This window comes from Mesocricetus auratus, unplaced genomic scaffold (assembly GCF_017639785.1).
Source record: "Mesocricetus auratus isolate SY011 unplaced genomic scaffold, BCM_Maur_2.0 Super-Scaffold_100007, whole genome shotgun sequence".
Lineage (NCBI taxonomy): Eukaryota > Metazoa > Chordata > Mammalia > Rodentia > Cricetidae > Mesocricetus > Mesocricetus auratus.
This window is the reverse complement of record NW_024429191.1, coordinates 93,368,403-93,436,697: the sequence shown is the minus strand read 5'-3', so window position 1 is coordinate 93,436,697 and position 68,295 is coordinate 93,368,403. Positions and strand designations below refer to the sequence as shown.

Genomic DNA, 68,295 nt, shown 5'->3' with positions numbered 1-68,295 from the left:
TCCTTCTGGAGGCTGCTGTGTCAGCTAACCAGACAGGGGTCCCTGCCATGGGTGGATGAACAATTAAAACCTTGCTTTTGCAGTTTAGCGGATCTGTCTTCCTGGTGGTCTCTGGGGACTTTGCAACTTGGGCACAACACTTGTAACAGGCATGATTTCCTCCCAGAACACTTCCTTGCAGGATGTAATTCATCAGCCTATTTAATTTAGATTGCCAAAGAACAAAGTTTCTCTGTATGCTTTGTACAAAATCTAATTGGCTATAACTGGTGATTCACAATTTCAGAGCACCCCATCAGCGAAATAGAAAGTGCTAGGCTGCCTGTGGTGTTACCTTTAATTCCAATTCTCAGGAGACAATGATAGGAGGATTTGGAGTTTGAGGCTAGCCTGGGGTACTTAGCTAATTCAGGGCTAGTCTGAGGCACAGAGAAAAGGAGCCAGGTGTGGCATCTTCTGCCTGTAATCCTAGCATTTAAGGAGTCTGAGGCAGGAGGATTACTGTGACTTCAAGGCCAGTCAGGGTTATAGAAACAAGACCATCTCCAGAAAACAAAAACCAGAGCAAGACAGAGACAGAGAGGAAAAACACTCCATTGAGCAGAGAAAATTTGGGATTTGTGGACAGAAAAGCACCAAAGGGAACAGCCCAAGTCTCTCTGTGCAGCCATGGCTGTCCTGGAACTCACTCTGTAGACCAGGCTGGTCTCAAACTCAGAGATCTGCCTGCTTCTGCCCCCCAAGTGCTGGGAACAGGAGTGTGTATCACCATGCTGTTAAAACAAGCCAGTCCAAAGCCATTTGTGTCACACAGGTTTAAAGCAGGGGGGATGAATAGCGCCTCCTCCTAGTCATTGTTGTGTGGGTTTTTTTTGTTTCTTTTATTAAGAGATGGGGTTTCTCCGTGTAGATTTGGAGCCTATCCTGGCACTCGCTCTGTAGACCAGGCTGGCCTTGAACGCACAGAGATCTGCCTGCCTCTGCCTCCTGAGTGGGCATGAGTCCCCACTGCGAGGTCTGCTGTGGTTTTTTTGTTTGTTTGTTTTTTGTTTTGGTTTTTCAAGACAGGGTTTCTCTGTGGCTTTGGAGGCTGTCCTGGAACTCGCTCGGTAGACCAGGCTGGTCTCGAACTCACAGAGATCCGCCTGCCTCTGCCTCCTGAGTGCTGGGATTAAAATTAAAGGCGTGCGCCACCAACACCCGGCTTGCTGTGTTATTTTTAAACATTTATCTATTTATTATGTATACAGCATATGTTTGTATGCCCGCAGGCCAGAAGAGGGCACCAGACTTCATTACAGATGTCTGTGAGCCACCATGTGGTTGCTGGGAATTGAACTCAGGACCTCTGGAAGAGCAGGCAGTGCTCTTATCCTCTGAGCCATCTCTCCAGCCCATGCTGTGTTAATTTTTAATTTGACTTCTTCTTTTTAAGGATTTATTTGCTTATTTGTTTATTATACAGTATTCTGCCTGCACGTCAGAAGAGGGCACCAGATCTCATTATAGATGTGGTGAGCCACCGTGCAGTTGCTGGGAATTGAACTCAGGACCTCTAGAAGAGCAGTCAAGTGCACTTAACCTCTGAGCCTACCAAGGCCCCAGCACACTTTTTCTACAGCCTAGGGGATGGTCTAATACAGTAGCTCAGGCTAGACAATGACTCCTATAAATTTTAGTAAGATTTAATCTGACATTCCCACAAGCCAGGATTTGTGATTAAAAAAGTCCAAAGGCAGTTGGGTGGTGGTGGTGCACACCTTTAATCCCAGCACCAGGGAGGCAGAGACAGGTGAATCTCTTGAATTCAAGGCCAGCCTGGTCTAGAGTTCTAGGACAGCCAGGGCTACACAGAGAAACCCTGTCTCTCACGATCGTCAAGGTTTCTCCCTTTCCTGAGTCTCAGGCATCACCTCTGGTCCTTCATCTTTCTGAGAGGCCCCAGGCACTGGCTATATGACCTACCTGCCGGTCTGTGCATTCTCACAGCCTGGATAGACTCCTCTCCCCAGGGCTGGGGCACTCAGGGACACTCCAGTTTCGGGCTTTGGTGAAGTTAAGCCTTGATTCAATGATAAAAACCTAAGGGACTTTCAGGTCCTCGAGACATGTCCCTGTGTGCCCTCTCTGTCTTAAGGCGACTTACAGGAAAATGAAACTCAGCTTCTTTCTAAATAAGGTCACTTAGCCTTTGTTTACCCAGCATTATATTACACTGTCTTCACTCTCCCACGATCCTTTAAAAAGGAAATTTTAATGGCTGCCAAGTGTCCCGGGGTCTGAAGGAACATTTACTTATCCAGCCACCCTGTTCTCTTGGGCATTTGGTGCTGCATCTAAGTTCTTCCGTGGCTGAATGGAGCAGATGTTCCTCAGGTCTAAAACCCTGTCTTCAAACTGAGATACAAGTGTTCAGTTTCTTCTCTTCCCGGGGAAGACACTGTAACGTGACCGTGTGTGTGTGTGTGTGTGTGTGTGTGTGTGTGTGTGTGTGTGTGTGTGTGTGTGTGTGTGTGGTTTCCCTGGGAAACTGCATAGTACAACTATCACGGCTTTTAGGGCCAATGAGATGGCACAGCTGGTGAAACCACTTTCTGCCACACCGGAAAACCCGAGCAGTCCCTGGGACTCACATGGTGGAAGAAACAAATTGACTCCTGCAAATTGTAATTTTTGGGGGGGCTAGATCTCACTATGTAGTCAGAGGGTAGCATTGAACTCATAGATATTTACCTGCCTCTGCCTCCTGAATGCTGGAATTAAAGATGTGTGCCCCCATGCCTGGCCGTCTTTCATAGTTCCTGAAGCTGCAGATCCCATGGGAAACCAGCACGGTTGGTTCTGGTGTGTGTGTGTGGGGGGTCTCCGTCTTCTCAAAGTGGTCCACACACGATGGCCCCATGCTGGAGAGAGGGGACACTCTGGTGTCTTTTCCTCTTCTCAGTGAAGTCCCCTTGTTAGGGCTCCACCCTTGTCTATCCCCAGTTACTGCCCAAAGTCTAGTCATTGCCAGGGGGTCAGGCTTCTGAGCTTGGGAACGGAGACCTTCAGTCTGTGACAACGACCATCAGTCAGCCCTAGGCACCTGGGGGCTGTTGCAGGGCCTATCTTGATACTGGGCAACTTAAGGACCAGTAGGGGGCATTATGGGGTGACCAACTGCTCTCCCTCCTGGAACTGAGTATCAGACATGATACTTTTTTGCATGACCCCAGGGAGCTTTGCTAAGATGTCAAGGAGAGCACCTGGGCAACTCCCTCCCTTTCTTCCTGTGCAAGGGAGAGGGGATGGTGCTTTCCAACCAGGACCTGGGGAGGATGAGGCGGTATGCTCATCGGATCCCTGGATGACTCTGGAATAGAATCTAGGTCCCTGCTCCTCAGGAGAAGGAAAAAAAAAAAAGAGTCATGCACACGCTCTGAAATCCTCCTGGAGATATGGGCTGGTTACCCTTTGCCTTCTCTAATGAGACTCGGTCTTCCAAATTGTTTCGTTACCATGAGGTAAGAGGGGGTGGGTGGGGAAAGGAGATAGGGATCCTTTTTTTTTTTTTTTTTTTTTTTTTTTGGTTTTTCGAGACAGGGTTTCTCTGTGTTGTTTTGGAGGCTGTCCTGGAACTCGCTCTGTAGACCAGGCTGGTCTCGAACTCACAGAGATCCGCCTGCCTCTGCCTCCTGAGTGCTGGGATTAAAGGCGTGTGCCACCACCGCCCGGCCGGAGACAGGGATCTTAGCTCAGCTGGCGGAGTGTGTGCATGGAGTGCATAGAGCCCTGGACTCCATCCTCAGCACAGCAGAAAACAGGTGTGGTGATCCATCCCCAGCAGCACTTGGGAGGTGGAGGCCAGAGGATCAGAGTTCAAAACCACCCTCAGCTACATAGTGCGTTTAGGTCAGCCTGGGCAACAAGATAACCTGTCTTCCTCCTACACCCTCAAAAAAGGAAAAAAGAACACAAGTGGGTGTCTCTTACGGAACTGCTTACTGGTGAGAAGAAAGCCCCACACCTTGTGAGGTCACAAAAATCTATACAGATTGTGGCAAGGGAGTAAAGGAGAATTTTACTGTGCATTTTTCCCGCCAGCCTGGTCCCAGAGCTGCGTCAGTCCCAAGTGAACACGCAGGACCCTATATTAATTATGAAGCTGTTGGCCGTTTGCTATGGTTTCTTAATGGCTAGCTCTGACTTCATTATTAACCCATAATTACTAATATATATATAATAAGGTCTTATCTTACCGAGAACGCCAGACTTGTGCCCTCTCCTCCCGGGATCACATGGTGACTCCTACTCTTGACTACATTTCCCAGAATCCTCCTCGACTCTAGTTCCACCTATCTTGCTTCCCTATTGGCCAACAGTGCCTTATTTATCAACCAACAGGACAACATATACACAGGACTTCCCCCATGAGAGAATGGTTTGGTTTTCCTGTACAGAAGTTTGTTTTTGTTCTAAAAGCAATGGGAAGCCTCAGGTTTCTTTTTGAGGGGGGCTTCCAGTCAGTACCCCGTGCACAGAGCTCATGCTGGCTGACGTGTGGAGACTGGATTGTGAGGTTCACTCCTACTCAAGGGTCACAGTCAGAAGCAGGTCTGCGGGGTGGGACTCATGGCAGGTCTGAGATGAGGGGAGGTTACTGTGGATGGCTCCCACTAAGGAGTTCCTGGTGGCCCAGTCAGAGTTGTGAGTGGTTGAAGACACTTGTGAGCCCCGCACCTTACTCTTTCAAGACAGGGTTTCTCCATATTGTTTTGGAGGCTGTCCTGAAACTCTTTCTGTAGACCAGTCTGGCCCCGAACTCACAGAGATCCATCTGCTTCTGCTTCCCAAATGCTGAGATTAAAGGCGTGTGCCACCACTGCCTGGCTCACTGTGCTCTTTTGCTATTAAGGTATTCCATTTTGGCTCAGACCCGAAGCAATGCTGGATTGGAACTGGCGAAACCAGGTGCTTAGAGACATAACTCTCCCTCTGCTTTCCATGGGTATGTGTCTCAGCATGAGCTCAAAGGCATTCTGTGACAACTGAAAGGACACCTAGAGGTAGGGTGTCAGTGGTTCACCCCAGTGACCCCAACAGTCTCAACACTGGATAGACTGTGGCACACATTGAGTTTGGGGTCACCCTGGGCTACATGAGGGGACCAGGTTTCAAAGAAAAACAACAACAAAAACAAAAAATAGCTAAAGAATTTGAAGATATGGGTAAAGCTTTAGTGGGGGAAGGGAGCCACAAGGAGAGGGGGAAACAGTCCTGGTAACAGAGGGGGCTTCACAGAGACAAAGGAAGGGGCAAGCTTTCATGTGGTTGCTGGGACCATGGATGTGGAGTGTTTGCCTTTGTGTGTGTGTGCGTTGTTGCTATCTTGTTTTTTTGAGACAGGGTTTCTGTGTTGCTCTGGCTGTCTTGGGACTTGCCCTGTAGTCCAGGCTGGCCTTAAACTCACAGAGATTTCACCTGCCTCTGTCTCCCAGATGCTGGGATTAAAGGTGTGTGCCACTACTACCCAGCCTGGATATGGTGGGGTTTTGTGTGTGTGTGTGTGTGTGTGTGTTGTTTTGTTTTTTTGAGACAAGGTTTCTCTGTGTAGCTTTGGAGCCTGTTCTGGAATTCACTCTGTAGACCAAGCTGGCCTTGAACCCAGAGATCTGCCTGCCTCTGCCTCTGGAGTGCTGGGAATAAAGGTGTGCACCACCATTGCCTGGAGACGGTGCTTTTTTCGAGACAGGGTTTCTCTGTATTGCTTTGGAGGCTGTCCTGGAACATGCTCTGGAGACCAGGGTGGCCTTGAACTCACAGAGATCCGCCTGCCTCTGCCTCCCTCCCGAGTCTGGGATTAAAGGCATGTGCCACCAACGCCCTGCGGAGATGGTGTTTTTTTTTAAGTCCCTGCCTTTCATAAGGTATGTTATCTGTGGGGCTGGAGAGATCTCTCAGAGGTTAAGAGCAGTGGCAGCTCTTCCAGAGGACCCAGGTTCAATTCACAGCACCCAGATGGCAGCTCACAACTGTCATAACTCCAGTTCCAGGAGGGTCTGACACCCTCACAGATACACATGAAGGCAAAACACCAACGCACATAAAAATCTCCACCTGGTGTTACTACGCCTGGTGTCTTGTTCTTGGATAACACCCACATAGGAGGGCAGAGAGGGGTACAGTCGGAAGGGAGGAAAGGACTTGTACCATGCCTTAGTGGCAAACAGGTACTGGGGTAAGGCCAGAGAGATGACAGTCTGGCCACCTTCCTCAATATGTCAGTTAAAACTGCCAAACCCAGGGACTGGAAAGATGGCTGGACAGCTAAGAGCCCTCAAGTTCGGTTCCCAGCAACCAGCAGCTTCCAGGCTGGAGATCTCACGCCTCTGCTGCACAGACACACGTACAGGCGCGACACGCATGCACATTAAAAAACAAAAACAAAAAAAGTCAGAAGGCGGAAATCAGAGACTCAACGTGGCCACATCGGGGAGAGGGACAGCGGGTGTGCCAATCTGGGCTGAGTAGATGTGTGTGTTGTGTCTCCTCGGGTAAAATTTTGTCACACAATACCTACTAAGAACCATAATAATGAGCCCTTCCCTCAAAGTGTCCATTCTGTGTCTATCTTTACAGATTAGATTTGAGCCCCACCAGTCTGTCTTCCGGGAGGGCCCGCCCCGCACTGACCCTTCTTTCGAGTCCTGGGAACCCCCGTTTCTTCGGGGTCCGGTGCTGGAGAGCCTGACAGTCAGATCCAGAGACACAGTGTCTCCGGAGCGGCCTCACTACTGTCGGGACCCCTGACGCAAGGGTAAACTGCACATGGCGGGCTCACCCCTTGCTTGCAGAGGCCGAGGGAACGCACTGCCGTGACTAAGAACCCGGAGCCGAAACCGGCGGGGGTGCAGCCGGCGTTCATGCCTGCGGGCAAGCGCGAAACCGCTCCCTGCGCCACTTTCAAAGCCAATCTCGGCTTGCGCAGGCGCGCGAGGGGGCGGGGCTCGGGGGTGGGGCTCAGAGCGCTTCTTTACCATCGAGGCGCGAGGCTAGATTGTCTCCGGTCCCCCCCCCACCTCCCGCGGCCGACATCTTGGCTCCTGGCGGAAGTTTCAAAAACACCTGGGGCCACTTACTAAATTCGGCTGCACCACCTCAAGCCGCGAACTTAAAAGCACCTGCCCTGGGAGACTCAGAAAAAAAAACAACAAAAATCGGGCGGCCGCGTGCACCGGTGGCGCATCTGCCAGAAGCGGCTCCCGAGCTGACGCCGACCTCCCCGCCCTTTACCAAGATGGCGGCGGTGGGGACGCTCTAGCCGCCGCCTCGGTCCCGCGGAGGGGGCGCGGCCTGGCGCGGGGGCGGGGAGGGGGCTGCGCGGTGCCCGAGGAGCGGCTGGGGTCGGCGGGGGCGCCGGGCGGCCGCGCTTCCCTCTGCGTCGCCGCCGCTGCCGCCGCCGTCCTCACAGCTGCGCCCGCATCCGGCCCCGCGCGCGCCGCCGTCCGTCCGTCTCCGCGCCTCGGGCCGGAGGATGCCCAGGAAGCTGCTGCTGCTGCCCCCGCTGTCCGCGCGCTCGGCTCTCCGCGTCCCGCGGGCTCGCCCCGCCGCCCCGCCGGCCATGAACGCCGCCCGCACCGGCTACCGAGTCTTCTCGGCCAACTCCACGGCCGCCTGCACGGAGCTGGCCAAGCGCATCACCGAGTAAGCGGGGTCGCTGCCCAGTCCCGGCCTGAGGGCTCCCCAGCCGCGCCCACCCCGGGGCCGCCGAGCGTTCCTAGCCCTTGAGCGGCTCCTTGCGGGTCTGCGCGTCACCGTCGCCATTTCCAGGCGACCCGAACGACGGTCTGTGTGGGTGTGGGTGTGGGGGGTGGTCTAGCCTCAGACCGAAGGCGTGGGGAGGGCAGGGAGGAGGGAGCCGCGGGCAGAGCCGTGCTTCCGAGTCTGTTGGGGCTGTTGCGCAGACGAGTCTTTGCTTGGGGTGTGTGCACGTGCGCGTTTGCAGCCTCGGACCTCGGGGGACCTTTTGGGGGCCCTGAGATGTTTCCCCAGGCTTGCCTGTTGCCACCTCGCTGACACTGGCTGAGGGACGCGGCTTTTGTTTTGTTTTGTTTTTTGAATGTCTGTTTAGCGTTACCTGTGAAATTGTGAAATGAGGGCAATTCTATGGGGCGGGGTGGGACCCCGTCCGGTGGCCCGCGGGTAACCCTGCCTACCGAAAGGTCCCTTTTCACTCTTGGAGAGAACTAGAGCCCCGATAGAAAGAGCCTTGATGCCGGCCCCTTTTCAAGTAAACTTTTCAGAAGTATGTAACAAGATGGACCGCTTGTCCTCTCCTTTAAAGTCCAAGTCCACGTCGCTCAGCTACTTCTGTGGCCTTTGTTCTCTGTTTATGAGGCTCGCTAACTCTGTAGCCCCTGCTGCCCCGGGATTTACAAAGCAGGCCCAGCTGGCCTTGAACTCTTAGAGGCCCGCCTGCCTCTGCTACTCAAATACTGGGATTAAAGGCCTCTGCCACCACACCCATCCTTGACTTTTGTTTCTGAGATAAGATCTCTGTGGCCCAGGCTAACCTCTTCTTTGTACCTGAACTGCAGGCTTAAATGGCTTGACTTTGAACATGTAAGGTCATTTTTATATTTCAGAAATTCTTAGCTCCACCTGTTTTATTACCGCCTGGACTTTGAAGTGGGTTAGGAGAGCCTAGGAAAGCAGTTCTGTCTGCATTCTGCTGCTGCTTTCTGTTTCTAAGCCCTGATTATTTGTCTCTCTTGAGGCCAACTACAGTGTTTCAAACATGAAGCCTGAGTTTGCTTACATTGGGTCAGATTTATTTATCACACGTGACTTTGGGAAGCCCAGGAGAGGACACTTTAAAAGTTAGTTGTTTTGCCTTTTTGTTATGCTAATTTTTTCAGAAAGCTATGACTTTCCAATAACAATGCATACCTATAAATGCAGTGTGTACTTCGTATGTTGAGTTTGTGCTGTGTTTATCTGTCTGTGCTTTCTTTTTTTTTAAAGTGAGTTAGGTCTTGCTATGTCATCCTGGCTGGCCCTTATTACAGTACAGCAATCCTCCTGCCTCAGCTTCCAGAATGCTGGGTTAAGTAACTCCCTGCCCCCCTTTTTCTTGTGTAATAGGCGTCTTGGTGCTGAATTGGGAAAATCTGTTGTGTACCAGGAAACCAATGGAGGTAAGTTAGTCTTTTGTTTTGGTTTTTCGAGGCAGGGTTTCTCTGTGGCTTTGGAAGCTTCCTGGAACTCTCTTGTAGACCAGGCTGGCCTCGAATGCAGAGATCCGCCTGCCTCTGCCTCCCAAGGGCTGGATTAAAGGCGTGCGCCACCACCGCCTGGCAGTTCAGGTCTTTTTGTTGCTGCCCTTTGAGGCAGCATCTGCATGGCCTGGCCTGGCTCTGTCTTCCTGCTTTGTCTCCCTGGTGCTGGGGTGACAAGCATGCACCAGGACTCTGGCTTCATTCCCTTTCACATTACAGTCTTTTAGAGGGGCGTTCTCTGTGTGACCCATCCAGGCCGCAGACTCATGGCCACCCTGCTTCTGCATCTCCAGTGATAGCACACGGGTGTGGGCTCCCTCATCCCATCGTGCGGGGTCCAAGGAGTCACACTCAGGATGTCGGCCTTGGTGGCTGGTGCCCTCACCCTCTGTCACCTTTCTGAGGGTGTTGTGATTTGGAATTCCTTGTCCGCCCGCCTTAGCTTCCCATGCTCTGGGATTGTGGGCCATGGACCTGTTGGTCTTCATTTTCACTCTTTCCTCTTTGGGGGCCCAGCTCCCAGATAAATACACAGACGTATGACTTCTTTCTTATGAGTGCCTGGCCTTGGCTTGACTTGTTTCTAGCCGGCTTTTCTTAACTTACCATTGGGCTTTTGCCATTCTCGATTCTCCTTACTCCACTACTGACTGTGGCTGGGTCCCTGGTGTCCTCTTCTTTTGCTCCTCCCTCTTCCTTTATTCTCTGCCTGGCAACCCTGCCTAGTTCTGCCTTGCTATTAGCCTCTCAGCTCTTTATTAAACCAATCAGGTGTTTTAGACAGGCAAGTGACAAAAAGCTTCACAGAGTTAAACAAGCGCAGCATAAAAGAATGCAACACGTTTGCATCGCTAAAACAGACGTTCCAAAGCATAAACAAATGTAATACATCTTCCACTTACAGTCCCCAAAGCGCACCATCGCGCCCAGAAGATGGCTTCTTTTATTTTTAACACACTTTTGCTTTGTCTCCTTGGCCACACAGAATTCACCACCCAGGCCTTGAACCTGGGGTCCCCTGCGTACTTCTACCAGCAGATAGTGCTCTATCTAGTTTCTGATTCATGTGTGGTGGTGTGCCTGTGCGTGGTGCGCATGGATGTGAGGGCAAGCTTTGAGGCTCAGTTCTTCCCTGATTTGCTGAGCAGGGTCTCTCTTACTGTTTGTTTCTGCTGCTTGGCATGTACACGAGGAGTGCTGGGCTCAGGTACCACCGCGTGCCCATGTGCGCGCTCCCACGAGTGCTACATACTAAGCTCGTGTCATCAGGCTCACGTAGCGAGCGCTTTTACCCACTGGTGCCCTGGTACAGGAATTTAACACAGAATGCTCCCCTTCGAGCATGCGAGGTCGGTGTCCTTGGTCCTTACCTCAGTGTCCTTGGTCCTTACCTCAGTGTCCTTGGTCCTTACCTCAGTGTCCTTGGTCCTTACCTCTCCTTACAAGCTGACCGTCGTCCTCCCAGATGTCTCCTTTTCCCACTCCACCCTGTGTTTATAATAAGTAAAGGAGAAATGTGTACAATGTTTTGCTTTCTCTTTGCGTTCTGTTTGGTAAATATGTCTGTTACTTACTAGGACATCAAATTACAGCATGCACAGTCTGGCGATAGGAACCGTGACCGGAAGTCCCCTTTGGTGGGGGTGGAGACAGGGAGATGGAGGTAGTAGCAGTGCTTGCTGTGCAGCTGTTACTTCAGCTGGAGGGTCAGACACAGGTGGTGGCTGGAGCTCACAGGCCAGCCGGCCCAGGAGGATCAGTGAGCTGAGTGTAGTGAAAGCCTGACGGCTGTGAGGACTCAGGCAAAGGACCCCTTTAAACGACAGACCCCACCCACTTCCGCTCCCTTTCCCGCTGTTCCCCTGGGGCAGACAGGACTTCTGTCTCCCTCTTCTCTTCTGCCCTCCCTCTGTCTCTGTGTCTCTTTCCCTCTCCCCCTTTCCCTTTCTAATAAAACTTTTCTCTTGAGCTCTGTCTGTATGTTTGTCCCCGCCTTGGTCACCTTCATCTGCCATGGAATCTGCCAAGGTTCCCCACATGCATTATCGTAACTGGTCACACACATAAATTCTGCCCTGTTTTTTCTTTTTTTTTAATCTAGGGGGCTGCATGCCTCAGGGCACCTTGCTCTTGTGGGAGAGGGGGCTTCTGAGCCAGGGTTTCTCTATGTAGCTTTTGGAGCCTGTCCTGGACTCTAGACCTGGCTGGCCTCACAGAGATCCGCCTGCCTCTGCCTCCCGAGTGCTGGGATTAAAGGCGTGCACCACCACCGCCCGGCTTGTAGATGTTTTTTAAGATTCATCTGTTTGTTTGTGCTGGTGTGTTTGCCTCCGTGTGCACCAAGTGCATGCAATATCTACAGAGGCCAGAAGAGGGCGCTGCAGCCCTAGGATGAGTTACAGATGCTTGTGAACAGCCATGTCGTTGCTGGGAACTAAGCCTGGTCCTCTAGAAGAGCAGCCAGTGTTGTCAGCTGCTAGGCCAGCTCTCCAGCCCTTGCCTATGCTTTTTTTTCTTTAACTTTGTTTGTTTGTTTGTTTGTATGAGTATTTGCAGCTGTGTGACACATAGCGCTCACAAAAATCCTCTGCCTCCCACGTGGTGGGGTTAAAGGTTTGGGCCACCCCTGTCCAGCTTTGTTTTTAGATTGGTTTCTTTTACGAGTGTGAGTGCCTTGCCTGCATGTACGTCTGTGCACACAGGAGTGGCTGATGCCCCCAGCGTGCTTTCCTGTCACATTGTCTTATTGTTCATGTGTATGGGTGTTTTGTCTGCATTCCTGTCAGTGTGATCGTGTTGGACCCCCCAGAACTGTAATTACAGTTGTGAGCTGCCATGTGGGTGCTGGAAATTGAACCTGGGTTCTCAGAAGAGCATTTAACTGCTGAGCTGTCTCTCCAGTCCCACAAAAAGCTTCAGCAGGGATTCTTTTTTGTTTTGTTGTTTTTGTGACAGGGTTTCTCTGTGTAACAGAGTCCTGGCTGTCTTAGAACTCTCTGTAGAGCAGGCTGGCCTGAGCTCACGGAGACCCACCTCCTCCAACTCCTCGTGTTTAAAAAGGAAAGCCCTCTTTGGCTTCTAGGCCTGCGCATCTCTTTTCTCACAATCTCTCTGCTTCCAGAGTGGTCAGAGTGACCACGCCCATGTCTCATCTTCAAGTGCTGGCACCATCCCTTGCTGTGCTGGCTGCTTCCTGTAAGGCTGCCGGGCACGCTGCTGGGTCATGCTGAGACTGTCTTCATCACGTTGGTTCAGGTCCTTTCCAGGACGGAGCACAGCCTGTCTCAGGATGCTTCTGCAACTTGAAAGGCTAACAGACGTTAAGTTTCGGCTTCTTGATTTGCCACAGACAAATCAGTACCTTGTTTGTGTCTTGAATTTAGGGACAGCTGTTAAGACTTAGAATCCATGAACTGTTTAAACTTGAACACTTTTTTTTTTCCCTTTAGAAACAAGAGTTGAAATCAAAGAGTCTGTTCGTGGCCAAGATATTTTCATTATACAGACAATACCCAGGTAAGACTTGTCACCACTCCGTGAGTCCATTTTTCTCTGAGAAACTTCCTTTCCATGTGAACAACAATCCAAGATTGATTTTTGTTACTGTTTTGTTTTAAATTATAAATTCATGCTTGGCTTGAGACTGAGGCAGAAGGACAAGTCCAAGACTTGTTTGGACTGCAGAAACAGCTTAAGGCCAGACTGCAACTTAGTGAAACCTATCTCAAAAAGTTAAGAAATTGCCAAGCATGGTGGCACACACCTTTATTAATCTTAGCATTCAGAAGGCAGAGACAGGCAGATCTCTGTTTCAGCCATTATATAGCAAGTTCCAGACCAGCCAAGGCTACATAGTGAGACCCTGCCTTGAAAAAACAAACATTTTTTTCCTAACGTTTATTTAGTGGAGATGGGGGTTTTGTGTGCCATGTGTGTGAGGAGAGCAGAGAACAGTGGAGGAATTAGTTCTCTCATTCTACCGTGAGTCCTAGGAATGGATGTAACTAGGGTCATCAGTGTTAGCAACAAGTGTCTTTACTCACTGAGCTTCTCACTGGCCCTCAATGGTTTCGACACGCACTTTAGCAGCAGCTAGGGAAGTAGCTCAGTGGTGGAGTGCTTACCTGGAATATGCAAGGTTCTGGGTTCGGTGCCTAGCACTGTCAAATGCAGGAGAAGACACGGGGGGGGGGGGGGGCTTCCCAAGAGAGTCCATGGGGAAATGGATGGTGCATTCCTCTGCTTTTCCTCCTCTACAGCGTTGGACAAGGTAACCTTCAATCTAAGAAGCATGAGAGGCACTTTGCAGTCTTTTTGTTTGTTTTTTGTTGTTTTGGTTTTTTGATACAGTTTCTCTGTGTAGCATTGGAGCCTCTCCTGGCACTCTCTCTGTAGACCAGGCTGGCCTTGATCTCACGAGATCCTCTGCCTCCCGAGTGGTGAGATTAAAGGCGTGCGCCACCAACACCCGGTGCACTCTGCAGTTTTGCTGGGCATTTCTAGTTGTGGCAGGCGCAGGGCCATCTTAGCTGAGCCACAATACCTTGTTTTGTTTATGTCTCCTGACGATTGTCCATAAGGAAGCCTGCTGTGTGCACTACCTATGTGTCCCTGATATCATCTGCTGCTCTGACCCCATGTTTTTACCAGAGCCAGACTTTCCTGAGCCAGCTGACCCTGAACCTTTCTCACATATCCTCAGCCTGGAAATGTCTAACCTCAGAAGTTCATACAGTCTGTTCGCTCAGGCCTCTGTCTCCTCCTGCTTTAAGAGCGTTCACTAAGAACGCACTGATATTCACATGGCTGCCCTGGGCCCTCCTGGGTTCTTTCTTTGGCAATGAGCCGTATCTTCATTGTCATCTCTTTCTCTCTGAATGCTAGAGTTCCTCAGGAGATGGAAACAGCTTTCCTGAAATCCTAGGCCCTTGGTTGTCACCGTAGACTACCTGACTATGGAGCCCTTGTCTGAGGGTGGAGACAGGGTCTTCAGCACTGGCCTGCATGTCCTGCATGTCCTGCCCGTCCTTTCCAGATGCTGTTCTTAGCACAGGAGAGCGCTGCTAATGTCCTTTGAGGTTGAGGTTTGCTCTTACACAATTTGTGTTGTTAGCATCTCATGGAAGCCAAGAGTGCTCAGAACAAATATTTCAGCCAGCAGTGCAGAGTGACCCTGGGTCGGTGATAGAAGGTGACAACACGGTCAAATAAAGAAGCAGCTGGAGCCGTTCACAGGGGCAGCTGACTGGCAGAACAGCCAGGAGAGTTAAACCCAGGGTCTCTGTATGCAGCCCACACTGTCCTTGAGGACACAGCTTCCCTTCATTGAGTTTGTTTGGGGACTTAAAAGTCACCATTCTCTTTCCCATGTTTGTTAGGCAGTGCCGAGGCAAAATTCAGGCTCTCCATGTGTTTCCTGCTTCTGCTCCCGGCTCCCCATGTGTTATTAAATTGCATTTTTAAATGTGTGTGCGAGGTTAGAGAACAACTTTGGGGAGTTTTTCTGTCGTGTAGGTCCCCGAGATTTAACTCAGGTCTGCACTTTACTCACTTGCCCCATTTCCTGTGACTTTAACATGTTAGACAGGAAAGAAGCGAGCAAGCATCCAGGGGCTGGAGAGGGTAGGCATGCTGTCATTGCATGTGCCCTGCACACACGGCCTGGGCGTGCTGTCATTGCATGTGCCCTGCACACACGGCCTGGGCGTGCTGTCATTGCATGTGCCCTGCACACACGGCCTGGACGTGCTGTCATTGCATGTGCCCTGCACACACGGCCTGGGCGTGCTGTCATTGCATGTGCCCTGCACACACGGCCTGGGCGTGCTGTCATTGCATGTGCCCTGCACACACGGCCTGGACATGCTGTCATTGCATGTGCCCTGCACACACGGCCTGGGCATGGTAATCCTAATACCTAGTACAATGAGGGGAGCGGACAGTAAGTCTGCCCTGGCTGCTTATGCTGGAGAGAGGGGGCTTAATGGTAAGAGCACTGGTTACTCGTGCGGAGGACTGGAGTTTGGTTCCCAGAACCCACATGGTGGCTGACAACCATCCATAACTCCGTTCTAAGGGATCTGACCCCCTCTTCTCACCCCCACCAGGCACACAGGTGGTACACATACATATATGCAAGCAAAACACTCATACACATAAAATAAATACATAATATGAAAAATGAGTCTTTAAAAACAACATCACGTGAGCTGGGCTGTAGTGGCACACACCTTTAATTCCAGCACTTAGGAGGTAGAGGCAGGCCAATCCCTGTGAGTTCAGAAAGCGAGTTCTAGGACAGCTAGGGCTGTTATGCAAACCGTGCCTCTGAAAACAAAATATCATGTAGGGGGCAAGATGGGTCAGTGAGTAAAGGTACCTCCCACCAAGCCTGACAGTCTCTGAGCCTGACTAGCGGATCTTTCCATGTGTGTTGTGACGTGTGTGCCACACACGGTAAAGATTTAATAGCTGAAGTGGAGCCCACACAGGACTCCTTGCTATAGATGACGAGATGTTGGAGTGGGTTGTGGTAAATCCTACCCCATGATGTGTCCTAGTGCTCTTCAGGTCCAAGCGTTTAACATGTATATTGTGTCTCATTTTTGTTTATTGAAAATGATAGAGTAGTAAGAACTGAGTCTAATGCAAAATATAATTACCCTAAAGAAAGAAAACTGTTGGTAAAATAGTTAAGCATGTGACTTATAATGACTACAAGAGCCAGCAGAACGAACTTGGAACATTCTTAATAGACAAACAAGGCAGAGGCTGCCTGCCAAGTCCTCTAAACCCTGCTAGCCACAAAACAACTGCCATTGTCTAATCCTTCTGGTATTCCAGCGGTGAATAAAGCCAACATGACAAAGGCCCCATTGTTACCTTCCTGATCAAAATAGGTTGAAGACTGGAGGACGGTAATCTGTTTTTGTTTGTGGAGACAGGGCCTTCATAGCCTTTGATGAGGCTAGGCTCCCCTCAGACTCACAGAAATCCATCTACCTCTGTCTGGGAGCTGGGATTAAAGGCATTGCATCACCATGCTTGACCTTGGGATGTTGAATTGTTATATGTTACTGGGAGGAAGAAAAATGGAAAGTAAAACCATTGTGTAGAAATGGTAAGTCCCGGCCTGTAGAAAAAGGAACGGGAATTTTCTCTTTATTGGGGGATTTTTTTTTAATGTTGCTGGCTGGTGGTGGCCCACACCTTTAGTCCTGCAGTCAGGAGGGAGAGACAGGTGGTTCTCGTTCAAGGTCAGCCTGGTCTACAGAGCAAGTTCCAGGACAGCCAGGGCTACACAGAGAAACCGTGTCTTGAGAGAAAAACAAAATCACCATCTTTGCCTTTTCTCTTTGCCTCTGTCCCTTTCTGCAGAACTGTTCTGTTCCTTTTTATTTCCGGTGTGAACAGGGCTTCAGTGTGTGTTTGTCCTGGAACTCTGAAGCCTCTGTTTGCCTCTCCCTCCCAGTGCTGGGGTTAAAATGCGCACACCATGCCTGGCTCACAACCAGAATTGTATTCACAGACTGCTTTGTCTTCATTTGTCTCCTGAAGTTGTGATTATCTTATTTGGGAGTTTCATGAGTTTAATACTGAAGATCGAAACTCAGTGAGAGTTGGTCCTTGTGGCTGCTCGGTCCTAGATAACCCTGCAGATGGCCTCGTTTGATTCTGCTGGGTGTTGCACATTTCTTCATGGGCAGCGGGGCTGCTCCCTGTCTGCTCTAGAGGTGCACCCAGAAAGCCTGCTGGCCCCAGAGAGACGATGCCTGAGAGTGTGGCATCTGCCAGATGGGGTGAGAACTGAGATCTTCCAGAAAGGTCCATCACCTCTGCTGAGTGACATGGGTTCCCACAGGGACAGCTTTTTTCAGAAATGCTTCAGGGTTGTGTTTCCCTGAGGAGTGCTTCAGGGGACAAGAGACAGGCAAAGACGTGAGAGGGGTCACTGCTGTGGGTTTCAGTGACCACAGCTGAAAACTATATCTGACGCAGCTAAAAAGCAGTTGATGCTGTTTCCCTGCCCGTGAGGGGCCATCACGAATCAGTGTGGTGGTGAAGTGCCTGCCACGCCTCATGTCGCCGCCCCTGCTAAGTGGCTGACGCTGTTTTACTCCAAGACAATTTTTCTGTTTTAGAGATGTGAATACAGCCGTGATGGAGTTACTGATTATGGCCTATGCACTGAAGACCGCCTGTGCCAGGAATATCATCGGTGTCATCCCCTACTTCCCCTACAGCAAACAGAGCAAGATGAGGAAGAGGGGCTCCATCGTGTGCAAACTCCTGGCATCCATGCTGGCCAAAGCGGGTGAGTGAATAGAGGCCCTGGGGTCCCAGCACTAGATGGAGCCTCGCCCTGCTGCTGGTCAGTTCACCTGTTCCCTAATGACATCTGTTTCCTTGTACATTGTTTGGGAGGGGTATGTGAGCTGAGTGGATACATTTTTAGTGTTCCCCTCTGTCTCTAGAGGAGAATGCTTCAGCATTTTCTCTGATTTGTTTTTGTTGTGTTACTTTGCCATCATCTTGTCTGTACTTTAACTGACAGGCTTGTCATTCTTGTGACCTCTCAAGCTTCAGGCTGACTTGGCCTGCGTTCACTGCATTAGTTGATGAGTGTTTCTCTTAGTGAGTGTTTCTCTACTCTCCCCTCTCCCGCTCTCACTGCCTCTCGGGGTAGTGGTTCACACTTCCTTCCCCGTGGAGAGAGAGCAGTGTGTGCTTCCTGTAGGAAAGACATTGGACAGTGACTGAGCTTTCCCTGTCCGGTGTCGTTAAGAGTGACCTGACCACCTGTGGTGTGTTTGTAGATGCCCCTTTCTGAGGATGCTCTCACCATCCTCCCGTCTGTAGGGAATCACGGGACGCTTCAGGGTCTTACACGTGCACTGTGGGTCTCGGGTTAGTCTGCTTCTGCTTCTTTTTGAGGTAGCCATAGTCTTTAGCAATTTGTTTTACAGTCTTTGAGGGCCTGTTTCTTCCATGTATTTTGATTTCTGTCTGACTTTTCTCTTTTGACCACACTGATGGTAACGCAGAAAGCACACCCCTTTCAACAGTAGTTCTGTGTCCCGGGCTCCTTGGCATTAGACTGGACGCTCTGCTGCTTTATTAAGGCTAGCAGTAGAGTTGTGTCCCTGCTCGCAGTGCCCCTGCCTTCAGTGCTCGGGGAGGGGCAGGAGCACCTAGTTTATGTCCACTGTGGCCATTGACTTGTGGGGAGAACTTTGTAATTTTTTGTTTTAAAATTTCAGGTTTAACTCACATAATCACTATGGATCTTCACCAAAAGGAAATACAAGGCTTTTTCAGCTTTCCAGTGGACAACCTTAGAGCCTCACCTTTCCTGCTTCAGTATATCCAGGAGGAAGTGAGCGCCCGCCCGCCCGCCCGCAGACCCCATGTCCTGTCCTCAGATATACGCCAGCTTAGTGTCCCTGGCATCAGTTCAGAGAGCTCTCCCCAGGCTCAGTGCCTGTCGCTGCCAGATAGACTCAGCATCTGGTCGGAGCGTCTCCCTGAGCACTTGTATCTTAGTTTTCTAGAGCGAAGGCTTTCACAGTCCTGTTGTCTTCATGTGGCAGCCAGTGCTTCTGCACGATGAGTTGATGGTGACAATGAAAGCGTCAGCATGAACTCCAGCACGTCGACCGCTAGTGTGCATTATTAGGAGGCTAGACCAGCTCCGGATTTAAGTGGTTTTTTTTTAAAATAATGTTTCAGCGTTTTTGTTTTTGTTTTTTTTTTTCTTCCAAATCTAGATTCCAAATTACAGAAATGCAGTCATTGTAGCTAAGTCTCCTGATGCTGCAAAAAGGTAAATATTCCAGATATTTCTATCCCTTACGGTTGCTTCTGAAGTCAGAGTCAGTATGGGAACCCAGGACTATCATACGTGGCCAGTAAAACTTCATGGGTTCCCATCCATGGCAGCTTCACCCTTCCACTCCACATATCGTGAGTGCCTTGAGCACAGCGTTAGTTAGGTCCCTCTGGGAGGAAATAGACTTCTTCACGTTTTCAGAAAAACTGAGGCTATGAGCACTCTCGGGCAGTGGTCCTATTTGGGTTTTTTTGTTTGTTTAGTTTTGTAGACAGTATTTCCTGCAGGCATCCCAGGCTGCTTTGGGCTTTTTGTAGCTGAGCATGACCTTGAACTCCTGATCTTTCTGCTCTCTATCTGGGAACCAAACCAGAGCCTCAGTCATGCCCAGTGAGCACTCTTGTCAGCTTAGCCACGTCCCCAGCCTGACATTGATTTTGAAGTATCATTTAAACAGAGTTCTAGAAATGGATTTATAGAATACTGGGGAGAAAAGAAACACCAAATTATCTAGAATCCAGCAGTAGCCCTTGAGGTATTTATCTTCTGACCTGGTTTATAGAAATGACTGTTGTGTCCCCTTCAGAGATTGACTATTTTGTCTTGTGGTACTGTGAACTGAGCATTCTTACCATCGGTGTCACCATTGCTAACCGTTGTTTCCCTTCAGGGCTCAATCCTATGCTGAGAGGCTGCGCCTGGGCCTGGCTGTGATCCATGGAGAAGCTCAGTGCACGGAGCTGGACATGGATGATGGTCGACACTCGCCCCCCATGGTCAAGAACGCTACTGTGCACCCAGGCTTGGAGCTGCCATGTAAGATGGGCTCTGTGTTTTTGCTTGTAACATGAAGAAATCTGAATAGCGTGAATGGTGAAGAATTAGCAGTGGGGAGTAGGGTACAGGCTCTTTGTGATGTTTAGCTATTTCTAAATAATGGAGAGGCGCTGGCTTGACTTCCGCATTTATAAGGAAGGTTGGGTTAGGTGTTGTAGCACACATTTGCAGTATGGGCACGTCTAGCTTTAGTAGGCAGCTGTGTGTGATGGTGTATGAGTCCAGAGCCTTCGGTTATATTTTGGCAAGTGACGTATTTGGCATCAGGCACCTTCACCGTTTGGTTTAGTAGGGCAGCTCTGTGACGAACACCTGACTGACTCGCTCCTCTTAATCCAGAAGGGCCAGCAGCCACTTCCACAGACTGACGGCGTGTACTGCAGCAAGCCTTACGATGTTGATTCTTTTTTTCAAAACTCTTCTTTGCTGTGCCTCAGAAACAGATTAACGGGGTTGGTTTCAGGGGCTCAGCTCAATTGTGTGAACTCTCCATCCCAAACATGTTTGAGACAGGGTTTCTCTGTGTAGCCCTGACTGTCGGGAACTCACTCTGTAGACCAGGCTGGCCTCGAACTCAGAGATCCGTCTGCCTCTGCCTCCTGAGTGCTGGGACTCAAGGTGCACCACCACCTAGCTGTTGTTTCATTTTCATTTCTAGTTTTGTATATTTTTTTATATAAAAAGTATGTTATGTGCTTCTAATTTTACTTGGGTTTTTATTTTATTTATTTATTTTATTTTTATTTTTATTTTTATTTTTGGTTTTTTGAGACAGAGTTTCTCTGTGGCTTTGGAACCTATCCTGGAACTTACACTGTAGACCAGGCTGGTCTCGAACTCACAGAGATCCACCTGCCTCTGCCTCCCTAGTGCTGGGATTAAAGGCATGCACCACCACCGCCTGGCAGGTTTTCAAGTTTTTTGCTGGACACTATTTGGCTGTGAGAAAGAGTGCAGATCTGTATCACTCTCTCGTCCAGAGTCTTCAGAGCTGACCCTGTTGTAGTGTGGTTGATTTGAGCCTTTTTTACCCTAAGTCCGTGAGTGTGCAAGTAACACTGAAATTGTCACTCAGAACCACTTTCTGGACTGTTACCTAACCCACGGGCCTTCTCGCTTCACTGTGTCCTGTGGAACAAGAGGAAAACCTTTGTTTCGTTTCGTTTTGTTTGGCCCAGGGTCTGAGTTGTGGCTGCACATTGCATTCAGTTGGTGTTTCTGTGGCCTCGTTTAACCCAGAATGGCTCCTCCTTTCTTTGTCTCTGATGACCCTAACACTGTACAGCAACACAGACCAGTTATTTTGTAGACTATCCCTTAATTGGGACTTGTTTATGTCCTCATGCTTAGATTCAAATTTGGGTGTTTGGCCGGAATGCCACAGGAAACACGTGGTGTCCCACTGCTGGAGAGGCTGATTTTGGCATCTTGGTTAAGATGGCGCCTGGCAGACTTCCTTCTAGGAAAGTGACTCTTTTTATTCATTGTTGGTAGTGTTCCCTGAATACCCACTTCTCATCAGACTTAGCCTCTACTGACACTTCTCCTGCCTCAGTTACTGAATCACGGCTGTTGACTTTTCTGTCGCTGCTGCGTGTTTGGAGACGGTCTTGCTTTGCAGCCGGGGCTGGGCTTTCGATCGTCCTGCTTCAGCGTGCGCCTCCCCGCAAGTGCTAGGATTACTAGTGTGTACTACCATGCCTGGCCTCCTTTTCTCAAAGAGTATATATGCGTGTGTACACGTGAGGGTGCTTATAGAGGCCGAAAGAGGGTTTCTGACCCCTTGGAGCTGAAGTTACAGGCATTTGTGGGCCATCTAATGTACGTGCTGGGATCTGAACTCTGGTCCTCAAGACTGAGCAGCAGACATTCTTAGCCATTGAGCCTCTCCAGCCCCCCCCCATTCCCCAGGCTCTTTTTAAAATGGTGTCTGAAGCCAGGCGCACGCCTTTAATCCCAGCACTTGGGAGGCAGAGGCAGGGAGATCTCTGTGAGTTCGAGGCCAGCCTGGTCTACAGAGTGAGTTCTAGGACAGCCTCCAAACACAATACAGAGAAACCCTGTCTCGGAAAACCAAAAAAAAAAGGTGGTGTCTGAATGTGCTGCCCACCGCCCTCAGACTTTGGCGCTGAAGCAGTACATTTGTCTCAACCTCCCACTTAGCTACAAGTCCATAACTACAAGCACATAGCTGTAAGCCATGTCCCACTTCATACAACCAAACTAGAGCTGAGTGCCCAGGCTGGCCTGGAATTCTCAATCCTCCCCTTCCATCTCTCCTCATGTCACCATGCCAGGCTGCTAACCTTCATACAGAGCACTCGTGACTGCCCTGATTCTGATGGGAAATGAAGAAGTACCAGAAAATGGTCCAGGACTCCAGCTCAGCTGACTTGCTCTCCCTCAGAGTGGACACTGGAGTCTGTAGGTGGGGTCGGCTGAACTGACTGTTAATCTCTGAGCTGTAAACCACCTAGTGTTGTTTCCTTTCTCCTACTGCTGCTCTTGAGAAATACTTCCCAGTCGTAAAGGCTGCAGGAAGAGGAGGGGACTTAGCTTGTTTTTCCAGGGTTCTGTTTGGTGTTTGAGACAGGGTTATTAGTGTAACCCTGGCTGACCTCAAACTGGCTATAATTGAAGAGGACCCTGAACTTCTGATCCTCCTGCCTCGCATTCCAAGTACTGGAGTCAGGATGCTGTTTGTGCTGCTTTGCCAGCTTTATGTGGCGCTGGGGGATCAAACCGGGTGCTAGGCAAGCAAGCATCCTCCAGCCGAGCTACGTCACCAGCCGAGCTACGTCACCAGCCGAGCTACGTCACCAGCCGTGGTTAGTGTGCTGTTGTCTGGAAAATGACCTTTGATAGCCATTCTTCAGTTTATTAAGCATATAGCAAGCCAAAGCAGAGACAGACAGACAGATAATCGAAAGGGGAAGCCCCATTAAGGAAGACTGGTTCTGCATAGGGACCTGGGACAGAGCAGAGCCCTGCAGTGCTGCATCGAGTAAACAGAACAGCGAGCAGCGGAGACAGAACAGCGGCAGATTGGATGCTCACACCTTTGGGCAGAAACCGGTGTGAGTGCAGCTGCGCTTTCTCTCTGCGGCTGGCTTCCTGCTCTGTGTCCCACTGCAGGCACTTTCATACCATGGGGTAAACAGTAGTGGCCTGCAGATGAGTCACAGCCTAGCTGTTCTCAAGGACACAGTGCTCTCACTCCCTAGGGATGCCTCATCCCAGACCTTGAAGACACATTGGATCTGAAGGGGTGTGGGTGGGGATGCCATGTTTCCAGAGCTAGACAGAGTCTAGTTCAAACAGCTTGTGACAGTTTACCAACCGGTGTAGGCTACAGTTGGTTTGCTGACTTGTAGTGTGCTGGGCAGCGACTATCACTGAGTTCTCCCAGATGCACTGAGGGAGGCTTTCTGCTTGGTGTGGCCTGGAGCCTGGTTGCCTCTGGTAGAGGCTGGTTTTGTAGCGAACTCTGCTTCAGAGTAGTTACATCACAAGTTCCTAATTTCCAGGAAGTGCATGGAGCAGAGGTCTAATAGGAAGGTGGCGGTGTCCAGATCGGGTTCTTAGAAAGTGAGTGAGACGGGCAGGACAGAGCAGGGCAGCTTGCCCACATTCCTTTGTCAGCCTGGCCAGGACACACCCACAGGACGGCCTCTCTGGCCGTGGCTCCTTTCTGCTCTTCCGTTCCCGCTTGTGCTGTGCACTTGGTGGCCTTGGCACAGACGTTACTGAGGTCTCTAAATGCAGTCTTCACCTGAGAGAGGAGGTGGCTGTTCAAAATGAGCCGTATAGTGGTGGCTACCATAAAACCAAAACACCTCATTTAGTATATTTTAATGCTGACTGTAGATTGATAATGGTGCGGTTTTAAGTATGCTGTATAAAATATCAGATATCTTAGTTTTTTAGTTCTATGTGCATGAGTGTTTTGTCTATATATGTGCTTGCCTCTGCTCCAGGAAGTTAAAACAGGGAATAGGACCTCCTGAACCTGGGTGGATGTAAGCTATGACGTGGGTGCTATGACAGTTTTCCATCTAGCCTCCTGTTTCTGTGAGCAGTGTTGCTCCAGCCAGCTCTGATTCTTGAGTGGGTCAGTCAGGGAGGCATGTGTTACACAGCCTGTCATCTGTACAGTAGCTTGCCACCAGGTTGTGATTACATTTGTCTGGTTACCCGACTAACTGGGGTCTTGTGATTTGTTTTGCTAGTGATGATGGCCAAAGAGAAGCCACCAATAACCGTGGTCGGAGACGTCGGAGGACGAATTGCAATCATAGTGGTATGGGGATGCTATCATTCATGCGCAGAGGACTCTGGGGCTTAGTCAGGGGGCCCTGCATGGTGGTGGATTCCACTGCATCCATTGTCCTTCCTTACTCGGTCTGCTTTAAGAAAGTAACAGTTTTTCCATAAATGGCTGGAAATGAACAGATAGCTGACAAATTAAAGCCCAGTACCTCCACAGGACAGTTCGGCACCATCCCCTTCATCTTAGAGGTTCTGGACCCCCCAGACCAGCCCACACTTGATCATCCTTACATTTCAGGACCATAAGATGAGCCAAAGATGAGCCTTTGCGACTATCAGCAGGGGACCAGGTGTCCCAGTGCAGCCTAGCTTTGCATTGGCATGCTGGCTGCTGTCACCAGACTAGAAAGCCACACCAGCAGCAGCTCCCTCTCTCTCTCTTCCCTTCATGTCACCCTCTTTGGGACAAGCTGCATGCTGGCTTTAGGGAGTGAGTCAGGAGTTTGCAGGAAGGGAAACTACCCTGACAACTGGAGCCGCTGTGTCACACACACCTAGGGACTGGGAGCCTCGCCGCTTCTTTCTGCCCATTCTCCCCACAGAGGTGCCTCTGGCTGTCCCAGGATGCTCAGATCTTGGGCCAGAGACGTGTGTCTTTCTCAGCTGGGGTAGAGTGGTTGAAACTGCCTCTGCTTGCAGGATGACATTATTGACGATGTGGAGAGCTTTGTGGCTGCTGCAGATATCCTGAAAGAGAGAGGAGCTTACAAGATCTACGTCATGGCTACACACGGCATCCTGTCTGCTGAAGCCCCCCGTCTGATTGAGGAGTCCTCCATTGATGAGGTTTGTCTGCTGGAAAGGACTGGAAAGAGCTGGGCGTTGGTGGGGCACACCTATAGTCCCAGCAGAGGCAGGAGGATCTCTGTGAGTTCAAGGCCAGCCTGGTCTACAGAGCAAGTTCCAGGAATAGGCTCTAAAGCTACACAGAGAAACCCTGTCTCAAACAAAGGAGCTTGGAACTCAGGTGTCTCTGGCTAAGGCGCAAACTGTCCAATAGTACTTCTTGCTAACAGCCTTGTTCAGGCAGGTGTACGTTTAGAGACTGGGATTTGCGTAAAGGTTTGAGACTTGAATCTGCCCTGATGATGATGAAGTTTTGAGTGGGGCCGGGCAGTCTCAGGACTGAAGTGCTGAGCCAGTAGGTACTCAGTTTGTAAATCTATACCTTGGCTAGACGGCATTTTATGTTTGAAATCCCAGCACTTGAGAGGTGCGTTGCAGTTTAGGTTACTTGTCAAGACCCTTCCTTACGGTGAAAACCAAGGCTGAGCTCCAGCTCAGCAGAGCTCACTCGGCTGTCGTGAGTCAAGTGCCCAGCCCCCAGCCCCGCTAAAGTGAGCTGAGGCATTCCATTAAATGTCAGATGTGCTTTTCTTTGTAGCTAGCTACTTCCCGACACAGGAGTAACTGTGTCCTCTCCATTGCTTTGTAACTAGGTGGTGGTGACGAACACTGTCCCTCATGAGCTCCAGAAACTACAGTGTCCCAAGATAAAGACTGTGGACATCAGCTTGATTCTTTCTGAGGCAATCCGGAGAATCCACAATGGCGAGTCCATGGCTTACCTCTTCCGGAACATCACGGTGGATGACTAACTTGGAGCTGCCTTGACCCTGGGCCTACACAGCAGTGTGTCAGCCTGGAATAGGCTGCAGTTAGGAAGTCTCTACAAGGCTGGTGAGGAGGAGGCACTGAGGTGGGCAGGAGGACGGAGCTGGTGGATGGCATTCACTTTCTGCCATCAGCAGCCCTGTTCCTTATCCTGAGCAGACCGTGAAAGTCTTAGGAAGGGGAAGAGAAACCAAGGGCAGACTCTGCTTATTTGTTCAGTCGTGTCTGCTCTGGGGAAGGCAAGGGAACACTGCACTTGGTCAGGGAGCCGAGTGTCCCTGGCACTGTTGTATGCAGGTGTCCTCTCCCTGGACAAGGCTCTGCTACATCAACAGAATCACTTTTCTTTGGTAAACCCCTGTACCTGCTGCCATCAAACAATGTCTGTGTCTGCTCTCGTTGAGTTAGTCAGATTAGAGAGTAGTCCTGTCCCTCAACAACTGTTCTCGAATAAAGGTTTCTTGTCTCTCTGGTGTCTTGTCTACTGTGCGGCTCTCTGCTCCCCTAGATTGTGATAGCCCTGTCTGTGCTATGCAGGAAACTGGGCACAAGACAGGGTGGTGGGGTCCACAGCTGGAGCAGATACAGATACATCTCCGCAGGCTCCGTCCTCTTCCTCAGCACTGGGGGCAAATCTCTGTGTACGTCCGTTCTGGAGATTGAGTGAGGGCCTCCTCCATGTGAGGCAAGTGCTCCATCATCAGGCCTTGTCTCCAGCCCCTACAGGTGGGGTGAGCAGTGATGGCTGCACTTGCAGTCTACGCTGGGCTGGGATGCCTTCTGCAAGCAGCAGAGCTCTTCCTGTCTTCAGTCCTGCTCCAGTTCCCGGCCAGGCGCACTGGAGAGGAGGGCCGTCTCAGGAAAGGAAGTGGACTCACTTGTGGGCTCTCCTAGACAGGAAGGAGTCTTTTATTTGTACAACTGTATTTCACCACAGGGAGGTTTCCTCCTTTATCCCAGCCCACAATCAGGACTTTGTGCACACTGGTCCTTCTGTTACTGATCCGCATGTGGGAAATGCGCAGAGAACTGGCCGTTGAGATAATTAGCCTGGGGGTGGAGGGAGAGCTGTGGCCTAGTAGACAGACTCGGGTGGGTGTTTGCTGGTGTCCGGTGCCTGCTTGCTTCGGTGAGCCAGACTCTTGCCCTTTGTCTAGGTTGGCTGGCTGTGAGTTCCCAGTGCTGGGGCTCCAGGAACGCCTGGCTTTTTGTGGGGGTTTTGAGGGTTTGCGCTCAGGTTCTCAGCTTGCATCACAAATGTGTTTAACCTCTGAGCCATCTCCCCAGCTTCATGGGCTTTCTGTTGTTTTCTTTTCCAAGAGTTTCTCTGTGGAGCTGGGCCGTGGTGGCACACACCTTTAATCCCAGCGCTCGGGAGGCAGAGGCAGGGGGATCTCTGTGAGTTCGAGGCCAGCCTGGTCTACAAGAGCTAGTTCCAGAACAGCCTCTAAAACCTCAGAAACCCTGTCTCAACCCCCCCAAAAAAAACTATTCTTGAAGCCAGGGGGGAAATGAAAATATTAGCTAGAAATACAAATGTAATTTTAGAATCAAGGACCCAGAACTCCGCCTGGCAAGAAGAGACATTTTAAGATGTGTGTAGACATCACTAGTAGAATAGACAGCTTCTGGGTCAGAAAATGCCACCTGCCTGTTTTTTGTGATTCCTGGTGTGTTTGACAAGGGTAGTAAGCTGCAGGCTGTCGGGTAGCCCGTGCTAGCCCCCAGGTTTGATGTTCCCAGAGTCAAAGATGCTAAGCCTCAGGGCTGTCTGTGAAGATTGACATTTGGGTCATAGTGTCAACTGTGGCTAATGCTCTGCAGATTGACCTTGGAGGGAGCTAGTTGCAGACGTAGGCAGCACTTGCTTCTCCAGAGGACTGATTGGGCACCGGGCACCTGGATGGCAGTTAACTGTGACGGGTTCCAGGGCGTCCGGGGCCCTTTCCGGCTTGTGGGCACCAGGCCCAACACTCAGTGAATCTTTTTTCAAAAAAAGTAAACAAGTCCCACAAAGAAACCCTTCCTCAAACCCCTCCCCCCCCAAAAAAAAGTAAACAAGCCTGAGCTGGATGGTGGCACACGCCTTTAATCCCAGCACTCAGGAGGCAGGGGCGGGCAGATCTCCTGAGTTTGAGGACAGCCAGGGCTATACAGAGAAAACCCTGTCTCAAAAAATAAGCAGACCTGTGTTCTTACAGGCTGCAGGGTCAGCTGCCCTGGGATGGCACTATCTCACTGCCCCAGGGGTTCTCAGCCTTCCTGATGCTGCCACCCCTTAATACAGTCCCTCACATTGTGGTGACCCCCAAACAAAACTGTTGTCGTTGCTATTTCCCGACTGTAGTTCTGCTGCTGTAATGAATTGTCATGAAATACAACATCTGATACACAGCTCAAGGAGTCTTGCCTCACATGCCGGAGAACAAAGGCACCCCGAGGATTAGCAAATTGACCTTTGGCCTATTGTTGCCAGGCAATACAAATAGCATAGTGAGAATTCCCTCAATAAAAATGATGCCCACTTAGACTAACCTGGAAATCCAAGTTTGTAGCCAAGGTGGGTCTCCCTCCCTGAGCTGGACTACTGCCGGTTACTTCTGTTTTCTGAAAGGACGCCTAGCTGAGGGCTAAATGAGATTAGGGCAGCCTTGCCTGCCTCAGGAGTGAACAAAGTTATCTAGAAACTTCCCCTAAGAGGCGAAGAGACACACACCTGCCAGGGACACTATATCCCTTAGACAAGAGCTAGCGGGCCTGGCTTTCCGTGTTGAGGGGCTGGAGTCTGGTGTCCACAGAAGGCCACCGCATCCTCTCCTCCCAAGACCACCTCTCCGCATGCAGATGCTCTTGGCCCTGTTACTAAAAAGCTGGAGGCACCTTGGGGTGTGGCCAAAGTCGACCCTGTAGGTTTTTTTTTGGTTTGGTTTTTCGAGACAGGGTTTCTCTGTATTGTTTCGAGGCTGTTCTGGAACTCGCTCTGTAGACCAGGCTGGCCTCGAACTCGCTGAGATCCACCTGCCTCTGCCTCCCGAGTGCTGGGATTAAAGGTGTGCGCCACCAACGCCCCGCACCCCACCCCTGTAGTTTGTTTGTTTGTTTGTTTTTTGGTTTTGTTTTGGAGGCTGTCCTGGAACTCACTCGGTAGACCAGGCTGGCTGCGAACTCACAGAGATCCACCTGCCTCTGCCTCCCGAGTGCTGGGATTAAAGGTGTGCGCCACCAACGCCCGGCCCCCTGTAGTTTCCTGGGCTCGCAGGAAGGGCTGGCCCAGCCCTACCTAGTACGTTCTTAGAATCTCTGCAGCCCCCGCGCCTCAGCAACGCCGCGGCAGGCAAACCGTGCGCCCTCGCTCCAAACGTCCGCTGGCCGAGAGCCGGGCGGGCTAGGAAAGCGGAGCCCAGCGCTCCGCTTGGAGGCCACACGCCCACAAGCAGGGCCACCTGCTCAGAGCCCTGCTGGCCCCATAGACCTGCAAGGAGCGAGGGGCGCTTGGTCGCCCTTCCTCCTTGAGGCTCCCGGGGGTCCCAACAGAGCGCACGATGCCGCCTTCATTAGCAGCCGACAGGGTCACCCTCCGGGAGCTGGCCGACCTGGCGATCGGCACCCCAGAGGTGGGGGCGGTGAACTTCACGGCCCTGCACACACTGATAGTCGCCATGCTCAAGAGCCTCAACCTGCAAGAGGTGCTCATCGATTTCCACTACCCGTCGTCGGCTGAGCCCGGCCGCCCCGCTGAGGTGATCCGAAGCTCCTTCAGCACCCCGCACATGTCAGCCAGCAAAGAAAAGCAGGAGAAGCGCCGGAGTCTGGTGAGGCTGTCGGTGCCTCAGCAGACGCTGGAGAGCCAGGTGAAGGACCTGGGCAGCCAGGTCCAGGACCTCAGCAAGCACATGAAGAACATGGACAACAAGGTGCAGGGCATTGCCAAGCACGTGGAGTACATCTCCTCAGTCCCCGACCTCTTCCAGGACTTCCCCAGGTCGGAGGAGGAGGAGGTGACTCTGCTAACCCCGCTGATATCGCCCTCAAAGTCCACCAAGATCTATGAATCCGTGGAGATGCTGGAGAAGCCTGAGGCCACTGTACTCGGGACGCCCCCGCAGGTGACACAGCCAAGGCTCTCAAAGACTCAGAAAGAAATCAAGGTGGGTACCCCGGCCCTACAGAACCTGCGCTCCTGGGGCCGCCCTTCAGTCCTTAAGCTGATAGGGGTACTAGGCTGGCTCCACATGCTCCTGCTCTCCCTTGCAGCCCATAAATGTGCTCCAAGAACTCGTAGAAGACGTGAGAGTCCTGAAAGAAGCCCACCAGAAGATGCAGGAGTTCCCCGAGCCGACTACCCAGGTGAGGAAGGGACCACACCTCACAAGTGGGGTCACGTTGTGCCACGGCTCTCCTCCCTTGTCCTTTCTCTTTCTTCTTTTTTTTTTTTTTTAGTTTACTTGCTTATATATTCGTTTTTCTTTTTGGTTTTTCAAGACAGGGTTTCACTGTGTAGCCCTGGCTGTCCTGGAACTCGCTCTGTAGACCAGGCTGGCCTCGAACTCCCAGAGATCCGCCTGCCTCTGCCTCCTGAGTGCTGGGATTAAAGGTGTGTGCTATCACGGCCCGGCTCTTATTATGATTTGCTTATTTCTTTGTGCACGAGTTTGTTTAGCTTGTATGTGCGCCCACGTGCATGCAGTGCCTAAGCAGTCCAGAAGAAGGTGCCAACTCCCTGGAACTGGAATTACAGATGTTGGGAGCCACCACGGAGGTACCTCGGTCCCCTCCAAGAGCAGCTGGAGCTCTTACTTGCTGAGCCGTCTCTGCAGCCCTATCCAGTGTTTCCTAGAGCTGTTAATAACCCCCCATCACTTGGGGCTGGAGAGGTAGGTGGCTCAGCGGTTAAGAGCATTGGCTACTATTCCTGAGGACCTGGGTTCAACCCCAGCACCCACATGGCAACTCAAAACTGTCAAACTCCAGTTCCAGGATCTGACACCCATAAACAGACACTCATGCACATAAGATAAAAATAAATGAATCTTTAAAAAACCTGTCAAGATACCTGTAAAACCTAAAGTGACCTAGAGGGGCGCCGACATCACAGATTATTCCCTTTTTTGAAAGATTTATTTATTTTATGTATGCAGTGTTCTGCCTGCAGGCCAGGAGAGGGCGCCAGATCTCATTACAGATGGTTGTGAGTCACCATGTGGGTGCTGGGAATTGAACTCAGGTCCTCTGGAGGAGCAGTCAGTGCTCTTAACCACTGAGCCATCATCTCTCCAGCCCAACATCACAGAATACTCTTTTTTTAAAAATGTATTTATTTATTATGTATACAACATTCTGCCCCCCCATGTATGCCTGCACACCAGAAGAGGGCGCCAGATCTCATTACAGATGGTTGGGAGACACCATGTGGTTGCTGGGAATTGAACTCAGGACCTCTGGAAGAGCAGCCAGTGCTCTTAACCACTGAGCCATCTCTCCAGCCCCCATCACAGAATACTTTTTTTTTTTTTTTTTTTTTTGGTTTTTCGAGACAGGGTTTCTCTGTGGCTTTAGAGGCTGTCCTGGAACTAGCTCTAGTAGACCAGGCTGGCCTCGAACTCACAGAGATCCGCCTGCCTCTGCCTCCCAAGTGCTGGGATTAAAGGCGTGCGCCACCAACGCCCGGCTAGAATACTCTTAAAATGAATTCTCCTTAGAAATAGAGACTGGAGAGATGGCTTAGCAGTTAAGAGCCTGGCTATACCTCCAAAGGACCTGGGTTCAATTCCCAGCACCCACACGGCAGTTCACAAATGTATACCCCAGTTCCAGGATCTGACAGCCACACACAGACACACGCAGGCAAAACATCAACGCACATAAAAAAGTAAAATGAAAAAAGAATTTTTAAATAGCTGGGCATTGGTGGCGCATGCCTTTAATCCGAGCACTTGGGAGGCAGAGGCAGTCGGATCTCTGTGAGTTCAAGGCCAGCCTGATCTACAGAGTTAGTTCTAAAACAGCCAAAGCTACACAGAGAAACTCTGTCTCGAAAAACAAAAAAAAAACAAGCATGTGCACGCGCGCGCGTGCACACACACACGCACACACACAGAGGGGGGGGAGGAGGCAGATCTCTGTGAGTTTGAGGCCAGCCTGGTCTACAGAGCAAGTTCCAGGATTACATAGTGAGACCCTGTGTTTTAGTGAGTGTCCTGTTGCTGAGAAGAGGCACCATGACTTTCTCATAAAAGAAAGCATTTAATTGGGGCTTGTTTGCAGTTTCAGAGTTCAGTCAGGAGTGCATAGGGACAGAGTGTGCTACAGGAGAAGTAGCTGAGATTTCTACAACCAGCCCCACAGGCAGCGGGAGAATAGACACCAAATCCTTCTCAAATAGTGTGGCGTCCTGGACACTTGAACACACGAGCCTCTGGTTCTCATTCAAAGCACCGCACACGGCAAATTAGTGAAGACTGAGCAGGGAATGGCGGTTACTGCTTGTAATCCCCGGAGCACTTGGGAGGCTGCAGACTGAGGACTGCTGCAGATTCAAGGCCAGGCCGCGCAGCTTGCGGCCAGCCTGGGAGTGGAGGAGCGCTGGCCCTCTGCTTAACCTCCAGGGGGCAGCAAAAGAACGGGGACCACACACACACACACACACACACACACACACACACACACACACACACACACACACACACACACAGAGAACGAGGTGGGAGTCGGGAGATGTCGGGAGAAAGTTGGGATTGAGTGGTCCAGTTCTCAGAAGGAGAAATCACCACGCCCCAAACAAAGCGTCTTTATTAGGAACACCTGAACAAGGAGGCAGAGCTATGACAAACACGGAGGCAGGGTTAGCAACCGTGTCAGTTGGAGCAGTCTGCAGGGCAGCCATGTTCAGCTGTAAATATCCACGGAGAAGTGCTGTGGTGGGTGTCTCCTGCGCACAGGGACCAGCAAAGGGCTTTGCCATTGCCTGATGTGGGGCGTGGGGCATACTTTTGTCTTTTTTTTTTTTTTTTTTGGTTTTTCCAGACAGGGTTTCTCTGTATTGTTTTGGAGGCTGTCGGTCGGGAACTCACAGAGATCCGCCTGCCTCTGCCTCCCGAGTGCTGGGATTAAAGGCGTGCGCCACCACCGCCCGGCACCTTGGATTTTCTTGAGGGAGAAGTTTGTCCTAGTGGTCCCTCGTGTACACTGGCCTGTGATCACGAGGAGACACAAAGCAGACCCGCTCTGGCTGCGCTCTGGCTGGACACAGGCAGACCCATCTTCTACCACAGTAGGCCCTGCATGAAGGCGTGGGGCCATCAGGAAGAAAGGACAGACCCGCTCTGGCTGGACACAGGCAGACCCATCTTCTACCACAGTAGGCCCTGCATGAAGGCGTGGGGCCATCAGGAAGAAAGGACAGACCCGCTCTGGCTGGACACAGGCAGACCCATCTTCTACCACAGTAGGCCCTGCATGAAGGCGTGGGGCCATCAGGAAGAAAGGACAGACCCGCTCTGGCTGGACACAGGCAGACCCATCTTCTACCACAGTAGGCCCTGCATGAAGGCGTGGGGCCATCAGGAAGAAAGGACAGACCCGCTCTGGCTGGACACAGGCAGACCCATCTTCTACCACAGTAGGCCCTGCATGAAGGCGTGGGGCCATCAGGAAGAAAGGACAGACCCGCTCTGGCTGGACACAGGCAGACCCATCTTCTACCACAGTAGGCCCTGCATGAAGGCGTGGGGCCATCAGGAAGAAAGGACAGACCCGCTCTGGCTGGACACAGGCAGACCCATCTTCTACCACAGTAGGCCCTGCATGAAGGCGTGGGGCCATCAGGAAGAAAGGACAGACCCGCTCTGGCTGGACACAGGCAGACCCATCTTCTACCACAGTAGGCCCTGCATGAAGGCGTGGGGCCATCAGGAAGAAAGGACAGAGGGGCCCATAGGGAAATCGATGAAAACCAAAGAGGCCAAGCCCTGGGTGGGGTCTCTTAGCTTTTACCCCAGCCTGGGCATTGCAGAGGCCCAGGAACGCCCCACCTCTCATCTTTGCTCTGGGAAGCAAATCTCATTTCCTCTGTTGGTTTTGGGCTCCTCTGTGTAGCCCTGACTGTCCTGTGGAACTCAGTCTATAGACCAGCCTAGCCTCTCGAGCTCAGAGATTCGACTGCTGGTATTAAAGGTACATACCACCAACGCCTAGATTTTTTTTTTTGAAACGGCCTCCTTGTAGTCCAGCTGGTTTTGAATTTAACTGTGTAGCCAAGGCTGACCTTGGCCACCTGATCCTCTTAGCCACCTCCCAAGGACTGGGATAACAGGCCCGCAACACCACAACCGGCCTTTTCTAAACTTCAAGAGTCTTAGACCCTGGGGGTCAGCACAGGTTGTAAAGAACACCTGAAGTGCTGGTCACTTGCAGGGACCCCTGAGGGTTTTCTCCTCCCATGGCTCAGGCTGGCTCAGGCTGGCTCAGGCTGGCAGGATTGCTGAGAGACCTGATACTTGATTTTGGAGAGGCCAGCTGGGCCTTGTGCTATAGGGCTAGAAGCTTTTGGTCGTGGGTAGTGTGAGGTGACACCAGCAGTCTGGCTCCCACATGAGCACTGACTGGGCACACTGTCCCGTTAGTGCTCCTACCCACCGACCACGAAAAGAACTGGGAACCTGGCTTCACTTGCCAGGTAAAAGAGTCACACGCGTCTCACTTCGTTCTCCCAATGGCACCAAGGCAGTGTCCATGTGTGTGTCTGTGCACGTGCGTGCATGCGTGTGTGCGCATGCATGTGTGTGTGCATGTGTATGCAGGCAGGAGGGCTACGAGTGATGGTCCATTTCCAAACTGTTTGCAGGAGCTCCTTCAGCGCGTTAGTGAACTGGAGAAGGCCGTCAGAGACCGAGAGGAATACCTGGTAATAAGGAGAAGCCCCGGGGAAAGGGCCCTAGGGGGTAGGGGCTTCTCTTCAGCCTGGCTTCTCTCTGGGGCTGGTCCCATCCCAACCCCATGCCGGCATCTGTGTGCTTTGGGGGCAGGGGGTACAGGCAGTCAACCGCTAAGTGGCACCACATCCCGATAGAGGGGAGAGGCCTTGCCATCTCTGCTCAGGGCTCTACCCGGAGCTGACGGAGACGAAGCAGCCAATCCTGTCCCTGGGGCTGGCCACTGAAGGCCAGTGAGTCTGCCTGGGTCAGATCTGCAGGCCGCGTGGGTGTGTGCATCCATTGCTCACGCTCGCGTGTGTCTGTGTCCTGACCTGTTGCTGACAGGATCAGTTGAGTCGGAGGCTGAACCTGGTTCCGGCTGGTGAAGAAATCACAATGGTCACCTGGGAAGAGCTGGAACAAGCGATCACTGACGGCTGGAAGGCCTCAAGAGGGGTAAATAAACGGGTCCTGGGCAGTGGCGTTGCGTGGGGCCCCCCAGAGGACTTCCCTCATCGTTACCAATGCTCTGCATGCTCGGATTTGTGTCTTCATAACTCACTTTGTACATTCTGCATTGTGGACACATTTAAAAACGTTTCCCCCACCATGACACCCGACACGGGGGAACCAGACCAGCCCCTGGGTTGGAGAAGCACACCTTCGCACTCTCTCTGCCTATCGCCATCGAGTGCTGCCCCAGCTTAGAGTCCAAGCAGCAACTCAGAGGAGGGTCACTTTGTTCTCTGAGGCTCCGCCCACCTAGACCGTATGTCCGCGCCCACGATGCTGAGCCTGGCCAGGGGTGGTTTTCTTCCTGTCTCCAGGAAGTCTCCAGACTTCTTCACAGCCCACCCTGGAAAGCATTCCCTCCTTCACGCCAGGGTGGCCAGAGCTGGGCCCAGTGATCTAGCAAGAGGCCCCTGCTAATGTGTCTGTCCACCCTGAGGAGGCAGAGCTGACCACCACATGCTTGATCCACACCAAGAGTTCCAGGCCAGCCACGACTCCATAGTGATACCCTGTCTCAAAACTCTTAATTTAAAGAAAAAAAATGCCATCGGGGGTTCTCCACAGCGATCTGCAAAGTAAGACTTTTGTCTTTTGCCCTAACTTTAGCCTGCCAGACACCCAAAGCGTGGCATTTCACGGGCTTTTTGTTTGTTTTGGTTTTGGTTTTGGGTTTTTTTTTCTTTCTTTCTTTCTTTTTTTTTTTTTTTTTTTTTTTGTTTTGAGACAGGGCTTCTCTGTGTAACAGTCCTGGCTGTCTTGGAACTCGATCTGTAGACCAGGTTGGCCTCGAACTCACAGAGATCCGCCTGCCTCTGCCTCCGGAGTGCTGGGATTAAAGGTGTTCGTCACCACCGCCCGGCTTCCATAGCTAACTAGTGTGACTGGCTTTGCATTCTGCCCCTCAGTGGCTTTGTTAGATCATAAACAATGTGTCACCACTCGGCAGAGAGGTGTGTGCCTGTAACCCACGTTCTGAGGAGGGAGACATAAGAGAATCCTTGGGACGTGCTGGCCAGCCAGTCATGCTGAACTGGTGAGCTCACAGTTTCGTGAGAGACCCTGCCTCAAAAAGAGTAAGGAGAGGGACTGAGGAAGACACGTAGTGACCATCTCTGGCCTCCACAAACGTGCACACACACACACACACAGTCACCACAAGAAATGACCAGTAAATGATTTTGTTCCTACTTGTGCGTGCGTGTGTGCGTTCATGCATGCGTGTGTGTGTGTGTGTGTGTGTGTGTGTGTGTGTGTGTGTTTGAAACAGGGTTTCTCTGTGTAGCCCTGGCTGTCCTAGAACTTACTCTGTAGACCATGCTGGCCTCGAACTAAGAGACTCCCCCTGCCTTGGCCTCCTGGGTGCTAGGATTAAAGGCGTGTGCCACCACCACTCCTGGTCCTTCTCATAATCTTTTTGTTTTTTGAGACAGGGATTCTCTGTGTCCTGTCCTCCTCATAATCTTAAGGCATCCAAATTCCAAATCTCCCCAGAGCCTTTAAGCCAAAACTGGAGGAAGACCAAGATGAGCCCGTTCAGACTGAGGGTTGCCCCTGCTGTGCGTGATGGCTAGACTGCTGATGGGCCATTCCCATAGCAACTGCTCCGAATCTTTTTTTTTTTTTTTTTTTTTTTTTTTGGTTTTTTGAGACAGGGTTTCTCTGTGGCTTTGGAGGCTGTCCTGGAACTCGCTCTGTAGACCAGGCTGGCCTCAAACTCACAGAGATCTGCCTCCTCCCCCCCCCTCTGTGTGTGTGTGTGTGTGTGTGTGTGTGCACGCGCGCGCACATGCTTGTTTTTTTTTTGTTTTTCGAGACAGAGTTTCTCTGTGTAGCTTTGGCTGTTTTAAAACTAACTCTGTAGATCAGGCTGGCATTGAACTCACAGAGATCCGCCTGCCTCTGCCTCCCAAGTGCTGAGATTAAAGGCATGCGCCACCAACGCCCAGCCTGCTCCCGAATCTTGCAGTGTATATATATTTTTTTATAAGTGTGGCCCCCATACACTCATGTCTTTTTTTAAAGATTTTATTTATTTATTAATATGTATACAATGTTCTGCCTGCATGCCAGAAGAGGGTACCAGATCTCATTACAGATGGTTGTGAGCCACCATATGGTTGCTGGGAATTGAACTCAGGACCTCTGGAAGAGCAGCCAGTGCTCTTAACCTCTGAGCCATCTCTCCAGCCCTTGCAGTGTATATTGAAACTGTTAGAGACACTGTATTTTTTTCAATTTATTTATTTATTATGTATACAGTATTCTGTCTGCATGTATGTCCACAGACCAGAAGAGGGCACAGATCTCATTACAGATGGCTGTGAGCCACCATGTGGTTGCTGGGGATTGAACTCAGGACCCCTGGAAGACTAGTCAGTGCTCTTAACCTTTGAGCCGTCTCTCTGTATTCTTTAAACTGTAGTGGTTGGGGTTACAATTTATTCTGTGTGTCTGCATATGTGTATGGCTGTGTGCATTCCAAGACGCCTGTATGGACAACCTTAAAGAGGTGGTTTCCCTCCTTCTCCACAATGTGGGCCCCAGGGGTTGAACTCAGGTCAGGCTTGGTGGCAGGTGTCACCAGCTCCCCAGTGAATATATTGCAAACCAAGTGTAATTTTTCCCAGGGCTCTGCTCATTAGGCATCCTCAGAAAGACCTGGGTCTCATCTGCCCTTAGCAAAAATAGTTCCACCTGCCTAGGACTCTCTTTCCACAACCTCTGTAGCTGCTGTGTCCACTTTTCCAGGGTTTCACAGAATGTGTCCTTAGTGTCTGGAGTAAGTTCCAGCCCCCCCCCACTCCTCCCACAGAATGTCAACATCCTCACTCCAGAAGACCTCCAGTGTTACCTTCTAATGACAAAAGGGACTTTGTAGGTCTGATGATGAAGGATCTTGAAAGAGTCCCCTGGATCTTGGAGATAAGACATTACCACAAAGGTCTTCGTAAGAGGCAGGCAGGCTGAGAGTGGCTGTTTAATCCCAGTAAAATGGAAGGAAGGGCCTGGCGGTGGTGGCGCATGCCTTTAATCCCAGCACTCGGGAGGCAGAGGCAGGTGGATCTCTGTGAGTTCGAGGCCAGGCTAGACTGACAGCCTCCAAAACAATGCAGAGAAATCCTGTCTCGAAAAACAAACAAAACAAAACAAAAAAAAAAAGATGGAAGGAAGGTTGTAAAGTCAAGGGCGGCCAGGGGGTTGTCTTAAAAAGTCAATCCAGGGGCTGCGACTGTAGCTTGGTTGGTATAATGTTTGCTGAGCATGTATAAAATGCTGGGGTCAGTCCTCCGGGTGCTGATAAACGGGGTGTGGTAGTGCACAGCTGTAATCTCAGAACTCCAGAGGCGGAGGCAGGAGAATGAGAAGCTCAAGGCTTGCCTAGACTGCAGAGTGAGTTCAAGGCCAGTCTACACGATTTATGGAGATGGTGCCTCAGTATCAGAGTAAAACAAAGGGCTTAGAATATGGTTCAGCGGTAGAGGACCTCCCTAACATTTCCACAGCCCAGCATCGCAATACACTCACACACACACACACACACACACACACACACACACACACTCACACAAACATAACACAGATACAACAAACACACTCACACACACACAGACACACAAACATAACACACAGATACAACAAACACACACACATACTCACACACACAGACACACTCACACAAACATAACACACAGATACAACAAACACACTTACACACACACATACCACACTTGCACAGGGTTTCTTTTCTGCAAGGGTCTTAAGTCATCCCAGTCCAATACCCAAGATGGCTTGCCTTTCAGCTTTTCCTGCTTCTTACTGGTTGTAACCAATTTCCCTCCTCCTCTTTACCCAGAGCTCAGATTCATCAACAGCAACTTTTGGCAGGCGCAAAATGACGTCGTTGACATCAAATGACCTTTCCAGTGGAATGCTTTCCAAGGCCTCCGTGGCTGACCAGGCTCTGGGTTCCGTTGGTAGCCCAGAACAGATCTTAGCCAGCGGAGTAGGACGGTCCCCTGAAAGGGTCACTAGTGGGGATCAGAGCAGACCTAGTGTTGGACTTCGAGATCTGCACCTACGGCCCCGTGAGCCGTCCCAGGCCACATCAGAAACAGATGGCCGTAGTACCAGAGAGTCTGTAGCTTCCACAAGTCCAAGAAGAGACGAACAACAGCGTGTCCCACCTCAACAGGAATTGCTCACAGCCAGAGACCAGCAGGGCGGGCTGCCCACTAGTCAGGGCCAAGTATACCCAAAGCCAGATGATCGTGGGGCTGGAGCATTTGCCATGGATCAACCCGCGTTGTTATACCCTGGCCCTTACCCTCCTGCTGTGATACCCCTCACCATGGGTCAGCTTGGTGTACTGCCGCCGCCAGAAATGGATGACCAGGGATTGGTGCCTCTTGGCGTGGGCCAGAGTGGTGTGCTGTCACCATTGGCACCTGACAGGAGTCAATCAGGACTTGACAAAACCAGTACAGCTCAGCTTATTTCGGTCCCACTGAGTGCATATCAGCAAGGCATGATACTTCCTAGAACAGACCAACGTGGCACGGAACAGGCTGTCCTGTATGACAGTGGACTGGGACCATGGGCCATGGATAGGCAAGGGCTGATGCCACTTGGCGTAGATCAGCATGAATTTGTAGTGTTAGGCACAGGTCAGCAGGGACTGATCCTCCCCGGTGTGGATCAGCAGGGATTGGTAATGCCTGGCATAGATCAGCGTGCGTTCCCTCCATCTCTTCCAGATCAATACGGCTTGGTGTCACCCGGTTTGCTGCAAGTTAGCACTGACCAACCAGGTTCTGGACAGCCCAGGTTAGCAGCACCAGGCTTCACACATCCTGGTACAGAACAGCGTGGCTTGGTCCAGCCTGAAGCAGAGGAGCGTGGTGTTTTCCAGCCCGGTGTAGATCAGCGTGGCTTGGCGCAACCTGGTGTAGATCCCCATGTTTTAGTGAGGCCTGCTACAGATAGGCGTAGTTCAGAACCTGTTAGGTCAGATCGGCAGAGTCAGGTGCAGTCTGATGCAGATCGGCGTATTTCAGAACCCGTTGGGGCAGAACGGCAGAGTCTGGCACAGTCTGGGCCAAGTTGGCAAGGTTCAGCACGTCCTGGAGCAGATAGGCAGAGTTCAGCACAGCCAGGGGCAGATCAACGTGGCTTGGTACAACCTAGCACAGCTTGGGATGGTTTGGTACAGCCTGGCACAGACCAACATTTGGTACCTCCTGGTACACGCCAGCCTAGCTTGATTCAACCTGGTGTATACTCACCTGGTTTGGCACAACTTGGTACAGGTCAACAAGGTTTAGTGCCACCTGGCACAGGTCAGCCTGCATTGGTTCAACCGAGCATAGATCAGCGTGGCTGGGTACAGCCTGGTGCATTGCTGCCTGGTTTGGTACAACCTAGTGTAGATCAACACGGTCTGGTACCACTTGGAATGGATCGCCATGGATTGGTACAACCAAGCACAGTTCAGCATGGGCTGGTACGGCCAGATGCATATGCACCTGGGCTGGTGCAACTCGGTGCAGCTCAGGATAGTTCGGTACAACCTAGAATGGATCAGCGTGGTTTTGTGCAGCCTGGTGCAGAATGGAGTCTTGCACAGCCTGGTGTAGATCAGCTCAGTCTGGCACAACCCAGTGCAGCTTTACCTAGTGGTTGGGCACAGCCTGACACATACTCACCTGACTTGATCCAGCCTGGTGTAGTTCGACATGGTTTGGATCAGCCAAGAGCTGATCAGTACGGTTTTGTGCAGCCAGGTGCAGCACAACAGGGTTTGTCCCAACCTGGTAGAGGTCAGCAAGATCTGCTGCAACCTGGCATGGATCGACTTGATAGGATGCAACCTGGAGTGGGTCATAGTGGTTCAGTACAACTGGGTACAGGAGAGAGTAGCTTAGCCCAACCTGGCATGGATCAGCAGGGTTTGGAACAGCCTGGCATGGATCAACGTGATTTGGTGCAACCTGGTTTGGCACAACCTGGAGCACTTCAATATGGCTCAGTGCAACTTAGTGCAGCCCAGCATGACTTGGCACAGCCTATAGTATTCCAGAGTGGCTTGGTGCAGGCTGGCATGGACCAGTATGACTTGGTACAACCTAGGATGTATCAGTATGGTTTTGTGGAACCTGCAGCAATTCAACGTGGTTTGATGCAGCCTGGAACAGTTCAGCTTAGGCTGGTGCAGCCTGTCATAGATCAGCGTGGCTTAATGCAACCTGGCGTGGATCAGCGTGGCCTGGTGCAGCCTGGCGTGGATCAGCGTGGCCTGGTGCAGCCTGGCGTGGATCAGCGTGGCCTGGTGCAGCCTGGAGCGGATCAGCGTGGCCTGGTGCAGCCTGGAGCGGATCAGCGTGGCCTGGTGCAGCCTGGAGCGGATCAGCATGGCCCGGTACAGCCTGTCATAGATCAGCATGGCCTGGTGCAGCCTGTCATAGATCAGCATGGCCTGGTGCAACCTATAATGGATCAGGGTGGTCTGGTGCAGCCTGTCGTAGATCAGCGTGGTCTGGTGCAGCCTGTCATGGATCAGCGTGGTCTGGTGCAGACTATAGGGGTTCAGTCTAGGCTGGTGCAGCCTGTCATGGATCAGCGTGGTTTAATTCAGCCTATCGTGGATCAGCGTGGCCTGGTGCAGCCTGTCGTAGATCAGCGAGGCCTGGGGCAGCCTGTCATAGACCAGCGTGGCGTGGTGCAGACTGTAGGGGTTCAGCGTGGCCTGGGGCAGCCTGTCATAGATCAGCGTGGCCTGCTGCAGACTGTAGCAGTTCCGTCTAGGCTGGTGCAGCCTGTAGCAGACCAGCGTGGTTTAATGCAGCTGGGTGTGGATCAGCGTGGCCTAGCGCACCCTGGTGTGGATCAGCGTGGCCTGGTGCAGCGTGGCCTGGATCAGCGTGGCCTGGTGCAGCGCGGCCTGGTGCAGCCTGGCCTGGTGCAGCGCGGCCTGGTGCAGCCTGGCGTGGATCAGCGCGGCCTGGTGCAGCCTGGCGTGGATCAGCGCGGCCTGGTGCAGCCTGGCGTGGATCAGCGCGGCCTGGTGCAGCCTGGCGTGGATCAGCGCGGCCTGGTGCAGCCTGGCGTGGATCAGCGCGGCCTGGTGCAGCCTGGCGTGGATCAGCGCGGCCTGGTGCAGCCTGGCGTGGATCAGCGCGGCCTGGTGCAGCCTGGCGTGGATCAGCGCGGCCTGGTGCAGCCTGGCGTGGATCAGCGCGGCCTGGTGCAGCCTGGCGTGGATCAGCGTGGCTCTCTCCAGCTTGTGGAAGACTCACTGCAGCCTGGCATAGATCAGCGTGGCTCACTGCAGCCTGGGGCAGATCAGCCTAGGGCAGCTGGGCTTGCTATGATGCAGCCAGGAATAGTTCAGCCTGGTGCAGGCCCTCAAGGTTTGGCTCAGCCTGGTGCAGGCCCTCAAGGTTTGGCTCAGCCTGGTGCAGGCCCTCAAGGTTTGGCTCAGCCTGGTGCAGGACCTCATGGTTTGGCTCAGCCTGGTGCAGGACCTCATGGTTTGGCTCAGCCTGGTGCAGGACCTCATGGTTTGGCTCAGCCTGGTACAGGGCCTTATGACTTGGTTCAACCTGGTGCAGGGCCTTATGACTTGGTTCAGCCTGGTACAGGGCCTTATGACTTGGTTCAGCCTGGTACGTACATGCCTAGCTTGGCTCCACCTGGTGTACATCCTCCTGGTATTATTCAACCTGGCGCATATCCTCTTGGTTTGAGACAACCCATTACAAGTCAGCCAGACTTCATAGCACCAAGCACAGAGCTTCGTAGCTTTCCATCATGGCAGAGAGATACATATCGGCATCCTATGCTAACTCCTGAACAAGTACAAGGCCAAGTCAGGCAAGATATACTTTCTGCCATGGGGCATCAGGGCCCAGATCAACAAGTTCCAGATCTTCAAGGCTCCACAATCCCAGGTGGAGTTCCATATGATCAAATACGGGCTGCCCTGAATTACCCTGGCGCAGAACAGGCAGCTGACACATCTGGCCAGGCCATTTGGGATCCAAGCAGGAAACATACCTCAGTTCAATTTGAACGGGCTACCCCAGCGGGCCCAGACCAAGAAACCACTGACACCACCGCCAGGACACGAGAGTCCCTGAGCTTTCTCCAGCGAACCTCCTCGGGGAGTGAATCGCTGGAGAAACTGGCTCCAAGCTTCCCCATGGCCGTGGAGTCGTTTCGCCTGATAGGTGAGATCATCGGTATTTACGTGGAGCTGAAAGAGCACATGAAGGACCTGGAGGAGGAACTCGCCGGTCAGACCGACTTGGAGAAGATCCAGTACCTACTGACGGCCATGGGTGAGTAGCATTTGCCGCAGAGGGGGCGCCAAGCAAAACTTGGCATCATCCCTCCATCCCCCGAGCAGGGCACACTCCTACCCCACACCTGAGTCCACGCCCAGATGCAGCAGCCCTTGGGGAGGCCTGGGGAACAGCGGGGGGGGGGGGGGGAGGTATACTAAGGGAGGGGCAGAGCCTGGAGGTGAGGAGGGGGAGAGAGAGAGAGAGAGAGTTGCGGATGAAGCCTACCATTTGCCCAGTCACTGACTCCAGTGGCTGATGGATGGAAATGGCCGCTGCAGTGACTGAGTGACCCTCGACCAGCGGATCGGCACCGAGTAATCTTCCCACGTGGATCCCGGGGATCGATTCCTTATCGAGGGGGCTGGAGACGGGTGGGGAGACCAGTGGGAATCTCACGCCCTGACGGCAGCCTCTGTGTCCCACAGTCAAAAAGTCCATCCCTCAGGACCTGCAGGAGCAGATGAAGAGCCTGAGGTCCCTGAACAAGGAAGTTCGCCAGGACAAAGCCAGAGTGCGTGAGGGCAAATGAGACACCCGGCGGCCTCCGCTCGGCGGGTGCCCACAGCGCCGCCCCTTGCACGGCAGCTTAGGCACGCCCTTACTACCCAGTCACATAGAAAACACAACCCTATACCAGGCAGGAAGAGGGATACCCGGTGCCTTTAAAATATCAGCAGCCCTGGCCGGGTGGTGGGGGTGGCGCACACCTTTAATCCCAGCGCTCGAGAGGCAGAGGCAGGCGGATCTCTGTGAGTTTGAGACCAGCCTGGTTTACAGAGCGAGCTCCAAGACAGGCTCCAAAACAATACAGAGAAACCCTGTCTCAGAAAAATTATATATATATATGTATATATATATGTGTGTGTGTATGTATATGTATACGTGCATGTGTATGTATATGTGTATGTATATGTGTACGTATATGTATATGTATATGTATATGTATATATGTAGCCCAGTTAACATACATCTGATGGGAGACATTATTCTGTATGAGTTTCTCTTTATTGGTTGATGAATAAAACCCTGACTGGTCAGGCAGGGAGACAGGTAGGGCTAGGAGAGGAGGAGGAGGCTGAGGATTCTGGGAAACAGGCAGAGTGAGTCTGCCAGACAGAGTCTTGATGCTGCCGGAAGAGTAGCACCATTTCGGGCATTACTGCGTAAGCCACATCCTTGTGGCAATACATAGATTGATAGGAATGGGTTAATAAGGGCTGGAGAGATGGCTGAGTGGTCTAAGAGCACTGACTGCTCTTCCAGAGGTCCTGAGTTCAATTCCCAGCAACCACATGGTGGCTCACAACCACCTTGAATGAGATCTGGTGCCCTCTGCTGTCATGCAGGTAGAAGATTGTATACATAATAAATAAACAAAATATTTAAAAAAGAAATGGGTTAGTAATTAAGACAGAGCTAGCCAATAAGAAGCCCTAGTTACTGGCCAACAGCTTCATATTTAATACAGCATCTGTATGTTCATTTGGGGCTGACGCAGCTGTGGGAGCAGGCTGGCAGGAAAGAGTGCTTGTAACACACATCTGCTCCTTACATCACATGTGACAGCCTTGGAGCCCTACTGGGGACTCTTTAGAGATAGAGGCCATTGCAAGAGGCTGCTGGGTCTCCATTGCTAGTGGCTTCGTCCATGAGACAGAAGAGGGCTGGCTATCCTGAGGGCCACCTTGGGAACAGATACTCAGGTCTATCTGACACTCAGCCTCCTCTGTGCCCATAGCTGGAGAAGATACAGAAGCTGCTGGACAGTGACGGCTCCGGAGGAAAGGACATAAAACCCAGTCAGCTGAGCTTGCAGCTGGGCATCCTCAGGTGACACCCCCCCTCTCTGAGAAGCTGGTGTCCGTGACTGGCACCGTGGTTAAGGCCCAGGCATTAGTGGATTGTACCAACTCTTCAGGCTGCCCTGGTCCTTTCAAGATCTTGTAGGAGTTGCCCCACATTCCTCACGTTGGCACCAGGATGCTTCTTGCGGTGTCCCTCCTTGGGCTATGTCCCACCACAGGACCCCTTTGGGACCCCTGGACAGAGGCTCCTGGGGTTTTTGGGGGGTTGTTTTTTTTGGGGGGGCAAGACAGGGTTTCTCTGTGTAGCTTTTTGGAGCCTGTCCCAAAACTCACTCTTGTAGACCAGGCTGGTCTCGAACTCACAGAGATCCTCCCGCCTCTGCCTCCCGGGTGCCGGGATTAAAGGCGCGTGCCGCCACCACCAGGTTCCTCCTGGGGTTCCTACCCTGCTGTGTCTCCAACAGTCAGGCCTCTGCACTCCCGAGCAAAGGGTTCTGGGCGGGTGGCAGAAGCCGCTGTTGTCTGTACCTTGCAGAGTCACAGTGTCGGACATAGAGAAGGAGCTGTCTGAGCTGAGGGAGAGCCAAGAGCGGGGCAAGGCCGCCATGGAGAATTCCGTCTCGGAAGCCTCCCTTTACCTGCAGGAGCAGGTGAGTGGTCTGCGGCCCGCCGAGGCCCCAGGGCCCCCTCCCAGAGTCAGGCCGGGGTGGTCGGTAGGCAGCCTAGTCCTCACCAGCTGGAGAACAGCCCTGTTTGGGGTGGGGGGGAGCACGTGTGGAGTTACTCTGTGGTAAAATGCCTTGACCAAAGGCAACTTAGAGAAGGATAGGGCCCGTCATGGTGAGGGAGGCCTCACGCCCGGCCGGGAAAGGACAGCGGCCGGAGCAGGAAGCTAGCAGGCCACATTTCCACACGCACAAAGGAGGCAGCGAACTGTGGACCGCGCGGCGTTCGAATTCACGAGTCTCTGAGGGGCACTTTTCACCCAAAGCACTGCAGTACGGGTGGGGTTATTGACTGGAGCTAGAGTTGGAGGTCACTGTGAGCCACCGTGTGGGTGCTGGGGCCCCCTACCCCACAGGATCCCGCCCCCACCCCCTGCACCACAGGACCCCCGCCCCCACCCCCTGCACCACAGGACCCCCGCCCCCACCCCCTGCACCACAGGACCCCCGCCCCCCACCCCCTGCACCACAGGACCCCTCACCCCCCACCCCCGCCTCCTTCGCAGCCCTTTTTTGTTTCCTCTTTGCAGTGCTGGAATGGAACCCAGGCTCCTAGGCAAGCATTCCATACCTGGGCTCCTGGCACCCTAAGCCTCCTTTCTAGAAGGTTCCGGCCTTCTGTCCCGCCTGCACTACCAGGCTCTGGCTACCCGGGCTCCCTGCCTTTCTCCAAACACTCCCGTTGTTCTTTCCAAAACATCCTCCTGGCCCTAGTGTCCCAGGGATCCGCTCTTTACTCTTGAAGGCTCCACCGAGCCGGCCAGCTTCTCTCTGAGGACCAACTCCGAGAGATAAGCGTGCGTGCCTTCATCCGCCCTGGAAGCCCTCTGCCGCTCTGGCCTTAGCTCAGGACCCTTCCTTGGGAGGCTGAGGACGGCTGCCTCAGGCCAGAGCAGAAGGGCAGCGTGTTGCCCGTGGGCCTGCAGAGGGCTGGAGAGAGAGCCCCCGGTTCAGGGGCAGACAGCTCCCTCTGACTTCCTGGGCCTGGCTTTGAACACGGGTGCCGACCTTTCCCCTCACCCCTCCCGGCTGTGCACGCCACGCCGCCCTTCCCTTGGGTCCTCTCACAGAGTCTCAGATGCGTCTATTTGGTGTCACCGCCCGTTAGGAAGGGGATGGCAGCTCCCTCAACAGGTCTAGGCTGGTTGCTCTTGAGTCCAGCTGGCCGCCCAGGACCCATCATTGGTGGTGACAAGCTAAGACCTTGGGGAGAAGAGGCAAACAGGAAGGCCAGGCTGAGCGGCTCTCCCTGGAGCGGACTTGCACCTTGGGACCCTGAGAGATGCATGTAGCTGTATTTGCGATTCTCACGCGCCTTTACTGTCAAGGGTTTCCACCCTGAGTGAGAGAGAGAGAGAGAGAGAAAGAGAGAGAGAGAGAGAGCATGTAAAACCCCCAGTGTTGAAAGACCACTGGGCCATCAGAGCTCTGTGAGAACACCCTTTCAGGATTTAGCTACAGAAGCTGTGCCCTTACGCTGGGCCCACAGACTGGCTGGAGAAACCCGGTCAAACACAGGTGCTTCCTCTGTCACTAGACGCTGCCTGCTGGCAGAAAAAGGCATTTGAAAAACTATTTGATGGGTGGAGCCTAACTGTCGACTGTGAGGTGCCAAGGGGGCGGCGGCTGTCCTGCGTCACGTCTGGGGAGAGGCAGAATGTGCCACACTAGTGGTTAGACGTGGCCCTGACCTACCTGCCTGCCTGCTTCATGCCTGCCCTGCATCCAGCTGGACAAGCTCAGGACCATTATCGAGAGCATGCTGAGCTCCTCCTCCACGCTGCTGTCCATGAGCATAACCCCGCACAAGTCCGCAAGTGCAATGGTGCCCGGCCAGATGGACCCTGAGGCCACCTGTCCAGCCTGCAGTCTGGATGTAAGCCACCAAGTCAGCCTGCTGGTTCAGCGCTACGAGCAGCTTCAGGACATGGTCAGCGGTCTGGCTGCCTCCAGGCCCTCCAAGAAGGCCAAGCTGCAGAGCCAGGCGAGTCTGCTCAGCTCCCTCACAGGGTGACAGGGGCTGCCTTCCCAGGGGCCCCACAGGAGCCTGTGTGAGAGCTTGAGGGTCAGGTCCCCACAGTGAAGCCCCTTGGCCAGATCCCACAGAAGGCCTTGTTCCTTAGACAGGTCACACCCAAGGCGGCAGCAGCAGGGCTGGCTTCGGCGACAGCAGAGCACCGGAAGGGTGTGCTTACCGGGTGGAACGACACTGGCTGACCAAAGGGTGGGACAGTGCCTGTAGGGAACGCAGGGCACAGCTCCCCTCGATCGCCTGGGTTCCCAACACTTTCTAGCCTTCCCCTGCGGGGAAAGCTTGTGGCTGGGGTGGCGGTCACCACCAGATGCTAGTTTCTGCTCTCGGACTTGGGGATTCACACAGAGTTGATGGTTGCCCACACCTCACCCCCTCAGGGACCATAGGACAACACGGCACATCTGAGCCTCGGTCACCTCCCTGGCGACTCCAAAGGCCACTGATGCCAATCTATCTGCATGGGGAGGATTGGTGACTATGTCCAGTTGAGGGACACAAGTGTTAGCGAATGCCACTGGGGAAAACCAGAATGGCTTGGAAGGGAGCATATGTGTTGGGTGACATGTAGTGGCATCTCGCCTTGCCAGGAATTTCATGAAAAAACACCATGTGAATAGCAAAGGTTTAAAAAAGGAGACTTTTCAGCCGGGCGGTGGTGGCGCATGCCTTTAATCCCAGCACTCAGGAGGCAGAGGCAGGCGGATCCCTGTGAATTCGAGGCCGGGCTGGACCTACAGCCTCCAAAACAATACAGAGAAACCCTGTCTTGTAAAACCAAAATAAATAAATAATAAAAATAAAAAAGGACTTTTCCATCACTGACAAGGCAAGATGCCGCTACAATGATGGTTTTGTCTAACATGTATGGGCTTATTGAGTGCACACACACACACACACACACAAACGCATGCACACACATGTGTACATATCACAGCACACTTGCATAAGTCAGAGGACAAGTTGCGGGAGGGTCGGTTCTTTCTGTCCGTGAGGTCCTGGAGATTGAAGACAAGTCGCCAGGCTTAGTAACGAACACGTTGACATGTGGGGCTGTCTCCCAAGCTTTGCCCTTGTCAGTTAAGAGTCTGACTACATGGCCCAGCCTGTTCTGGGACTTCCAATCTCGCTCAGCTCCCTGAGCACTGGGACGACAGGCAGTGCCACGCCTGGCTTTTGGTTGTGGTACTAGAGGCAGTCCACTGCTTATGGGGACTCAAGGGGATTGCCTGTGAGGTGGCCCAGCGGCCTCCCAAGAGCCTCCCTGCCCCTGCTGCAGGATGAGGAGCTGCTGGGCCACGTGCAGAGTGCCATCCTCCAAGTGCAGGGCGACTGTGAGAAGCTCAACATCACTACCAGCAACCTCATCGAGGACCATCGGCAGAAGCAGAAAGACATTGACGTGAGCAGCCCCAGGGCGCCTGGGGTGGAGATGGGGCTCACCCAGCCCGGCCACCCCTGCCACTCAGCATTGCCGACCCCTCATTTCCTCTGTTCTGTGGGTCCCCAGGTGCTGTACCAGGGCATAGAGAGGCTGGAGAAGGAAAAGGCTGACCGGGACCGCCTGGAGCTGGAGATTGACGTAGTGAGCACCAGACCCCAGGAGTCCCCTCTGGCCCCCTCCCCCGGCCAGGGTCAGGGCAGGGGTGGGGGTATGGAGCCAATGGGGAGGGACACGCCTACCCCCACGCTGGTCCTCTCGTGCAGAAAGCAGACAAGAGCGCTCTGGCATCCAAAGTGAGCCGGATCCAATTTGACGCCACCACAGAGCAGCTGAATCACATGATGCAGGAACTGGTAGCCAAGATGAGTGGACAGGAGCAGGACTGGCAGAAACTTCTGGACAAGCTCCTGGCAGAGATGGACAGCAAGGTGAGGGCGGGGGAAGATGCAGGGCGGGGCTGGGCTGCTCGCCCTGCCGTCAGACAACGGCACTCCCTCCGAGGCTAGGCCCCTCCCCCCATCGACCTGCCACCTTAAGCTCACCTGGCGCCCGTCCCCCAGCTGGACCGCCTGGAGCTGGACCCAGTGAAGCAGATGCTGGAGGATCGCTGGAAGTCGCTGAGGCAGCAGCTCAAAGAGCGCTCCCCGCTCTACCAGGCAGACGAGGCAGCTGCCATGCGGAGGTGAGGCCAGGAAGACAGTGGGGAACCCGCGGGTGGCAAGCTGGGCAGGCCCCGCCCCGCCCCCGCCCCCGAGTCAGCGCTGTCAATCAGGCTTTAGCGGGGACTGGTGGTGCACACCTTTAATCTCAGCACTGAGAGGCAGAGGCAGGCGGACCTCTGTGAGTTCGAGGCCAGCCTGGTCCACAGAGCGAGTTCCAGGACAGCCAGGGCTGCTACACAGAGAAAGAGAGAGACTGTATCTTGAAACCTCCTCCCCAAAAGTTGGCAGGCCCTTCAGATAATGGTGGAGAAAGGCAGGAGGGAGGTGCAAGGCCCTTGGGGTTGGGTTGTGCTACACTTGGGGGGTGACCAAGATGACCCTTGGGGACCTGGGTAGGGAAATCCCACTTGTGGCCGCCAGGGGGCACTAGAGGCATACACAAGGTACTGAGTTGGCCCGCTGCTCCAGGGTGTGGAGGGGGACGGTTAAGAGCCAGCAGGGGAATGCCAGAAAGAAGCAGGGCAGGATCTGTCACCTCACCCCGCGGCCTGACCTGCCAGCGGGCCCATCCTACAGGGGGCAGACTGTGGGTGTCACCTGCTCTGCTCCATCCTTGGGTCTCACCTGCTCTGCTCCATCCTACAGGGGGCAAACTCTGTGGGTCTCACCTGCTATTCCATCCCTGACAGGCAGCTGCTGGCTCATTTCCACTGCTTGTCCTGTGACCGTCCCTTGGAGACTTCTGTGACGGGACAGTGAGTGCCCACACCTTGCCCGCAGCACTGGTGGGAGGGAGCAGGCAGCCCAGCCGGGGGGGGGGTTGTCTCCCTGTCCCCGCTCATCCTAACCTCTTGTCCTGGGTCCCCTTCTGTCCCTGGTCCTTCCTAGGGGCCCACCCACGCTGAGCACTTAGGAATGGCCTTTAGACGGTGTTGCTGAATGGTGGGATTTCTCACACCCTCCCCTCCCCTCCTCCTGTCCCCACCCAGGGTCCTATCCATGACCCCTATAGTTCCCAGCATGCCAGGCCACCGTTCCATCCGGCCTTACACGGTGTTTGAGCTGGAGCAGGTCCGACAGCAGAGCCGCAAGTAAAAGACAGTTTGGTGCTGGGCGGGGCAGGGGAGGGGCGGGAAGGGGACCAAGATGGCTCCAGAGGGCACTGTGGGAGGCCGAGGGTCTCTGCCCAGGATCAGGACGGGGGCCACTAGATTGACTTTCTTGTTTGGTATTTGAATTTTTTTGTTACACTTCATGTATTTGTTTTGTGGGGGAAGAGGGCTTTTGAGTCTAGGGGAAGCCTTCCCTAGCAAGTGTGGTCCCTCCAGGGTCTCTGAGAGCTGCCCGGTGACCCTCAGCCCTCAGTCAAGGGCCCATGGCGTGGGCCTCTAGCCCAGTTCACCCAGGGCCCTGCAGAACAGGGAGGGTGCTGGAGCCAGAGGAGGTGCCTGTGGGGCTCCGTCTGGCCCTGAGCTGACCTCTGTCTGCCCTCTGGCCCCCGGTCCCACAGCCTGAAGCTGGGCGGCAGCTTCTCTCGGGGTGACCTGTCACAGATGGAGAGGAGCGTGGGGCGCCTGCGCAGCATGCACTCCAAGATGCTCATGGACATCGAGAAGGTGCAGATCCACTTTGGGGGCTCGGTGAAGGCCAGCAGCCAGATGATCCGAGAGCTGCTGCATGCCCAGTGCCTCAGCCACCCGTGCTACAAACGGTAGGACGACAGGCCAGGGACCCACGCCTCCCTGGTGACCGAGTTTGGCCTAGGTCACCCGCCCAGGGTGCAAGAGCAATGGCACCACATTGCCCGGGTGGGTAGCAGTGGGGGTGGGGTGAAGGGTGAGCTCGAGTGTACGAGTGTGTGTCTAAGAGTGGTCGCACGCATGGCGTGTGGTGTGCGTGGCCACCCTCCTGGTGACTCAAAGCGACTCCCTGTCTCTGCATCCCAGGGGGCTAGAGACCGCAGATTACACCTACTCAACTGTGCCCCGGCGCTGTGGGGGCAGCCACACCCTCACCTACCCTTACCGCAGAAACCGCCCACAGCACCTGTCCCCGCTGGAGGAGATCCAGATTACCATGAAGGTGTGCCGGGAGCCACGGGGAGGAGAGCCCTGCCGCACCCCTTCTGGAGAACCGCCTGGCCCTCTGCCCTGAGCCCCCTCTGCCTTCTTCCCTTCCTGGCTGTCCTGGGAGTGGCTGGCCAAACCATCCCCCGGCCTCGGTTCACTTTTTGAGACATGGTCTTCTCACCAAGTTGCTCAGGCAGGACTTGAACTCAATGACAGATCCTTCTGCCCCAGCCTCCCTAAGTAGCTAGGATGTACGGTTCCTCCCCGGCTCCAGCCCCAGGCTCTCTGCTGGGTAGGATGTCACCCTTCCACCCGCCTCCCAGACACCACACCACAGCTCCCACGATGGGCAGGCCTCGGGACGCTGCCCTATCCTCCCCTCCCTGCGCCTTGCGCTCAGCCCAGACTCGGCATGCTTTTTATAGTCCTGGCTGGACTGGCACTGGCTTTAACTCCCAGACTGGCTTTGAGGTCAGCGGGAAGCCTGCCGCCCCAGTCTCCCCAAAGCCAGTCTTGCAGGCAAGTGCCCCAGGCCTCGGGTCCCAGGGAGGGCACCGAGCACTGCAAGCCTTCCTGGAGGACACTCGGGATGTTACAATAGTAATGGCCATGCACGTCCCTCCGTAGCACGATGAGGTTGATATCTTGGGCCTCGATGGACACATCTACAAGGGACGGATGGACACAAGGCTGCCAGGCATCCTAGGGAAAGACGGTGAGTGCCCAGACCGCCTCGAGCTCCTGCGGGTTCCTGTTTGGATTCCAAAGGACATTGGTCTCTCTTGATACAGGCATGTCTTGGGCCCCTGGGCCCCAAGCACTTTCTCCTCCCCGATGCCAGGTGGCTGTTTTCCGCTGGACAGCGGCAGCCGGACCCAGCCAGTCGCCCAACAGTGGCTCTGTCCTTTCTAGCTGGCCTTCACCCGCCCACCCACCACGGCAGACCGCTCCTGTGTCCGTCCAGTTCCCTGTATCAACGCGGCCAAGCCCTAGCTCACTTTTCAACCCGGCAGCGGGCCGCTATCTGACTCCAACACCAAGGCTCCCTGAAGGCCCACTTTAGTTCATACCAGAAGTGTACGGCTGACCCTTCCCATCATGCCTTGAGCCTTTCCCTGTTGGCTCCTTCCTGAACTCAGAACTCACTCAACCCCTGCACCAGGCTGATGTGTGCAAGTCCTCAGAGAACCTAGGTGGGTGGGTGCATGGATGGACGGACTGACAGGCGGGCAGATGCGTAGATGACCCAAGGGCTTCCCAGGAGCGTGGCCACCCCAGCTGGCTCCTCATCCCCACAGCCCTGGCTCGGTGCTGACCCTCCTCTCCTGCCGTTCTCAGCCCCAGGAATGGCAAAGCCCAAGTCCAAGCAGCTGCAGCAGCTCCAGCAGTTGCAGCAGCTGCAGCAGCTCCAGCAGTTGCAGCAGATGCAGCAGGCCCAGCATGCCCGGCCCCACACGCACAGGCAGCCATCCCTGGGCAACAACAGCCTGCCGCCCTCTCGGCCTCAGAGTGCACAGATGATGGCAGACAGCACCTCAGGTAGCTTCCTCTGGCAGCCTGGACACTAGGCCCAGGCCTTCCCTGGAGACAGCAGGGCCAGGGAGCTGCGGGATGGGGCGGGGGGGTGGAGCCCGGTTGCTGGGTGTTAGCACGCGCCAGGTCTGTGAGGTGAACGCTGTCGCCGTCCTACTCCACACCAGAGGACAGAGGGACAGACATGCACCCAGCTCTGTGGCTCAGACACACCAACGCTCTAAGAGCCGGGCTGTGGGCCCAGGCGTGACCACCACCACCACCGCCGCCCCTGCCCCTGTGACCCTAGCCTGTAGGCGTCCTCTGGCCTGGAAAGGCCATAGGGTTCCTGGTCTCCCCTGAGAAGCTAGGACAGACAGACAGTCAAGGGGCTACCACAGGAGGCCTGTATGGTCTTTGCCAGAATGTGAGGCTCGAACCCAGGCGACTAAGCCAATCTCCCCCCTCATCTGTCGTGTGTGTGTGTGTGTGTGTGTGTGTGTGTGTGTGTGTGTGTGTGTGTGTACAAGATCAGCACTCCTAAGAGGCAGGGAGGCCTGCGAGCAGCCCGCGCACACGTGAGCACGCGTGCATGCACACACACACACACACACACGGTAGTCTTGGGTAAGCTAGAGGGGACCCTGGTGGGTGTGGGGACCAGGCAGAACAAGCTGAGGCCCCCCTGTCTTGCAGTTTCTTCAGGACAGAAGAAGGACAGACCCATCTCCTCCGAGGGGCGTCTCTCGCAGTTGAATGTGGCGCCCCCATCGGGCTCCGCAGAGATGGCGGGTCTGCCGGGCGGCCCGTCTGGGCTGAATGTACACATGGATGTGTCTCCCAGGGAGGGGATGGAGGAGCCCACCCGGGGACCCAGGTCCACCACTGCTCACTAGAGATATAAATCAAAGGTTTAAAAAAGGAGTTTGGAGTTTGTGTGCCAGGAGACTCCCCTGCTGTCCTGCTTCAGACAGAGCGAGCTGGGGGTGGGGGTACCTGCCAGTGGCCAAGCAGCCCTGGCTTCCAGGCCCCCTGCACGTCTGCAGGGCAGGCTGTTCCCTGGACAGCGGGTCCAGCTTCTGGCTGCAGAGCTAAACTCAAGTCCCACTAAGCTGACTTGACGATGCAGGAGCTCGGGAGCCTGGAGCAGAGCGCTGCAGCCGGGGCGGGGCGGGGCGGGGCGGGGAGCCTGGAGCAGAGCGCTGCAGCCGGGGCGGGGAGCCTGGAGCAGAGCGCTGCAGCCGGGGTGGGGCGGGGCGGGGAGCCTGGAGCAGAGCGCTGCAGCCGGGGTGGGGCGGGGCGGGGAGCCTGGAGCAGAGCGCTGCAGCCGGGGCGGGGCGGGGCGGGGAGCCTGGAGCAGAGCGCTGCAGCCGGGGCGGGGCGGGGCGGGGCGGGGCGGGGCGGGGAGCCCGGAGCAGGCTGGGCCGTGGTGTTTATACAGCGGCTCCACTTGGAGGTGAGGTGCAGCCGCCACCGCTCCCTGGCTGCTGGCTCCGCACAGCTTCTCCAGGACAAACCCACACCGCTGGGCAGTTTCCATCCGCTCCGGTCTGCGTCCTCCTGGGCGAGTTGGGCAGCGCTGGTTGAGGGCTCCATGCATGGCTGCCGGACACCAGCGGCGGTGAGAGGCAGCACTCAACCACGCGGTGACTCCCCATGTCCTCCCCAGGCCACGCGCCAGAGTGCTCACCTCCTCCTGCTCCTCCTCCTGTGCTCGCCTCCTCCTCCTCCTCCAGTGCTCACCTCCTCCTGTGCTCCCCTCCTCCTGTGCTCACCTCCTCCTCCTCCTCCTCCTGTGCTCACCTCCTCCTCCTCCTGTGCTCACCTCCTCCTCCTCCTCCTGTGCTCCCCTCCTCCTCCTGTGCTCGCCTCCTCCTCCTCCTGTGCTCGCCTCCTCCTGCTCCTCCTCCTGTGCTCACCTCCTCCTCCTCCTGTGCTCACCTCCTCCTGTGCTCGCCTCCTCCTCCTCCTGTGCTCACCTCCTCCTGTGCTCGCCTCCTCCTCCTCCTCCTGTGCTCGCCTCCTCCTCCTCCTCCTGTGCTCGCCTCCTCCTCCTCCTCCTGTGCTCGCCTCCTCCTCCTCCTCCTCCTCCTCCTCCTCCTGTGCTCGCCTCCTCCTCCTCCTCCTCCTCCTCCTCCTCCTCCTCCTCCTCCTCCTCCTCCTCCTCCTCCTCCTCCTCCTCCTCCTCCTCCTCCTCCTCCTCCTCCTCCTCCTCCTCCTCCTCCTCCTCCTCCTCCTCCTCCTCCTCCTCCTCCTCCTCCTCCTCCTCCTCCTGTGCACACCTGTAACCAACGCTCCTAGGAGGCCGGCGGCGGGAGGGTCTAGATGGCAGGAACTTGTTTCTACTCCCGCCTCAGAGTGAGGTGAGCAGAGCGGACGACGGCCCCCCCCCCCGCGCGCCAGTTCCCACACGGGAGAGCATCTGGGGCGAGATGTTCACTGTGAGGTGTGAGGGGGGCAGCGACAAAATTCACACGGGAAGTGTGGCAGGAAATGGCCGGGCGATGGGATCTCACTGCCGGCACCACGGGCCGGGCTGTCTGAGGTGAGGGAATTTTCCCCTGTCCTCTGAATCCTCCTCTGACCTCGCTGGAGACTGGATGGAGGGGACTGGCTGGGCCAACGGGCATCCCAAACGGGGGGGGGGGGGCTCTCCTCTGAAACTAGGGGCGGGGCGGCCCCACCCCCGGCTCCCGTTTCTCTCACGGTCCCTCCCGCGCAGTGACATGTCAGAAGGTCAGCTCAGCTCCCTGCTCTAGAATCCAAACTCTCAAGGCTGACAAAGGGACGGAGCCACACGCCCTGAAGGGGATGGGCCAGCCCCAACCACGCCACACCTAGGCATGGCTGCCTACACGGGGACGGGCCCTGCCCGTGTCCCCGCGGCCCCCGCTGGCCGCCCACACGCCTGCCGCGCAGGGACTCCCCCCCCCCACGACCTGTGCTTTCCCAGGTGGGCAGGGGCAGGTCTCGGGGGCCACCGCGGGCTCCACCCAGGAAACAGAACTGGAAGGGTAAACCCGCTTCCAAGCCAGCTGCGCCCCGCTCGCACTGGAGGGTATCCGGGCCCACAGCCCCGCCCCGCTCCGCCCCGGGCGTCTGAAGAAGAAACAGCAGGGTAGGGGGGCTGCCGGGCTGGGACCCTGTCAGTCTCACTTCGCTGTGGGCCGTCTTCCCCACTCAGTCCTGCATCCCAGCCTCTCAGAAGAGAGCAGCAGGGCTGGAGACACCAGAGAGCTTCGTAGGGAAAGCTCCCGGAGGGCCCCTCCTGCGTGACTGGTCACTCCTACAGCCAGGAGCAGGTTACAGGGCCGACACCACCCCAGCACCTTCAGAAATCCACTTTGTGGCACTGGGACACCCTTGGTTGTGGCTGCATGTTCAACAGCCCCCTATACAATCTGCTCAGGAGGGCACTAACAGAGGCAGGCCTGGAGGCAACAGCCACTGGGGCAACGGCACAGCCAGTGGCAGAAATGGCTTCCAGGCGAGGAAAGAGGAAATGCACACAAACCAGGAAAGGACCTGTTGCCACCTGTACTCCCCAACACTCGGACCCTGTATCCTCACAAGGAAATACGACAACCACACTGCCACCCCAGGGAAAGCCCCCGCCGACCTTCCCACCACCACCAAAGCAAACAAAAGTACCACAAATCAGTTAGTTAGAAAAGTCTTTTAAAAGTTTTTAAATTAAAATTGCACCCTGGTGAGATGTGATTCTAATTTAGGAACTCAAATCTAAAGGAAGGCAGGCTCTCCTGAGTTGTCGTCCTCTGGAGCTGGACGCAGAGAGGCTGGGGACCTGTGGGACAGCCAAGTGTGCACTCAGAGGTCAGCCAACTCCAGTCCTACCAGCTCTGCACACCCGGCTGGGGACAGGGTGACAAACTTCAGGGCCACCACCAGCAGAGATGAAAGCTCCATGCACCAGGGATGGGGCAGACCGTCCATGATTCCAACAAGACCCTTGTGGGACCTCCCGTGGGCGGGGCACTTCCTGAAGGCAGAGCAGCCGCTGGCTGGAGCTCCCCCATCTGGCCATGGCACCCTGTTCCTCCAAATCGGGCAGAGGAGAGGTGCAGTCGAGGAGAGGGATTTCTGAGGCCATTCCCTTCCAACCCAATGCCCCTGGTGTGCAGGGCCCACTCGCGTACATTAAATTTATATCCATATATATTATAGTTATATATTAAAAAGAGGAAACTTTCCCAAAGAGAGACTCCTGAGGAACCCAAGTGGCTCAGGACGTTTACTGTGCCCCGCCCACAAACTCTTATAAAATCTTCCAGTGCGATCTTGAAACCCACCCTCTTGTGTCTCCCCCCCCAGCCCTGCTGTGTCCCCACGACCCTGGGCTGCCCCCATTCCAGCCCAGCGACATCCAGTCTCATCTCTGGCCATCCATGGCTGCCATGGCTTTCTGCTGGGCGCCGCCCTGTGATGCTCCCGGGGGCCACGTGGGCTGTGGGCAGTGGAGGTGATGGAAGGAACTGGGGGAAGAGGGTGGGATCCAGGTCGTCTGGTGGTTGGGTGGGGATGTGGCCCAGAAGGGGCTGAAGTTTGCAGGGGGGGAGCAGGCCACAGCTGTCATGGGGCTGTTGCTGTTCTGCAGGCCCTCAGAGGCTCGAAGCTTGGAGAACATGGCTAGTGCATCAGGGAAGTTGGGTGGCGTGGCAGGGGTGTTGCTGGGAGTACACATCTGTGGGGGAAAAAGTGGGTGAGGGTCCTGGCAGTTGCAGCCCAGACAATGTCAACACACCACCCATCTCCCCAGAGCCGATGAAAGACAAGAGCAAAATCCAAAGGTTGCCCAGTGCTCAGACGTGACACCCGGGACCATGAGATGCCAATGGTTAATTCCGACTCAAAGCTAAGGTGTCATCTTGAAAGGACAAGGAGCAGCCCGGGACACCACTGCCCGGCTCCTTTCCCGGCCAGGAGAGCCAGCTGGCTTCCTCCACAACCCACCCGCAGACGTCCCCAGGGTGCTGGGCACCATGGAGCAGACCAGGTGGAGGGTCTCCTCCCTGTACCAGCCACAGAAAAGCTGCACTTTCCTGGGGTTTCCATTCCTCCCACGTGTTCAACAGGGGGACCCTGGCCCCCTCCACTCGCACTTCCTACAAGAGATCTGGCTAGCTCGATAATCTTTCTGTATTACAAACGAGGAAACTGAGACCCAAAGGTTAAGTCACGACAGGACATGCACCCAAAGCAAGTGACTTTGGAGTCTGTAGGGTTCCAGGCATCATCCCAGGCGCTGAAGCCTCTGTCCAGGTGAACTCTGCGTTCAGGGTTAAGTGCCAGTCAGCTCTGGGCTCCCAGTACAAACATGCAGTCAGGCATGCCAGCCCCAAATGCCAGCAGCGCACTCCTGGGTAACAAGCACCACTGCTCAGCCCATGGACTGGGAACAGGTGGGTGAGAGTCCAGGCCCCACAGGAGCTAGCTGACTGCCCTCAAGGCCTCTCCCTTCCTCAGGAGGCCAGGGAGTCCTTTCAGTTTCTCCCAATTTTAGCAACACTGGCTCCTCCCCAAGGCACAGGGCACGGGGTGGGGGATGGGGTGGTGAGACAGGATGCCAGAATTTTATCACTCGAGTTAAAGCAAAGCCAGAAACTGAGGCAGGGACCCCACCTCACCCCGTCCATTGAGGCTGTGCCACGTCGGCTCCTGGGGATTTGGACCATTGTGTGTTCAAGGCCCCACAGGGAAGGCCAAAGGCCTCAGCCAGGTCCAGCCCCTCCCTGACACTTCCCTCCTCCCGCCACGGTTCCTTGCCCACCCCCATGACTTCTCTGCAGCAGGAAACAATGAATGGGGGGTTGCGGCTGCAGTTGCATCACAGCATCGTGACCGACTTCCCCAGTCCACTGAGCCAGAGGCCAGGTCTTTTCAACAGTCGCCCTGCTCTGGAAAACTGCTCCAAGGTTAGCAGGGCCGGTGCCCATGTGCTGAGTGAACCCCGGCACATCCCCAGGCCTCTCTGCGTTCAGGCCTCAAGCTGGGGCCTCAACTACATCTTCTAGAGCCCTTCCTGTAATCTCAAGTAACAGTGTCCCTGGATTGGCCAGGGTCCTCCGCTTCCTCTCAACAACTGCCCTTCTTGCCCCTCCCCCTCAAGCACCAGGGGACCCTTCTCATCTGTGAGGCTTCTTCCAACTGCCTGGCAATATGCACAGAAATCCTTTATGGGCTACGGTAAATCTCCAGAGAAAGGGTCTTCCTGGATAGCCCAGGCTGACCTGGAGTTCACAACAGTCCTCCTGCCTCAACCTCCCAAGTGCTGGACTCCAATGTTTTAATAACTTCTCTAATTATTTTGTCTCAAAAAACAGTACTGACTCCCAGAACAGGGCTGGTGTACTGTGTTGGTGAAACCCCCAGCACATGTCCCTGTCTGATGAGTGCATTGATTGTAGTGCGAACCCAGCCCCTTCCCCGAGGGGAGCTTCTATCACACACACACACACACACACACACACACACACACACACACGCACACGCACACGCACGCACGCACACACACACACACACACACGCTTGCAGAGGGACACCAACCAGGACTTTGGTTCAAGCTGGGGACTGCCAGCTCCCTTGTTCCAAGCCCCTAAAAACGCTGGCTGTGTTTTTGTGCGTGGTCTTGTGGGCAGGAAGACATTGAGTTAGGGATGGAGGAATCTAAAAGTCTGCATGCCTGGGTGCAGGGGAGGGGTCTTGGAGGGGATTCCTTTCCTAAGAGGCTGGCCTCAGCGCCATTCACTTTTCCATTTGACTCCAAAATGCTGAAAGGAAGCAAGTTTAAATCCCTGACTGGAAGAAAACAGTGCCAAGAACAAGACACAGCAGAGGAGACACCACGTCCAGTTTCCCCCGGGGAGAGCCAGGGACAAGGACGCTGAGGTAAAAATAAAAAAAAATGCCAAAAATGTTAACCGTAAATCTTCTCAGGAATAATGTTTTACCAAGCCTCCACGGGGCTCAGGCCCGCCTACACGATCAGAGCTAATAGATAACCAGGGATTGGGGTGGAGAGGGGATGGCCTGGGCCTCAAGAAACCTGACCAGGAGGGCAAAGGCTTGAGCCTGCAGCCAAGTTGGAAGACAAACCCAGGTCTGAGGCTTCTTTTTCCTGCACTGTTTGTCTCTCAACATACTGAGGTTAAAAGACAGTCTTTCCTTACCTTGGGTACATAAATCCGCATATCCCCCAGACGGGGTACGTACCCCCAAGGCTTTGGAAAGGGCCACCCTAACCTTTGTAGGCAGAGCTGGGCTTCCCGAGCCAGGGTGGACCTACTTTCCCTGCTTCCTGCAGCAGCACTGGGGGGTGGGGTGTGTGTTGTACGTGTGTCTGCGCGCTGCACCAACCCCCAAATCCCGTGTGTGTGTGTGTGTGTGTGTGTGTGTGTGTGTGTGTGTCTGTGTGTGTGTAAATCCCTACTTCCGTCCCCTTCCCCTGAGCTCCCCCAGGGGTCTGGTTATCATCGAGTCCCTTCCTCATCCTCCGCCACCACCAGACTCCCGAGACCCTGCTCGTACTCGGGGGGAAGGGGGGTTTGTCCCTCCACTCCACTCCCCCCCCACACCTCCCCAACGCCAGGGACCCCTAGGCCCAGGGCACAGCGCCCACCCAGCGCAGGGCCTCAGGCCCAGATCCAGGAGCCCGGAGGCGGGTTCCAAAGTTGGGCGAGCCGGCGCCGGCCTGGGAGCGCTCTTTCCTGGAAGACATTTTGGCTCTTTGTTTACATCCGCGGCGCGGCGCTCCCCGGCAACATGGCTGTCACCGGCGCGCTGGCATGACAGCGGGCGCCCCCCCTCCTCCGCGGGGCTCCCCGAGGGGCACTTACCATCTGAGGGTGGTGGTGGCCGTTGGGAATGTTGCTTTCCTGGAAGAACGTGCTCAGGGCGGTCTGCGGACAAACGCGGGACGCGGCGGAGGGGGGCGGCGTGAGCGAGGCCTGGCCCGGCTTCCCCCGGCGCGGCCCACGCTCGCCCCGCGCTCCCCGGGCCCCCGCGCGCCCAAGCCCAAGCCCAAGCCCTCCCGAGGCCGCCCGGGCTCCCCCGGCCGCCCGCTCGCCCGCCCGCGCGCACCTCGAACTGCCAGTGCGCCGCCTGCAGCAGCTGCTGAGCCTGGTCGGCCGCGCAGCCCGCGGCCAGCACGAACTGGTTGATCATGACCTGGTGCCGCAGCTCGTCCGTGTTCACCGACATGGCGCTGCGCGGCCGCCCCCGCCCCCGCCCCGGGGATCGCGCTCGCAGCTCCGCCGCCGCCGCCGCCCGGCGAGTGTTGTGGTCCGGCTCGCGCGGCCGCCGCCGCCGCCGCAAACAACAGGCGCGCGGGGCGGGGCCGCCGGGACCCAACGTTCCGGGGGTGGGAGGGGGGAACCCGCGAGCCGCCGCCGCCGCCGCCGCCGCTGCTGATTGGCCCGCGCGCCGCTCGCGGCCGGCCGCCCCGGCTCCCACACGGACGTTCTATTCGAATCCTGCGGCGGGCCCGGCCCGCTCTGTTTCTCTTCTCGCCCGGCCGCGCCCCATTGGCGGAGCCGGCGCCGCGGGGGCGCCCTGCCATTGGTCGGCCTCCGTGTTTTGGCTCCTCCGGGTTGGTGATTGGCTGGGGAAACCGGGGTGGGCGGGGGCCCGAAGCGCTGATTGGCCTACCGTAGGCCCGTTTGAACTCAACTCGGAGCCCTTGAGTGCGCGCTGATTGGTGGAGCCTCCTGCCCCCTCCCCCGTGTGTTTGCTGTTTGTCGGCGTGGGGGTGGTGCTGGCCGAGTTCATTCATTACTTCATTGAAACCGAACATGCTCAGCTGGAAAAGCGAGACTTGAGTGTGGCTTTGACTCACTTCCTCTGAAAGATGTGGTCATCTCGGGAAACAGTGATCAAAATAGAAAACACACAAGAGAACCTTTGCAGCTAGCTACTCGGCTCTCAAGAGTATTTAAATTTTTAAATAGCCTCTAAACAGTCTTGCTTGAAAAAGAAAGAAAAAGATTTTTTGAAACACAACGCACATCGCACAGCGTGAGGTCTTAGGGTTCAAATTCCAAAAAAGGAAAAAAAAAACAAACAAAAACAAAACTAAAACACTACCAACAAAAGGGCGTAGTAATGCAAGTTTTTAATTCCAGCAATCAGCCCTCAGGGAGGAGACGGGCTTCTCTATCTTGAGCTGGAGACCAGCCTTGCCTACGTAGTGAGTTCAAGGACAGCCAGGGCTACATAGAGAAAAATCCGTCTCAAAGGCTTGTGCGCACACACAAACACAACACACACACACCCCAAAGGAAGAAAGGAGCTGGTCAGTGGCAGGTTTCAGCATGAAGACTTTTTCCCCTTGTCATTCATTATTCCCGAATCGATGGTGTATCGGTACATACATAGAGTTTACATAGTATTGAGTATTAAGGTGACCTAAAGATGACTTAAGGTACATGGGATGGCGAACTTGATTTATAAGGTAAGCATTACACATTGTAAAGTAAAACCCTCACACATCCATGGTTCTGTACTGTGGGGAGGGGGTCTGGTAACGGTTCCATCCCTGTTCTGGAGGACTGGATTAGGGAATGAATTATTGTTAGGGCTTTTGGTGCAGGTAGATTTACACTGTTTTTTCATCAGAACTAATTGCGGAGTATATTTTGACTAGTTAGGGCTGTGCAGAACAAAGGGACAGCAAGAAGAAATCAAGCCCTGTTTCTATTCACTTACCCACGAGAGTCAGCTGCATGGGAGTCAGGTCTCTCTTTCCAAGGTTTGCAAAATCAGACTCAGGCCGGCAGGCTTGACAGTAAGTGCCTTTTCTCACTGAATCACCTGTCAGGCCTACTTTTATTCTGCATAAAAGGAGTCAATCATCCATCTAAAGGAACCTGGCCATTTTTGATAAGGATAGGGTTACAACCAATGTTTGCATACCCAGGAAAGCACAGTAGTTGTGAAGCTGGGTGGTAGGGCTTGTCTAGCATGCAGGAAGCCCTGGCCATCTCCCTAGCATCACAAGAAGACAACAACACCTGCTTTGGGCAGTAGAATGGATGATCTCATTGGTCTTCCTGTTGGTTTGTTTGTTTGTTTTGAGGGGGTAGGAGTACTATAATTATTCTTGGACACCCCAGAATTCCCGTGGACTGAGGCCATGAGTGTAGTTGGGGAGCCAAGTAAACTTGATCCCTCCACATCCAACCCCCTAGAGCTACCAAAATCTGTGGACACTCAATTCCTTTTATATAGCATACTATAACATAGCATAGCGTTTTTTTTTACATGACCCATACACAGTCCCCCATATATTTTAAACACTTTCTAAAACACACTATAGTAACAGAATGTAAACACCAGTAAAATAGTTGTACTGTGTTGCTCAAAAAAAAAAAAAAAAGAAAAGTGTGTGCATGTTTTGAAAAAGTCTGTACAGGCCGTTTTCTGTCTGAGTATTTTTTAGCGCCGTTTGGTTGAACGCAGAGATGTGGGTACCCAGGCTCTGCTCTCCCAGGTAATTGCAAGGTGAAAATAACAGGAAGCAGCCAGCAGCCGGCACTGCCGAGAGCTGCCCCAGAACACGGAAGCGCTGATCTTGTGGGCTCCAGGTTTTCACAAGTACATACAGGTGTCAAGCGTGCCAGGGTGGTGAGGAACAAGGTCTAGCTTGGGTATGGACGTTTTAAAAGAACGTGCCTATAGCCTCTGGGTCTTAATTAAAAAGTTCTCACGCCCACCATGGTATGAAGGCCTGTAATCCCAGTATTGGGGAGTGTGGGGCAGGAGGATCAGGAGTCCGGAGGTTAGCCTGGTCTTTGTAGAGAATTCAAATCCAACTCTCAAGGAACATAAAACCTGGAAGCTTCGAAAAACCAAAAACCAAAAACCAAAAAACAAAAACAAAAAAAAAACAAACCTGGAAGCTGCCAAATCTGTTACTTCCTGGACATCAAGGCAATTTATCTCTAAGGATTATCTAATGTTTTCCCTGTGCAGGACACAGCTGGGGACAACTGGGATGGGCATAGCATGTGAGCCTCAGAGGGGCTGGGGCTCAGGTGATCTGTGGGCAAAGGTCACCCCAGAAGGAGGCGGGAGAGCCGCAGAGCTGTGCCTGTGATCTGAGGTCCTGACGGGTTGAAGGGCTCCATCACCACATAGGCAGGCTTCTGAGAATCCAGCTGGGAGTGGAAGGAGTGAGTGCCCGGCCCCCTGGACCAGGGAAGAACGAATGAGGTCATGCTTGCAGAGGACTTTGAGCTCTTGAGATGAAAGCAAAGCAAGTGCAAGGTGTAATTAACCCAAGGTGTTATTATCTTAATCTGAGAGGACAATGCAAGGCCAGTGAAAGACTGCAATAAAAAACATGCCCATTAACAACAAATGAAACACAGTGGCGGCCTCAGAGAGGACAAAATCCGTGTTGCATCCGTGGCGAGGCTACAGAGCGAGCGATGACGCAGCCACTGAGAGAGAGAAACAATCTGCGTCTGTGTTCCCCTGGGTGGCGCATGGACGACAAGGTTATTGGGAGTGAGCCCCAAAGCAGGTTCAGGGCTCACAGTAGCCCCGTGCTAAGCACTTCCCGGGAGCTAGGCACCTCTCGTTTTCATCCGGGGACCACCAGGAATCCAGGTCCCAGGTGAGGCCTCTGGGGAGCAAGGGAGGAAAGGATTCTGCCCAGCATCACACAGTAACAAGTGATGCTGCACCCAGATACCCCCTTTACTAACCAGTTATCACATCATTGGGTCTTCTAAGGAAGTGTTTCCACAGGCTCTGAGCTACCTACCCTGGAGGCTAGAAGTGTGTGGGAACTGTTTTTTTCGAGACCAAGTTTCTCTGCAGCTTTGGGTTTTAGAGGCTAATCCTGAAGCTCACTGTGTAGATAAGGATGACCTCGAACTCACAGAGATCCACCTCTGACTCCCTCCCGAGTGCTGCTACTAAAGGTGCACACCACCACCGCCTGGCTTTTTTGAAACAGAATCTTCAGGTAACCCAGGCTGGCTTTGAGCTCACCAGGTAGCCAAAACCGAACACATCTGATCCAAGTGCTGGCATTAGAAGCCCACACACCAAGCCGGGCGGTGGTGGTGCACGCCTTTAATCCCAGCACTTGGGAGGCAGAGACAGGTGGATCTCTGTGAGTTCGAGGCCGGGCTGGACCAACAGCCTCCAAAACAATACAGAGAAACCCTGTCTCGTAAAAACCAAAAAAAAACCCAAAAACCAAGAAGCCCACGCACCAGCATTCCAGGCTCTTCCTTCTGTCTACCTCTTATGCCCTGAACCCAACCAGCTCCAGCAAAGATGAGGGAGAGCATTTGAGGGTGCCAGATTCCTAATAAGCCTAAAGCTTAGAGGACACTCAGAACCCTCCAAGTCAGGTAGCACCCTCCTTCACAGTAGCAATGAGCAAGGTCGAGGCTGGGCGCATCTGGGGTTCAGTTCACCCCACACTCCTTTCTTCCCTCACTCTTTTCCTGCCTGCCTGTCTTCCTCTAATACTGCCCACTTTTTTTTTTTTTTTTTTTTCAGACAGGGTCTTCCTATTGTAGCTCTGCTAGGCCTGGAACTTTCTGACTTCAGGGGAAAGCTAAGATGTGAGTCCACACACACCAGTGTCTCCAACCAGAGGCTGTGCTCTCTACAGTGCCCTGGCTGTCCTGGAACTCAGTATGTAGACTCACTGCCTGCATGCTCTTACAGACCAGTCCAGGGGCCCTGCTGGACTCTCCCCCAGACAGTACTGGCGAGGGAGGAAATACCTTTCCCCTGGGGTTGGAGGCAGAAAAGCCAAGGCTAATCCCCCGTGATGGGTCCGTGCTGGTTTATACCAGATTATGTTTTCCACAAACTGTCACATGCCTCGCCAAGGACAAAGGCCAGACCACTCCCAGCCTAGTTAAAGGCATTTCCCCAAAGCAGTTCTGTGGTCTGGACACCCTGTGCTGTACCTGGCGGCCAGGTGATAAGATAGCCCCACCTCTGGTTGCTAGATGTGTCTTAGTCCACAGGGGCAGGGAGACAAAGGGAGGGTTGAGGAACAGCCTCAGGTGCAGTCTCCTCCTCCTTGGGCAGGACTCTTACTTCCTGCTCAGACTCTGCTTGGGAAGGGAGCGGAGGCCTGGAGCTAACCATTCTAGCTCCCCAGTGACAGCATGTGTCTACCGAGAACAGACCGCAAGCCAGCCCGGAACTAGCTCTTTACACGAATCTCCTCATTTAATAGAGAAACACGAATACCCCGGCCTGCGCATCACGAGGCACACTCTGTAAGGAACCACACAGCCATCCTCATTCATTTGTGTTGAACACAATTTAAGAAGTCGAAAGCCGCCGCCAACACCTTTCCAGTGCCTGGGAATGACCCTGGTCCCTTCCCAAATCCAACCCTTGCTTTCTTCACCAGTTTTCTTTCTTTCTTTTTTTTTTTTTTTTTTTGGTTTTTCGAGACATGGTTTCTCTGTATTGTTTTGGAGACTGTCTTGGAGCTCGCTCGTAGACCAGGCTGTTCTCGAACTCATAGAGATCCACCTGTCTCTGCCTCCCGAGTGCTGGAACTAAAAGGTGTGCGCCACCACCGCCCAGCTGACACAGGAGCTCTTAACTTCTGAGCCATCACGGCTCCAGCCCCTCCACAGTGGAGTGTCTGTCAGTCACGAAGAAGAACAAAGTTATATCATTTGCAGGAAACTGGAGATAATCGTAGTAAGTCAGCCAATTTTAGAAGGACAAGTACCGTGTGTGGGCCTCTTATTTGTGGTTCCTAGATTCTCATATAGTACATACAATGTTTAAAAGAAGGTAGACGTGCAATTGTCCAGGGGGACCGAGGGGACTGATGGGAGTGGGAAGGGGGGAGAAGGGAGGGAGAGGGAATGGAGGGGGGAGGTGCAGTGGGTGAGGGGGGTGAGAGGGTACAGCACACATCTGTACAGAAACTGAAAACAAGAGCCAAAGTTGGGTTGGGGAGATGGCTCAGTGGGTAAAGACAGGCAACCACGAGGCCCTGAGTTTGAGCCTCAGTCCTCACATAAACAAACAAACAAACAAAAGCCCAAATGGGGATGGTATCCCAAAGGACCCATCTGAAGCCTGTGTTGGGAAGGTGACAGTCCTGGAGTAGGGACTGAGCTGGAAGAGACCGGGGCTGTCAGGCACCTGCCCTGGGTGTGGAGCATGGTTCTACCTTTCTCTGGGGGAAGAAGCACCCATGTTGTCAAATTGGCCCCAAGATTCCTCAGGCTCACCAGATTAGACCAAGCTGGGTTGTGGTAGCTCACTCACACAGTTTTGCTTCTCACCCGTGCTAAGGGGATTGGGTCAAGAAAAACTACCCTTGCGCCGGGCGTTGGTGGTGGGAGCCTTTAATCCCAGCACTCGGGAGGCAGAGGCAAGCGGATCTCTGTGAGTTCCA

At 53.9% G+C, this 68,295-nt stretch overlaps 3 protein-coding genes and 1 long non-coding RNA gene across 8 annotated transcripts in view; 2 read left to right on the top strand and 2 right to left on the bottom strand.

Moving 5' to 3' along the window:
• LOC121141569 overlaps positions 1–2,490 on the bottom strand; it is a 6,508-nt gene extending 4,018 nt beyond the window's left edge. For 2 of the 4 annotated variants that reach the window (XR_005878529.1, XR_005878532.1), the window contains exon 1: positions 1,966–2,489. This is a non-coding gene — a long non-coding RNA (uncharacterized LOC121141569). Of the gene's footprint in view, positions 1–1,965 lie in introns of all 4 variants that reach the window. The other 2 variants (XR_005878530.1, XR_005878531.1) reach the window with 2 other exon arrangements.
• Positions 2,491–7,409: 4,919 nt separating this feature from the next.
• Positions 7,410–26,339, top strand: Prpsap1 (phosphoribosyl pyrophosphate synthetase associated protein 1). Of its 2 annotated transcripts, XM_005069883.4 has the most exons (10): positions 7,410–7,683; positions 9,124–9,176; positions 12,707–12,773; positions 17,399–17,571; positions 18,518–18,633; positions 19,025–19,080; positions 19,757–19,902; positions 24,153–24,223; positions 24,892–25,038; positions 25,692–26,339. In XM_005069883.4, the coding sequence occupies exons 1-10, from the start codon at positions 7,514–7,516 to the stop codon at positions 25,848–25,850; spliced, it is 1,158 nt and encodes a 385-aa protein (XP_005069940.1). In that variant the 5' UTR covers positions 7,410–7,513; the 3' UTR covers positions 25,851–26,339. The 2 variants fall into 2 exon arrangements, with proteins under 2 accessions (XP_005069940.1, XP_021082735.1); XM_021227076.2 differs by lacking the exon at positions 9,124–9,176 and having other exon boundaries at positions 7,545–7,683.
• Positions 26,340–29,247: 2,908 nt separating this feature from the next.
• On the top strand, positions 29,248–54,806 carry Qrich2 (glutamine rich 2). Its single transcript, XM_040750083.1, has 20 exons — positions 29,248–30,014; positions 30,121–30,213; positions 34,709–34,768; positions 35,124–35,234; positions 39,145–43,627; positions 44,059–44,144; positions 45,372–45,463; positions 45,974–46,088; positions 47,893–48,147; positions 49,475–49,597; positions 49,706–49,780; positions 49,903–50,067; positions 50,200–50,321; positions 50,991–51,056; positions 51,291–51,392; positions 51,812–52,012; positions 52,248–52,383; positions 52,998–53,085; positions 53,709–53,909; positions 54,579–54,806. The coding sequence occupies exons 1-20, from the start codon at positions 29,409–29,411 to the stop codon at positions 54,776–54,778; spliced, it is 7,380 nt and encodes a 2,459-aa protein (XP_040606017.1). The 5' UTR covers positions 29,248–29,408; the 3' UTR covers positions 54,779–54,806.
• Positions 54,807–57,543: 2,737 nt separating this feature from the next.
• Positions 57,544–62,189, bottom strand: Ubald2 (UBA like domain containing 2). The gene is made up of 3 exons (XM_040750082.1): positions 61,980–62,189; positions 61,736–61,798; positions 57,544–58,584 (listed from the first exon to the last, which is right to left on the bottom strand). The coding sequence occupies exons 1-3, from the start codon at positions 62,097–62,099 to the stop codon at positions 58,273–58,275; spliced, it is 495 nt and encodes a 164-aa protein (XP_040606016.1). The 5' UTR covers positions 62,100–62,189; the 3' UTR covers positions 57,544–58,272.
• Between the last annotated feature and the right edge of the window lie 6,106 nt (positions 62,190–68,295).

Bases quoted from the DNA above. Each gene is read 5' to 3' on its own strand.
- Ubald2 (XM_040750082.1), bottom strand. From the start codon at position 62,099: ATGTCGGTGAACACGGACGAGCTGCGGCACCAGGTCATGATCAACCAG. The intron at 61,799-61,979 runs GTGCGCGCGGGC...GTTTGTCCGCAG, and splicing joins CGGCGCACTGGCAGTTCGAG to ACCGCCCTGAGCACGTTCTT. The intron at 58,585-61,735 runs GTAAGTGCCCCT...TTTCCCCCACAG, and splicing joins GCCACCACCACCCTCAGATG to ATGTGTACTCCCAGCAACAC.
- Qrich2 (XM_040750083.1), top strand. From the start codon at position 29,409: ATGCCGCCTTCATTAGCAGCCGACAGGGTCACCCTCCGGGAGCTGGCC. The intron at 49,598-49,705 runs GTGAGCAGCCCC...GTGGGTCCCCAG, and splicing joins AGAAGCAGAAAGACATTGAC to GTGCTGTACCAGGGCATAGA. The intron at 50,068-50,199 runs GTGAGGGCGGGG...CCCGTCCCCCAG, and splicing joins TGGCAGAGATGGACAGCAAG to CTGGACCGCCTGGAGCTGGA.
- Prpsap1 (XM_005069883.4), top strand. From the start codon at position 7,514: ATGCCCAGGAAGCTGCTGCTGCTGCCCCCGCTGTCCGCGCGCTCGGCT. The intron at 7,684-9,123 runs GTAAGCGGGGTC...CTTGTGTAATAG, and splicing joins CTGGCCAAGCGCATCACCGA to GCGTCTTGGTGCTGAATTGG. The intron at 12,774-17,398 runs GTAAGACTTGTC...TTTCTGTTTTAG, and splicing joins ATTATACAGACAATACCCAG to AGATGTGAATACAGCCGTGA.